A 72,089-nucleotide genomic window follows, 5' to 3' on the forward strand; every position below is an offset into this window, starting at 1 on the left:
GTCCAAAAACACGTCACAGGTGACATTGACTTGATGAGGTGGATATGTGGAGTCCAGATGGCAAAGGAAATGAACAATTTATACTGTGTTAGGCAATAAGAGAAGATCAAAAGCACATTTCTCCTACACAAACACATCAGAGAGAAGAAACGTGAAGCGACTGCAAAGGCGATTTCGAAGGAAGGTGGTGATTGCGATTGTAGGGACGACTAAAGACCAAGTTACGATTCCAGGTAAGTAAAACCTACATGTTTTCGGAACTGGATTATGGATTTTATGCGGATTGTTGGTAGATTTAAGGCTTTCTGCAGATTTAGGGTTTTGATAGATTTAGGGCTTTGAATGCTTGTTCTGGTCTTGTGTTAAGTGACGATTACTACTTGAATAGTGGTAACAGACGAATTTCTGAAGCTTTTAATTCACCACAGTGGTGCATCAATTGATCCCGAACTCAGTGTGTATAAATGAGGTTTGGTAGCTCAATTGACTGTAAAAGTTGATAAGTGGTCTTATTTTGAGTTAGTTGGTTCTTTGAGAGAGTTAGGTTATATGGACAATGCTGAGAAAATGTATTACAGCGACCCACGATTTGGGACGAATGCCCTAGTTGATGACAAATGAGCTCTAGAAGTTGCAGACCTCTACAGGGTTCACCAAATGGTTGATATCTATATTAAACACAGTTTGTCTCAACCTAATTATTTTGATGGTCTGTGGATAGGGTTGATGAGGCGCCTGACAACATTGTAAATGAGGCGGAAAAGTTGTTAAACAAGTTGCATGATGATATTGTGGAGAAGTTGGATAGTGTTATTGTTGGGGATGGAGGTTCCAATGCTGCAGTGAATGATGGGAATGTTACTCTAGAAGAAGGTGGTGTTGGATTGAATGATGGTATTGTTGGGGTGGAAGAAGTTGACAATGTTGGATTGGATGATGATATTGTTGGGGATGGAGGTGACAATGTTGGTGAGGAAATAAACAATGTTGAAGTGGAAGCAAACAATGTTTAAGTGGAATCAACCAATGTTGGAGTGGAATCAACAAATGTTAGAGTAGAAGCAGACAATATTGGCGAGGTGCATGATGAATACAGTTATGATGATAATGAGGATGAGAGCTACCAGTATGATAGTGCTCTTGAAGTAACCTTTGAAGATGAATCTAATGGATATGATGAGATGGATGAAAATGAGCTAGTTGATATCCTTCTATGTGAAAGTGATGGAAAGATTAAGGGGAAAGGAAAGTGTGGAGAAGATACATAAGAGTACAAGAGGAGTGATAATGACAGTGATGATCTTCAAAGTGGCTGTGACAGTGATGACAGTAGTGCAGTTGAAAGGAAGAAGTATCCAGTTCAAAGCAACCAAAGATATGACCAACTACAATTTGAAGGTAGGCATGTACTTTACCTAAAAGAATGATATTAAGGATGCAATAGCCACATATGTTATTCATAATGGTAGAGACCTAAAGTTCAGAAAAAAATGACAAGAAAAGGGTGAGGGTGAGATGTAAGGATGGTAGTGAGTGAGAGGTGTATTTTGGCAAGTTAAAAATGAAGAATCTTAGAAAGTGTGGAAGGTAATTGACAAACATAACTGTAGTAGGGAGTATAATATTAAGATGCTAAGTACATGGTGGTTGAGCAAGAGAATTCAGACTACATTGAAAAACAATCCTAGGATGAAGGTCAAAGATATAAAAGAAAAGGCATTGGGGAAGTGGAATATGGGAGTGAACAAGACTAAAGCAATCCGAGCAAGAGTTGCTGCCAGGGATAGGGTTGATGGTTATTTCTTAGAGGATTACACTAGTAATAATGCTTGGGGTGATCATAACTTACATCATGGAGAGATGGGAAAAAATAGAATGAGGTTCTAAGATGTATCTAGAAATGATATTTTGCCCAACATCAGGAACAAGCTTGATGTAACAAGCTTTTTTACAAACTTATGGCTTGTCAGGTATGGAACACATTTTATCGTAGATATTTTATTTGTTATTGTTACTTATACTTATACCATTGGTTGTTGTTGTGGAATGTCATATGAGCATATTTTTTTAAGTAATGCATGTGGAAAACCCATATGAAACATTCACTGTGAACTTGAAGGATTACTTTTGTTATTGTAGAAGATGGGATCTCACAGAACTTCCATGTGTGTGCAATCTCAGCTATGAAGAGCAGGAATTTCAAAGTTGATGACTCTATTCTAGAATATTATAGGATATTTATGTACAAGGCAGTCTACAAGCATGTGTTTTACCCTATTAATGGATCCAATTTGTGGGAAAAGACTCCATAACCAGATGTTCAGCCACCTAAGTATAGGAAGATGCCTGGTAGACGAAAGAAAAGGAGAAACCTTAAGCGTGGTGAGATTAACAGGACTATCAAAAAATTGAGAAGAACAGGTTTTATAGTCAAGTGCTCTACATGCCAAAAAACAGGACATGCCAAGAAGACTTGCAAGGTCACACCAACAGCTGAAGCAACTCAAACCACTGCTACGTAGGCTGCTACATCTCAGGTCAATGTAACACAAGCTTCAAATACACAGGCTGATGCATCTCAGGCTAATGCAACACATACTTTAGCAACTTATGCCAAAGCTACACATGCTGCTGCAAGTCAGGCTTTAACAACACAGGGATACATGAATGCAACTCAGTCTTCTCAAGGAAAGGCAACATTAGGGAAAGGCAAAACTGAAAAGGAAAAATGAACTAGTAAGCAGCAGAAACTTGGTGTAAAAAGTCCCTTTGTTTCACTAGGACCAACAACAAGAACCTCTGCATCTAAGAATATGGTTGGTCCTACCACCAGAAGGTCTACTCCAACCAAGAGAAGTCTAACACCCTTCTAAACCCCCCGCGGCAATTAAAATAAAAATCAGAGTAAACATAAAACAAGGGTGCAACAATTAAGAAAATAATGAAAACCATAAGTCGCTCGTCATGCTTTATTAGGAACGATTCACAAAATTATCAAAACACATCATCGACACAGCGGAATGTCATTCAACGGTATCGTAAGACATCACCAAAACATAAACCAAACGATACATAATCCAAAACAATAAAATAGAGTATCATAAGTAACTCTTAAGTCTATCGTTCCCCAGTGTTACAAATCAGAGCATGACTCAACACGGACTACGGACTAGCCTATGAGCTATCCTCACCAAATCAAGATTCTGCTACTCCTTAATTTGAAAATATCAACATGTAAGGGTGAGTCTCATTCGAAATTAATAAGTATTATACAGTCATAAGTAATAAAACATCATAGCATTATCATTCACCCAACCACAACATGTATTCAGATTTTATAACAAATGATCACACACCAAAATCAAACACATCACCAAGTATAATGTACAACCATTTGATCATACTATATTATCATGCACATGAATGACTGACACTATGCATGTGGTACCATACATGGGCTAAACCCATCCAACTGATCTTTCATCATCAAGATACAGTCCAACCGGCACAAATTCCGCACAATAGGAATTACGCCCACCATTTGATCCACAACATCACCGGGATCCATCACTAAAATGCATATGAACGAATGTACACATATGACATACTTAAAACATCCAATGCTTCGCATCGTCTCATTACAACTCACCATTTCATCACCAATAAGCATGCACATGTATTAATCATCATTCAGTCATATCACATATAATCATGTCAAAACACTACCCAATCAAAATGAAATTCAAAGTGGCTACACCACCACAACAACACATTGTTACATTCACACATATGTGTACACAATGATATAGTCCATTAATTAAATTAAATCAAAATTTAAAATCAAATAGGACCACTGCCCATTTCATCAACTTATCATCTAAAGCTTGGAATTAGCTTCGCATCGCTCGAAACGGCGCTCAAAACGGATGTACGGTCTGAAAGTTATGACCTTCGGAAAATTTGTCAAAAATTGGATGTTATGCGTCGACGCAAAACCCCCTTCAGGTCGACGCATTAGATTTCCTGTCCCCCTCGGGTATGCGCATGCTGACACTATAGGTCAACGCATCTGACACTTAGGTCGACGCATACTTCGCAGATGCAGATTTTTTTTGCGATTTTAACATATTTCTTCTCCCAATCTCATCCAAATCGCACCAAAACAGTCCCATACCAAAACCTCGTCAATTAACATAACATAATACAAATATAACACGTTTTAGAAGTCATCTAACACCAAACCATTCATCAAATTTATCAATTGCATCAAATCAACATAAACAACCTAAATTCCCCAAAACCCCAAAACCCAAACATGCAATCGAACTCATAACAATCCTAATCAGTTCACTACCCCTGATTATATAATAATCACTAACCCGAAGAGTCCCCCCTTACCTTTTAGTCGAATCTTCGAATGTCCTCTTCTTCCTCTTCTTCTCCTTTTCACGTATCTTCTCCTTTTCTCAGACTTTTGCTCTTTTTCTTCTAACTTCCTTCTTTTTCCAATTTCCCTTATTTTATGAAAAATAGAAAATATCTCAATAAGGCTTACATAGTTAACACCTCCCCTTTGCTAACCACTACACTAAGCCCAATTGTTTATTTCTACAATATTCCTCAATAATTTACCAAAAATGCCAATTAATCCACTTAAATAATTTAAAATCTAATTAAATTAAATAATGGAAAATATGGGATGTTACAAGAAGCACATAAAAAAGAACCATCTAGTAGTATTTAGGTCTTATCTAGTTTATGGACTTAGGATGTCCATGTAACATTTTGATATTATGTACTGTATTTTGAACATGTCTATGTAACATGTCAATACACTTTATAACCTTTATGGAAATATGCTTTGTCTTGCAACAATATCAATTAATATCATTTTGTCTTGCAACAATATCTACTTATGTGTTAATGTCATTTTGTGATAAGCCAACCATTTTCTGTCAACGTTTAGGTAATTTGATATGTGTTTAGATAATTTCAACATCTTGTGTCATTATAGATGTGAAAATTGCTATCTCATATGCCAAAACATTAGGAATAACAATCAACTAATAAATTGTGTCAAACAAAATTAATAACATTCAACTGATAATTGTGACCAAATACACATGACATTACACATTTTTTTTCTAATAGAGTGTGTTACAAAAACACATAGACATTACACATAATAGCTTATACATACTCCTAAAAAAGCTTAAAAAGACGTACACCTAACATTACACATCAAGTTGAAGGATTTTTTCCACTTCAACATCGTGTTCAGTTGAATTTGTATTTCCATCACCGAATTTCTTAGTTCTTCATTTATAATCCGCAATTTTTCATACAGATTTTTAGTTTCATTAAAATCTCTTGATATGTATTCTAACATATTCATCAAGACTTGAGTTTTGTCTTCTTCCATTTCCTCATGAAATCAACAGAAAAAACCACATCCTCTTTGCAAGGATCCCTGCAAATTTCAAACTTAAATTAAAACGTGTTTACCATATGTTAACATATCCAAACAGAAATTAGGACTTACCTTGTAATTGTGACAACCCCAAAATTTCTTTCCAAAATTATTCTCAGTAGTTGTCCTACGAAGCACAACTTTATCTCCACAGAGGCAATTTGGTATCAATGGGGAGCTAGTGTATACACATGACTCATAACTTTCAAAAAAAAATTGTTTCATATGCGAAGAACAATGGCTGGGCTTCATCAATCATTGGCTAAGACAAGATGAACAACACGAGAACGATGATGGTAAATATGTTGAACAAACAAAGAGAAAGAGGATGAAGAACTTGCCCTAATTTGACCTCAGCTGGAAATGATGATGAAGATGAAGAATAACACAGAGGAACACATGAAATATAAGGAACATGAAAAAACCTTTCCAGCTCACCTGCCACGTAAATAAAATAGACAGGCGTTTGAGGCCAACTGACAGAAGCGACGTGTTTGTCACGTAAGTTAAGAGACCAAAGTGAACCAGAAGGTATAGTTAAGGGACCAAAATGAGTATTTTGCCTAAATTTTAGTATAGCATAAGAGGTTATACTGTTTCTTTTTTTGTATAATCAAAGGAGAAAACTTAGATACAATTTCTTGTGGTTGATATTTTTTTTACAATTAAATTATAACAAGTGTATAATTTCCTCCTACACATATATAATTTTCTTCTATTTTTACTCCTCAAACGATATTTAAGTGCACTTGTCATATTTTCGTTGGAAAAAAATCACAACTAAAGAATTTCAAAATAAACTATACGATGATTGAGGTAAAATCAAACATTTATTTTTTTAAGTCAAATTATATATATATATATATATATATATATATATATATATATATATATATATATATATATATATATATGCTAACGTAGACTCACATAATTAAATTAAATGCACCTTAAGGTGCATGTTGCTAAAATATACCGTCATAAAAATAAGTGGGTGTATTATAGCAAATCCATGTGGAGTTTGCTACAATAGACACGATTATCTTTATGAAGTTGTGTTTTATAAAGTTTTAACTAAAAATTAGTTAAATGCACCATAAGGCGTATGTTACTAAAATAGACCTTCATAAAAATAAATATGTCTATTGTAACAAACCCTATATATATATTTAAAGAGATACAAAAGTTTAAGACCAACCAGTATAGAAGGATATGATAGTCATAAGGTGTACCTGTAAACTCGGTTTTTTGAGGCGAACTGACTCCTTGCTCTTTTTATTATTTTTTTTATTTTTTTTTCTATATTTTATATTTTTGCAAGAGTCGCCACCGACTTTTATTTTATCCAACATTTAGGAAAGGCATAAAAGAACAGGAAAGACCTTTTGACAGATTTTGGGTTCGGGGGGTTGGTTATACAAAGGGAAGGTTTTAAGCACCCTTTGTATCCATGGTTATCCATGGGCTCTTAGTTTTGCTTAGATCACTTTTGCTCTTGTTTGATTTTTAAAATAAGCTCGGCAAGACATTAAGCCTTGTGCCTACATACCTCCTCGGTGCAATGGAGAAGTCAGAGCTAATGTAGTTCCGCTTAAAAGGGAAAACGGTTTTAAAAAAACGAATAAACACTTTATCATCGTCGGAGAGAAATACTCGGCCATTGATCTTGAGCATGAGAACAAATGAGTTCTTTGCATCGCTAATGAAAGAAGGGCTCCAACTCGGATAAAATCAACGAGTATGCCACTAGCTCTCTCACGCAGAAAAGATCTCATTATATCAATCAATTTCAAAATCGTGGGGTATCGCAACTCACTACAACAATTAATCGTGTCTAAACTTTTGCAGAAAAGCCACTAAGGGCAAAAGACATTTTTAAGAAAGGTTTTAAAAAAAGGTTTTATAAACATAAGAAGATTTTGGAAAAAAAGGAAGAAGATTTTGAAAATATAAGAAGTGGAGGAGATGAAGAGGCTAACCTAGTGCATAAAATAAAAGTTTAAGGAGAGAATGATCTGACCAAAATAAGAAACCAACAGTTGACCGACGCATTACCACTTGGGGATCCAGATGCACTTATTATCTTTAGCACCACTTTGCATTAAGCACATTAAAATTTTGATGAAAATCAGGCAGAGTAACGGCTGTTTTCGGGTAAAATCCTTATCTCAATGCCTTGGAATTAACCATCAAGGACTTCCAAGGAAATACCTGCATACGCAAACAGACAACAATCCAATGCCAGACAGAACAACCACAGAGTAATAACAGAATAAGGGTCCAGAGGCACTAAGTCCATAAGTCCGAATCTCCAAAATGCTAGGGATAGTAACCAGTAGTCCAAGAGAGAACCTTAAGCGTTTTTTTTAGTTTTTTGTTGTTTATTAGTGTTTTAGCATAAAAGTAAAGTATGGTCCAAGTGGACAAAAAGAAAATAGCGGAAACATAAATAATATGTCCAAATGGACAAAGAAAAAATAGCGGAAACATAAATAATATGTCCAAATGGACAAAGTAAAAATAGCAGAAATATAAATAATATGTCCAAATGGACAAAGAAAAAATAGCAGAAATATAAATAATATGTCCAAATGGACAAAGGAAAAATAGCAGAAATATAAATAATACGTCCAAATGGACAAAGGAAAAATAACAGAAATATAAATAATATGCCCAAGTGGACCAAAGAAAAAATAACAGAAACATAAATAATATGTCCAAATGGACAAAGAAAAAATAACAGAAATATAAATAATATGTCCAAATGGACAAAGAAAAAATAACAGAAATATAAATAATATGTCCAAGTGGACAAAGAAAAAATAACAGAAACATAAATAATATGTCCAAATGGACAAAGAAAAAATAACAGAAATATAAATAATATGTCCAAGTGGACAAAGAAAAATTAACAGAAACATAAATAATATGTCCAAATGGACAAAGAAAAAATAACAGAAATATAAATAATATGTCCAAATGGACAAAGAAAAAATAACAGAAATATAAATAATAAATAATAAAATAAAGCATAAAGCAAGAAATATAAAGAACAATATAATAAAATGCGGAAATTAAAGTTAATTGTTAGTATGTTAGCACGCGAATCATCTTGAAGCCAGTCAAGTATATTCACGATGTTAGTGAAGGTCAATGGTGAGTGAATGATGATCTCGGATTTAAAGTTAATGAAAATTTATCAGAAGCTTGATAGAATCATAGCGACTACACGATAAATTTCCAAAAGTCTTAAATCAACTGCATACAATCTCTGCCATATTTGATCTTTTTTTATCCAAATTCAAGACAAAGAAAAAGATAAGAAATAATATCAAATAATAAATAAAAATAAATACAAAACAAATTAAGCTTAATATTTTTTTGTGATTTTCTTGGAATTGATTTTTAGTTAATTAACAAACTAATTAAACAAATAATTATACAAATAATTAAACTTAACAAAAAATATTCTTTTTTATGTCAAAAATTAGATTATAAAAATATAAACCTAAATCTAAAAGGAAAATATTTTTGGAGTTTTTTTGATTGGTTAAAAATAATTAAAAAGCAATATTTACATAATTACTAATTAATTAAGCAATATAAATTAATTATGAAAAGAAATAAAATATTTTTATGTTAAAAATTAAATAAACATTTTATCAACTTAAAACTAAAATTAAAACATTTTTTTTTGAGAAATTGAAAATATGCATAAATATGGAGTTTTTAATTCATGAACTCCTAACACTACTACATATTAAAAATTACATTGTACTTACTCTATGATGTTCCAAGAGTGGAAAAGAGTGATTGAAATTGATTGAAAGTGGCTATTTGAATGAGCCTTGATTTTTACAAGTTCATTGAAACTTTTGGAAAATATAAAACTTATGCTATGGCTTTGGTGTTTGTTGTTGTGCTCTCCTCTTGTTTTTCTCCTTTTTTCCCCTCCCTTTGAATGAAGAAAATGAAGTTCTATTTATAGGCAAAGAGTTTGATCTTGGAAGCCTTGCAAGTGGAAATTGTCATGATTGATTTTGTGGAAAAAATATGATAATGGAATATTTTCAATGAGTGTATTTCTTAATCATGGTTAAAACACTCAAGTATTATTCTCTTCAACCTTGCAATAATTTATTTAAGCATCTTGAATTGGTCTTGATTGGCAACCATAAGCATCTTTGATAATATCTTTGAATTATCTCACTTTAATTAAACTTTAAATGAATAAAATTTAATTAAAATGAAATAAAAATGTCATGAATCATAGATGGGTCGTGGATGCCCTTTAAACATATGAGAATCAAGATTGAATCACAAAAGAATTGGCCTTTTTGAAAAAAAATCAAATTTTGGTCATTACTTGTTTCATGCATTTTTCCAAAAAAGGTCAACTTCATCAAGGCATATCTCCCTCAATTTTGATCCTATGAAAGTGTTCTTTAACTTTTTGGAAAGCCCAAGATGTCCTCTACAAGCCACTTTGGAAGCGTTTTTGCATTTGGAGAAGTTATTTTGATGATATGGGCTTTGACAAAAAACTGCTTTTTGTTGACTTTCAAAATGACCCGTAATATTTTGGCTTATATCTCTTAGGCGGAAGCATTTCTTGACCTTGGTCCCAACATCAAAGTTGTAGAGAATTGAATTTCCTTGAGAATGAGCTTTGGTTGGAATTTTTCTGATAAATTATGAGAGAGTTATGGTCGGTCAAAGTTCAGTTGACTTTTAGGTAAAAAACTCTAATTTTGCAATTTTGAGTTTTGTCGATTTCTGAACTTTTCTTGATGAATTATGATCAACCATTGATCACATGATGAATCTTTTGACAAAATATGGATGTTGACAAAAAATTGCATTTTTGACTGTCTGTTGACTTTTTGGTCAAACTGGTCGTCTGTTGACTGTTTGAGCTGTTGACTGTGCGTCCGAGCGAATTGAAGTTTGAAAATTTGTCTGGTGGTACTTTGAGACATATGAAGATCCATGAAATCCATTTGAGGTCTCAAAAACTCGTTCTCCTGGAAAAAAAACAAAAACCCTAATTTGGCGCTTCTGGCGATCTTGAGAGTTGTCTGCCTTAAACTGGGCCATCCTTGGACTTGAATATTGATTGAAGGAACCTTTGAATCTTGAGAGAATGTTGAACCTCTTGTGGGCCTCAAAACCCTGAATTCTTTAGCTTTCTCTTGATCATTCTCCTGTCTTTTTAACACACAAGCAACAAACTTTTTTTCTTTTTATTTTTTGTTAGTAAATAAAAATATGCATGATGATAAATGATAATGATAATGATCATGATACTTAGAAAAATGATGGGATCTCAGAGGTCAAAAATTGGGGTGCAACAGATGCCCCTATTTAAGTTTCTTCTATCCGGAGACACGATGATTGTAAATCTTCGTTTTAACGTGATGGAAGAGACTTAAATATAAAAAAAACACAATTTTTGAACCTGAGATGCAATGTAATGCTTATGATTATGAATTCACATGATTTCCATGAGAGGGGAACAGGACACCAATGGGGAGAAGTAAACAGACTCCGCTAGGGAAAAGGTATACGTTATCCAGGAATAGAATTAGACTTCACATAAGAAAGAAACAGTTGACAAAAGCTTTCAAGATAAAACATGATTGAACTTTGAGAAGAGAATATCTGAGGCATACATGAATGTGGCTACATAAAATGAATATCAAGGTAAAACATGATTGGACAACATCAAATGACAATCAAGGTAAAACATGATTGGGCAACATCGAATGACAATCAAGGTAAAACATGATTGGGTAATCATCAACGGACAATCAAGGTAAAACATGATCACAGGTCCATCAAGGTAAAACATGATTGGATGTCATTAAGGATAATCAAGGTAAAACATGATTGGATAATCATCAACGGACAATCAAGGTAAAACATGATTAGATAATCGTCACAGATCCATCAAGGTAAAACATGATTGGATGTCATTAAGGGATAATCAAGGTAAAACATGATTGGATAACATCAAATGACAATCAAGGTAAAACATGATTGAAAAATACCAAATGACAATCAAGGTAAAACATGATTAGAGAATACCAAGTGACAATCAAGGTAAAACATGATTAGAGAACACCAAGGTCAATCATGGTAAAACATGATTTGAACTTTAAGAAGAAAATATCAAAAGCGTTTTAAGATAAACCATGAATGCAGCAGCATCAAACGACAATCAAGATAAAACATGATTGAACTCAGAGACATTCAAGAGTGACATTGAATGAGGTAATAACACTTTATTGGGAATTGGGACATCCATAGAAGCTTTGAATAAAAGGTGACAAAGTTCTGAAAAATTGTCAGAACAAACAAGACATATCATGAAGAATATCAGATAGATACAGACAAAACGAATCAAAAGGATAAATTTGTTTGGGTAGGTGCCAAGTAAGTTGGACTTTGATCTCAAGGTAAGATGTTGACAACAACAGGACCTTAGAAGAATGTAAATGAGCATGATTTTGTTTTTATGCATGATGTTAAAGTTTTCTATGCATGATGAATGCTCAATGCAATGTAGTTATTCATGACGACTGGGATTGACTCTTTTGTGAGGCAAGATTGGAGCTTTGATTCCTCAACACAGGAACTCTGAAAACTCTGCTTGGAAAGAAGATGCTTGAACAAACTTCTTGCAACACTGATAACTGTATCAAGCAAATGATCCTTTGAGAATAACTGATAAACTAGGCTTGAGTATTGCTGAAGAAGATTGCCCCTGATTGAATAATTGTTGCAAGTTAACTGATCATGGCTTCAATTGAACTATGTTGGGTGTAAACTGATCACGGATTCAACTCTTGAAATGAATGATGGGAAGACTTGCCATAGTATACATCTTGAAGAGGATATTCTGATCAACAAATCTTGATTAAACATCTGAACAACAGGATCTTGAAGGAACGTGCCCCTGATAGGATCACTGATCAAGTTTCTCGACTGTTTGAACTTCCTAGAAGATGAGTGCTTACTTTCAAATAAAGTGTTCATTCAAGAATGGTAATTTTAATGCAATGCTCAAAACATATTTTTGAAATCAAAATCACTTTATAAAGAAAATGGAATCACTGGTTAAAACATAAAGGTTAAGACAATCAACGTGAAAGATAAAGCAAAGATATGGTATCAACATAAATGATTGGTAAATCTCTTGGGAGTCAGCTTACGCAACCTTGTTGTAGTATGCTTTCAAAATAAACCTTGCTTCAATTAGGGCTTTTGAAGGTTGTAACGTGGTCAGGTTCACGGTTAAAAAAAATAAAAGGTATAAGGCTCAAAATTTTTGTAACCCACCCCATCTCCGTGATGATCTTCATTCCTAAACCCAGTTAATTCAAAATATGCATTCAGGTACCAAGAGACTTTTGGAATTTTACCTGTTGTAATGATGATAGTTCACAAGCCAAGAAAACTTGGAGATGGCAGTCACTTCTTCCTTTTGATAGTCACAACATTTTGTGGTTCAAGAATTTATTGACTTATCTCTTTTTTTTTATATCCCTAACTTTTGCCTGAACTGCTTATTTTGACCTTACAGTCAGCGGGATGCCTTAGTTTTTGCCTAAGTCATTTTTTGATTTTGACTTAGCAGGCTTTTCGTCGATTTTATTTTTCGATACTTTTTCCTGAAAGATAGTGACTACTTTGCTTAATGATTATAATGAACCATTATCAGCTTTTGATTGGCATCTCCAGTACTTCTTTGATGTAAGCGGGGGAAAGCTTGTGATTAAAACACTTGTTAAAAGGTGCATTGAATGATTCTCTTAAAATAGAATGCACAACCAAATTAACTGGGAACTACCCTGCCCCGGGTTAAAATATGGGTTATTTCGTATAGAAAGAAACACCAACTTCTAGGCTCAAAGGGGTTGACGAGGGATTAACTTCCTTATTTCTCCAGTGTTTGGGAATTGAAACAATGCCTGTACATCGTCAGCAAAGTTTTATTTGAAAGCATACAGTTCAACAACTTGGGTATTTCGTTGTCATCATCCTCCCTCCAATCTTTGCATAAAACACAAGTTTGATAGAGAAAGCAAAAAAATTTTTTTTTTTTTTGTAAAAGAAGCATAAACATAGACATAGTAGATGAAAATGAATTCAAACATACGATGCTCATTTCATTAAAATCACCATTCATAAACCAACAAAGTCTAAAAGTAAACAGCACAATTAAGGAAATGCAAACAGTAAAGAAACAAGGCCTAGTGACTAATCAGCAATAGGGATGAGCTATCCCGTCTGAAACACTTGTCCATACATGACTATACCCTCCACCTAATTCTTATGTGTACTTAATCTGGGTTAGGATTTGTCCATAATGTATCACTTGTAACAGAACCACACATATATCAAGAATAGCATGAAATAACAAGTATGTACAAAATAACCAAGTATAAGAAGATATTAAAGTGATCAAAAACTCTAAGGTAACCCCTCTAAAAAAAATTTTCAAGTCCCCAGCAGAGTCGCCAGTTCTGTAAACTCGGTTTTTTGAGGCGAACTGACTCCTTGCTCTTTTTATTATTTTTTTTATTTTTTTTTCTATATTTTATATTTTTGCAAGAGTCGCCACCGACTTTTATTTTATCCAACATTTAGGAAAGGCATAAAAGAACAGGAAAGACCTTTTGACAGATTTTGGGTTCGGGGGGTTGGTTATACAAAGGGAAGGTTTTAAGCACCCTTTGTATCCATGGTTATCCATGGGCTCTTAGTTTTGCTTAGATCACTTTTGCTCTTGTTTGATTTTTAAAATAAGCTCGCCAAGACATTAAGCCTTGTGCCTACATACCTCCTCGGTGCAATGGAGAAGTCAGAGCTAATGTAGTTCCGCTTAAAAGGGAAAACGGTTTTAAAAAAACGAATAAACACTTTATCATCGTCGGAGAGAAATACTCGGCCATTGATCTTGAGCATGAGAACAAATGAGTTCTTTGCATCGCTAATGAAAGAAGGGCTCCAACTCGGATAAAATCAACGAGTATGCCACTAGCTCTCTCACGCAGAAAAGATCTCATTATATCAATCAATTTCAAAATCGTGGGGTATCGCAACTCACTACAACAATTAATCGTGTCTAAACTTTTGCAGAAAAGCCACTAAGGGCAAAAGACATTTTTAAGAAAGGTTTTAAAAAAAGGTTTTACAAACATAAGAAGATTTTGGAAAAAAAGGAAGAAGATTTTGAAAATATAAGAAGTGGAGGAGATGAAGAGGCTAACCTAGTGCATAAAATAAAAGTTTAAGGAGAGAATGATCTGACCAAAATAAGAAACCAACAGTTGACCGACGCATTACCACTTGGGGATCCAGATGCACTTATTATCTTTAGCACCACTTTGCATTAAGCACATTAAAATTTTGATGAAAATCAGGCAGAGTAACGGCTGTTTTCGGGTAAAATCCTTATCTCAATGCCTTGGAATTAACCATCAAGGACTTCCAAGGAAATACCTGCATACGCAAACAGACAACAATCCAATGCCAGACAGAACAACCACAGAGTAATAACAGAATAAGGGTCCAGAGGCACTAAGTCCATAAGTCCGAATCTCCAAAATGCTAGGGATAGTAACCAGTAGTCCAAGAGAGAACCTTAAGCGTTTTTTTTAGTTTTTTGTTGTTTATTAGTGTTTTAGCATAAAAGTAAAGTATGGTCCAAGTGGACAAAAAGAAAATAGCGGAAACATAAATAATATGTCCAAATGGACAAAGAAAAAATAGCGGAAACATAAATAATATGTCCAAATGGACAAAGTAAAAATAGCAGAAATATAAATAATATGTCCAAATGGACAAAGAAAAAATAGCAGAAATATAAATAATATGTCCAAATGGACAAAGGAAAAATAGCAGAAATATAAATAATACGTCCAAATGGACAAAGGAAAAATAACAGAAATATAAATAATATGTCCAAGTGGACCAAAGAAAAAATAACAGAAACATAAATAATATGTCCAAATGGACAAAGAAAAAATAACAGAAATATAAATAATATGTCCAAATGGACAAAGAAAAAATAACAGAAATATAAATAATATGTCCAAGTGGACAAAGAAAAAATAACAGAAACATAAATAATATGTCCAAATGGACAAAGAAAAAATAACAGAAATATAAATAATATGTCCAAGTGGACAAAGAAAAATTAACAGAAACATAAATAATATGTCCAAATGGACAAAGAAAAAATAACAGAAATATAAATAATATGTCCAAATGGACAAAGAAAAAATAACAGAAATATAAATAATAAATAATAAAATAAAGCATAAAGCAAGAAATATAAAGAACAATATAATAAAATGCGGAAATTAAAGTTAATTGTTAGTATGTTAGCACGCGAATCATCTTGAAGCTAGTCAAGTATATTCACGATGTTAGTGAAGGTCAATGGTGAGTGAATGATGATCTCGGATTTAAAGTTAATGAAAATTTATCAGAAGCTTGATAGAATCATAGCGACTACACGATAAATTTCCAAAAGTCTTAAATCAACTGCATACAATCTCTGCCATATTTGATCTTTTTTTATCCCAATTCAAGACAAAGAAAAAGATAAGAAATAATATCAAATAATAAATAAAAATAAATACAAAACAAATTAAGCTTAATATTTTTTTGTGATTTTCTTGGAATTGATTTTTAGTTAATTAACAAACTAATTAAACAAATAATTATACAAATAATTAAACTTAACAAAAAATATTCTTTTTTATGTCAAAAATTAGATTATAAAAATATAAACCTAAATCTAAAAGGAAAATATTTTTGGAGTTTTTTTGATTGGTTAAAAATAATTAAAAAGCAATATTTACATAATTACTAATTAATTAAGCAATATAAATTAATTATGATAGAAATAAAATATTTTTATGTTAAAAATTAAATAAACATTTTATCAACTTAAAACTAAAATTAAAACATTTTTTTTTGAGAAATTGAAAATATGCATAAATATGGAGTTTTTAATTCATGAACTCCTAACACTACTACATATTAAAAATTACATTGTACTTACTCTATGATGTTCCAAGAGTGGAAAAGAGTGATTGAAATTGATTGAAAGTGGCTATTTGAATGAGCCTTGATTTTTACAAGTTCATTGAAACTTTTGGAAAATATAAAACTTATGCTATGGCTTTGGTGTTTGTTGTTGTGCTCTCCTCTTGTTTTTCTCCTTTTTTCCCCTCCCTTTGAATGAAGAAAATGAAGTTCTATTTATAGGCAAAGAGTTTGATCTTGGAAGCCTTGCAAGTGGAAATTGTCATGATTGATTTTGTGGAAAAAATATGATAATGGAATATTTTCAATGAGTGTATTTCTTAACCATGGTTAAAACACTCAAGTATTATTCTCTTCAACCTTGCAATAATTTATTTAAGCATCTTGAATTGGTCTTGATTGGCAACCATAAGCATCTTTGATAATATCTTTGAATTATCTCACTTTAATTAAACTTTAAATGAATAAAATTTAATTAAAATGAAATAAAAATGTCATGAATCATGGATGGGTCGTGGATGCCCTTTAAACATATGAGAATCAAGATTGAATCACAAAAGAATTGGCCTTTTTGAAAAAAAATCAAATTTTGGTCATTACTTGTTTCATGCATTTTTCCAAAAAAGGTCAACTTCATCAAGGCATATCTCCCTCAATTTTGATCCTATGAAAGTGTTCTTTAACTTTTTGGAAAGCCCAAGATGTCCTCTACAAGCCACTTTGGAAGCGTTTTTGCATTTGGAGAAGTTATTTTGATGATATGGGCTTTGACAAAAAACTGCTTTTTGTTGACTTTCAAAATGACCCGTAATATTTTGGCTTATATCTCTTAGGCGGAAGCATTTCTTGACCTTGGTCCCAACATCAAAGTTGTAGAGAATTGAATTTCCTTGAGAATGAGCTTTGGTTGGAATTTTTCTGATAAATTATGAGAGAGTTATGGTCGGTCAAAGTTCAGTTGACTTTTAGGTAAAAAACTCTAATTTTGCAATTTTGAGTTTTGTCGATTTCTGAACTTTTCTTGATGAATTATGATCAACCATTGATCACATGATGAATCTTTTGACAAAATATGGATGTTGACAAAAAATTGCATTTTTGACTGTCTGTTGACTTTTTGGTCAAACTGGTCGTCTGTTGACTGTTTGAGCTGTTGACTGTGCGTCCGAGCGAATTGAAGTTTGAAAATTTGTCTGGTGGTACTTTGAGACATATGAAGATCCATGAAATCCATTTGAGGTCTCAAAAACTCGTTCTCCTGGAAAAAAAACAAAAACCCTAATTTGGCGCTTCTGGCGATCTTGAGAGTTATCTGCCTTAAACTGGGCCATCCTTGGAATTGAATATTGATTGAAGGAACCTTTGAATCTTGAGAGAATGTTGAACCTCTTGTGGGCCTCAAAACCCTGAATTCTTTAGCTTTCTCTTGATCATTCTCCTGTCTTTTTAACACACAAGCAACAAACTTTTTTTCTTTTTATTTTTTGTTAGTAAATAAAAATATGCATGATGATAAATGATAATGATAATGATCATGATACTTAGAAAAATGATGGGATCTCAGAGGTCAAAAATTGGGGTGCAACAGTACCTAGTTAAACAGAAGATGAAAAAAAATGAGAAGTAAAATTTATGTTTATTTAAACCCTAAAAACAAGAATACCAAAGGCAATATGAAAGGTGAAATATGGAATACTAAAGGTAATATGAAAGGTGAAATATGGAATATAAAGCGGCGTACGGTGAAGATGAAAAAAAACAGAGAAGATGAAAAAAAACAAGAATACCAAAGATAATATGAAAGGTGAAATATGGAATATCGTGTTGTTTATATAGTGGGGAAGTGGAATATGAAAGGTAAAAAAAAGTTTTTTTAATTATGAGAATTTGAGTTGCGTCGTCTCTGGTATTTGAATTAATGTGTCATATTTATGTCTGTTATGTTTCAATTTTTTCCATTTGACACTTTAAAAACGTGTCTAAAACGGTTCGTACGCGTGCTGTAGAAGTATTCGTGTTGGATACGTTTCTGGTGCCTGATGTACTCATCACATATGGACTTGTGTAGCTATGTAGGCGTAAATCACTTGGTATCGGATTACTAGATAAGCTTGTGAACATTGAGAATTGGACGGGATATTGTGATCATTGGAAATACTATAGGCAAGTAAAAGATATTGCTTGACGTAGTCTTATTGTGACTATGTATTACGTACTCGTGAACGTGTATGGCATTTGGTTGGTATTTGCAGGTTAACCGTTAGAGCTCGCTCTTCATTAACAAGACTTTGTGTGAAGTTGTTAATTACCAAGACTATGGTTGTGGAAATTGTACACTCTTGTGGTTTTGACGTCAGTTGTCTTGACCAAGACTGAAGGAAGGATCAAAGTGGGAAAGCTGTTGTTGGGCAGTGAAGGTAAACTTTGAACCAATCATCCTAAGCATTTGAAAATTGGCAAATGAGACCAACGTGCTTAGCAAGCACCTGTATGAGTCGATACGGATTAGTGGAAAATGAATCTGAAGCATCGTTATTAGAGAGGGAAGTCACAACTGGAATTATTTGGTTTTATGGTAATTTAAGGCACCAAGGGATAAGAAGTGGAAACCAGTGGCATATGTTTGGGCAAGCTTGAAGACCGTGGATTACCAACCATAGTAGATTGTAGTAACTTCTAAAGCTGGGAAGACTCAATACGGAGATGTAAGGTTGCAGACCTTGGAAGGACCCATTCCCGAGTATAGCAAAGTGGCGTATCAAAAGGGGTGTTTGTGTGTAAGGTTTTTAGTGAATAAAGCTGGGACGCAAGTGTATCAAAGGGTAATTTTTTTTTGATGGAATCACATTCTGGTATAGTCACATTGTTATTCAAAGGAGGAATGTAAGAAGCATTCCTCTCCTGTTTGAAGGGAGTATGAAGGAACTTTTCATCCTATTGATTAGAAGGAATTCGAGGGAAAAGAGGGGGGATGTAATACCCCAAATTCTCTAAGTATGTGTATGAAAGACTATGAAAGAGTCTCTAATATTTAAACCTAATGGCAATTGAGAAAAAGATTAGAGATCTTAAGGAATTGGTTAGGATGGAACTAAATGGCAAATTGGTAAATATTGCATAGTTAGAGAGCAAAATGGACATCTCCATGCAATATCTACTTAAGTGTAACTCTCCTCTTACTCGTTCATTTTTTCAAATCAGAATTGAGAAAGGGCGTTGAAGGATAGAAAGAGGAGAACACGTGAAATTTGGAGAGAAGGAGAGAAGTTCATCATCTTCATCAAACTCTTGCATGTGTGAGAAGCTTTAATAACTTTGGATGAAGCACCATGATCAAGAATGAAGAACAAGATTTTAATCATCTATACTCTCATCATCAAGTCAAAATCTTCACCATTATCAAGGTGAGTTTCATAGATTGATATAATTATGTTGCATGCTTGATTAGATGCTGAAAATGTGTTCTTATGATGATCTTATATTCCTTGGATTGTTTATATATGTTGGGGTTTGTATTGGGATGAATTGGGATGAAAAAAAGGACCGTAGAACCATAATTTCGTGTTCCGCTACTGTCAAACTTTGCTTAGCAAGCTCTGGTCTGCTTAGCAAAAGTCAGCAGATTGAAGTAAATCGTGTTTCCACTAAAATGGTCATATCTTGAGTTTTACAACTCAAAACAACGCACATCCAGAAGCGTTAGAAAGGTATTTTAATGCTCCTTATGAATATGCTTAGATATCATGCCTTTAGTTCAGTTATGAAATATGGAAAATGAGTGTTTTATTGCATGATGTTGAATAAGCTTAAATGGCCTTGAGAATATGTCTATAGGATGTTACCCCTTGCGACGATTGCATACCATTAGGTCAAGCCTAGGGTTTATATATAACTAATTCTATCTTGATCTGAGTAATGGATGCATGTTTGGAATCTATAGGTTCTGGTGTATTTGGAAAGTTTTGGTTTAACTATTTTTCAGGACTTTCTCTTAGCAAACTTATTTCGCTTAGCGAACTACCCAATTCCCAAAAATGGATTTGCCTCTGTTTGAGTTTGCTGGGACTCGTTAAAATTCACTTAGCAAAGTCAGCTTCGCTAGGACTTTGCTGGAACTCTCTAAGCAAACCTCCCTAAGCAGATTTTTATAATTTTATTCCCTTGAGTGCAGTTTCGTTGCATGATACGAACCTGACGCCTCCTTTGTCTAATACGACTAATGTAATGTATTGTGAGTTGATAAATGCTACGCTGTGATCACTTGTTATGCCTATCTTATATATGTGCTTAGTGTGATGAACTATGTTGATGCATGTTGTGATGCGATCACTTGATTTGCTTGTTTCCCGTTCGTTCCGGTTGAACGTTCGAGTATGGCTTTGTGATGTATGCTTGAATTAAAGTAGGCATAAGCTACTAGGTAGTAAGGCACCAATATTGATGGACTTAGTTGCCGATGGAGTACCGTTGTGATGTGCTTGTGAGGGTTTTAAATGGCGTTTCCCATTTAACGTTAACACATCAACATTGTCGGTATGTTGTACACACCTGAGCTACCATTGCGATGTGCTTGTGAGGGTCTTCATGGACGTTTCCCACTTGAAGTTAACACATCAGCGTGCTTGGTATGGTGTGGTTGTGATGCCAAGTAGGCAATATCACTTTGGACTCGCCTTTAATGATGCCATGTAGGCAATATCACTAGTACTTTCGCCCGGTGGGTTTGTGCAGTCATGTAGGCATTTTGCACTTGGCTTTAACACACCAGCGTATTGATGATTGATGGGCTTGTGTCGCCACTTAGGAAATGACACTTGGTACCGGGTTTGAGCCTAATGTACTCGTTTTAGATAGGATTGTGTAGCCATGTAGGCGTAAATCACTTGGTACCAGATTAAGTTATGATTTACTCATCATTCATCGTGTAATGTGCTTGTGCAAGTCTCTTGACGCTATGCACTTGGGACTCGCCAAGGGTGTGTTGTGCGACCTTGGTATACATGCATATGCTACTTCTAGATTCCTCGTACATGGGTACAGGTCCGCATACTTGTTGGGATTAACCTTGTGTGAATTAGGGGTAGTTTCCGTTAGCAAATAAACAGGTAAACCCGGAAGACCTGACCTTGAGGGTAGCTCTTGACAAAAGGCAGACAGGTAAATCCGGAAGACCTATTATGAAGGCAACATGTACCAATAATCTGTTTGGATGTTGTGTGATATGAAAATCCCAATTGGGGCGGTCAAGGGACTCCTAAACCGTGGTGTTATGTGCTGCTTGTGTTTCTAGTACCTAATAGTGAGGAAACCTCGGATCAATGAAGAGTCTGTTTTGATGCATGTATCAAGTAGAGTCAAGAGGACCCTTAGGATATGTGGGACTCACTGAGCTTTAGTAATCTCACCCCATTCCAATTATATTTTTTCAGACATAGGTTAGAAGTAGAAGAATTGCTAGAAGGCCTAGATAAAAGACTGTTTATGGGCAAATGGCAAGAAAACCTTACCAGAAAGCAACACTTCATAAGGTTGTTGCTCTATCAACCACTGAAGCGGAGTATATTGCCCTAACTGAAGTTGTGAAAGAAGCATTATGGCTTGAAGGTTTTGCTAAGGAGCTGAAACTTCAAGGTAAATGTATCACTGTTAATGTGATAGTCAAAGTGCAATACATCTGTCGAATAACTCATCATATCATGAGCGAACTAAGCACATTGATGTGAGGCTGCATTTCGTCAGAGGAGTAATCGAGCGTGGAGAAGTCCAAGTGCTGAAGGTTTCGACTGAGGACAATGCTGCTGATATGATCACCAAGACATTGTCGAGTTGCAAGTTTTTCCACTTTATGCAGTTGGTAATGCTGCATGAAGAAAGCTAGTTTGTTCCCTTGATGTTGTAGAGGTAGGTCCAAGGTGGAGATTTGTGAGATATTAGATCGAACTCTAGTATGGTCGAAGGGTAGCTTCTTGGTTCGACAGGATTAAGCATGAAGTCGAAGGTTGTTCACATGCTTGTGTCGAAGATGCTAGGGTTGTTAGCATGTTAAATTAGGTTTAATGTTTAAACCCTAATTTGTTAAGTTAGCTTGTTTATTAAGTTGACTTGTGTAATGGACCTTGTGGAAAAAGCCCATTAGTTAGTATGTTAGATTTTATTATAAATAGCATACTAGTCTCTCATCATTGCAACAACAACAAATCCTAATTTAGGGTGAGAGAGGTTATTTGTTATTCTTGTAATCTTGTTTTCTAAGAGGAAGTAAAAGAATAACAGTTATAACCAATTATTGTGTTCTTCTTCCTTGTTCTCTATTCTTCCTTTGTATTATATTTTGTTCTTGGTATTGAATTCACAACATATACGATTTTATTTATGTCAATTTCCGCTTTTGTATGTTTTCACTTTCCATATTATAACTTCATTGCACATTTTTTTAGACGTATATGTACGGAATGTTACAATCGGTACATATCAATTAAATTAAATTTATTATATATTTAAAGAGAAAGTAAATATACCAATTCATAAAGAATTTTTCCATTCTTTGTATTATTTTTATTAAAAAGGAAAATATCTGTATAAAGTAAAATTTCTGTATAAAGAAATTAAATAAAAAAATTGAATATGTATAGTGACGCTTTTTAATAAGAGATTCATTATTCATTATTTGATGAGAAAAAAATAGTTTTTAAAAGTAAATATAAATAGTTTCATTGATTACCACTTATAATAAACTTATTGTTCAATTAGATGAACGAGTAAATGTTAATTAGTTTAGTAGATTATAGATTACTCATTTAAATAAATTTAATTTAAATTTTTTTGAAGTAATTTAAACAAAATTCAGATTCATGCATTAAACACTATTTTATTACTAACATAATAAATAAATAACAGGTTTTAAACAGTACTATTTTTATAAAATGAGTTTATTTAAAATTTGTAAAAATAATTTAAACAAAATTCATATTCAGCATTAAACATGTGACTGACACTATTTTATCATTAAAATATTAAAATAAATAATAAAATAATAAAATAAATGGTGTAAAATAGGAAAATAATTTTTAATTAAATATAAATATGAAATTAACTGATATCAACATTCCATTCATTAAAAATTTAATAGACAATCAACTTAAATAAATTTTACACCATCTGGTCAAATATTATAGTGATTTGACGTCACAAGATAGACGTCATTCATTTGATGACTCACGTAATATACGCCTTTTATTGGATGACTTACATCGTATAGGTATTTCCTCTTTTTTCTTTATTATCGATAAAGTTTTGACTATTAGACTATTAAGATTTTTTTTAATTAATATAGAAAAATTAATAAATAAAAGGATTATTATTTATATTTTTTTTCATTTTTCTTTTCTTTTTCATTAAAAAAAAGAATAATTTAATTTTTTTCTTACATTTTTCAGATCTCTCTCTTCAAAACCCTAATTCTATCGAATTCAGTTTGAGCCTCGAAAAACCTATCTCACCCTCTCTCTCTTCATTCTCTCTCTAACGATTTTCCCGTTGAACAACGATCCATCAAGCAGCACCCTCCTTCAACACCGCTACTTTGTCTGAAACCTCAGGTCGGTACTTCTTCTTCCTCCTCTTCTCAATTTTCTCATTTTTTCTTCGTATTTTTCGTCTCAGAACCGTAGCTATGATCTTCTGTCGGCAAGTTGTGGATTGTATCGAGGAGTGTGAAAATTGCATGTTTGTTTTGTTTCTCGTTTAGTGATTCGAAATCCGCATTTTAGTTTTTCATGCGGTTGCGGAATTGGAGAAGTTTGAGTGTTTTGGGATTTGTGAAGTGTGGAATTTGCAGCGAATCATGTGTTGATTGTGGTGGTTTTGGTTCGTTTTTGCTTTGATTGTGGCTTTTCAATATTGGAACTCGTTTTGGATTTGTTAGGTTTTTTTTGTGTTGGCAGTGTTTTTTTTGCGAGATGATGGAAAATGTTTTGTAGTTTGGGTGTAGATATGATAGTATTTTGGTGATTTGTGGTGAAATGGTTAGTTCCGGAATTTTGAAAATGTTCATTAAGAATGATCACTGATATACTTGTGAAAAATCGGGAGCTACTCATTGTAACTCTGGAGGAATATTATTTTGGTTTGATTTGGTTTGAGGAGAAGATTTTCCTTTTTATTTGTTGTTTTCACTGTTGAGGAGCTACTCATGACCGTTGTTCTTGGCGTCTGAACATGAAAATATGGCTTTGTTATCTTCTTCTTATGGTTGTTCGTTGTTTTTCGTCGTTTAGTTTGTATCAGTATTGCTGTGTTTGATCAAAATGCTATACTCGTGTGAGAAGTTGTACTGGATTATCTGTACCTGTTCCGTCAATTTTATCTTCTCAGTAATCGTTTGGAAAATTATGAACTTGTGCTGTGTATCGTTGTAGCCAAATTCAAGTGAAATTTTCTCAATTTTGATGCTTTCCTGTGCGATTGATTCTGTTGCCAGATAAAAATTAAGTTAAAATGTCTGAAGATTTATGTACTGCTTGTATGAATAAATGAAGAGACATGATCTTTCAAGGACCTACTTTTTATTGTCAGATGGGTTATGCATAGTTGTTTTAAGTCCTATTTCTCATTAGAATGATTAGATACCTTCACGATATTCCTTCCCCCTTTTTATGTTTCTTCAATGTTTCCTCTTAACATATACTACTTTTTTAATGAAAAATATATTTATTTGGCATAACTATTTTGGCATGGTTTGTTTGTAGTTCGTATTTGGGCTAGTTAGTGGGGATCGAATCATGTAGTTAGTATTTGGGCTTATTCACTTCTTTCCTTGGTTTTTTCTTTTCTTTTTCAGAGTGTGTTTGTTTCAAGGCATATAATAAGTTATAATTCATCTTGGGGAAGCGACAATTGAAAATAGTACATTTGTTTAGATGACTTATCTTAATATTCTTAGCATTATGATTATGATGGGAGTGGGGATTGAACCATTGGCTTCCTTTTCACTTTCACTCCATTTTTTAACTCTCTCACCCCAACCACCCAACAAGCATAATATCCCCTGTAAATATTTCACTCTTATGCTTGCTACCAGTTGTAATATATTACTGTATTAAACTTGGTATTATAGATTCCCAAGAGTCTTGTTTATCCACATGTTTCCCACGCTCTGTTCACTTGTTAAATGGCAGAGATCTTACATTTCCATGGGAATTGTAGTTATTTTTAACACTTCAAACAATAATTTCCCACTTTCACCTGATAACTCACCACATTTTTTTCTATATTTTTAATTCTTTTTTATCATGTACTAATTGTTTTATATAATTCCTAGGAATGATATTTACCAACCATAGTAAGTTATACCTGGGAATAATATTCCCTGAAGCATCAATACCGTTACTATGATTTATGCTGAAATAATTGTCTCCTTTGTTGATTGTTATACTTCAAATTAGAGAATGGGAATTAGTTTTCATTTCATTAGCTTTAGTATTCGATAATTTCCTCTAAATTGTAAGTTATTGTTTCTTGTTCTTTTGCCAATAGAGATCCATACATATGTTTTACAATACTGATGTCAACATTTTTATTTAATTTTGTGGATTACATCATTACATGTGAATAGTGTAATGGAGAGTTCCATTGGGAGAGAGATAGACACAAAGACGGTTTAAAAAATTAATGATGGCTGGGACCCGCTTGATGATAAGGTCCGCTATCTACTTTTTTTTGTCTACCTCTCTCCAAATGGAGAGGATCTCAACATTCAATCAAAAAGTTTTGTCTCGGTCTGAGTTGATTCCTGTAATAATCTTCTGATTCAGTAGTTTAATATAAAAAAATGTACTAAAATTTATTTTCTTCAAATGTGACAGGATTAAAGAGATGTCTCCTGCGTCGCGATCCAAGTCTAAAGACAAAAAAGCTAGCAAGGAAGCTCAGAAAGTTTCTGTGAAGTCCATAGGATCTGGTAGTGCAGCAGCTGGTATTCCAGCGAGTGGATACAATCCATTATTAGGAACATTCCATACTCTGGACATTTCAGCGGCTCCCTCCACCTCACCAATACATTCTAATGGTCGTTTTCGGAACATAGATGAGACAGATGAACATCCTGGCAGCTCGGTGGTAGCCGGTGTTGAATATGATTCTGTTTCTAACAATGGTAGTTGGTCTGGTGAGTCTGAAGACCATAAAGAGAAAACTTCTAATCCCCCTGTTCGTTTGGAGGCAGTTCCTGGAGCAGATAATGATAAGCGAGAGAAAATCCGCCAAAAGAATGAGAGAAAACATCAAAGGCAGAAGGAAAGACGGGCACAGGAGCTGCGTGAGCGATGCAGAGGATACCTTATGTCAAGGAAACTTGAGACACTTGCTCAACAGTTCGTGGCTATGGGATTTTCTCAGGAACGGGCAACAATGGCACTGGTATTGAATGAAGGTAGGGTGGAGGAATCAGTGGCATGGCTATTTGAAAGTGGTGAAGAAGATGGTCAAAATGATAAAACCACGGGTAGGGGGGGCAATTTGAAAATTGACATATCAGAAGAACTTGCTAGGATCGCAGACATGGAAATTAGGTATGGTTGCTCAAAACAAGAGGTTGAAAGAGTCATTGTTGCCTGTGAGGGTGATCTTGAAAAGGCTGCAGAGACCTTGAGGGAAACAAAACATGATCCGCCATCTGCTCCTCCAAAGCCAGAGGAAACTGGTGATCCTTCTATCATCAACAATGGTAAGCAGTCAGGAGTTTCTAGTCAGAACCCAAGGTCCCAAACCAAATCTGTTCCTTCTCCGAACCAATACAAAACAGATGACAGAGATTTTAACTATACAAAAGCAACAATAACAAATGGAGTATCCTCAGATTCCAGTATTAAAAATATGCAATCTCTAAAGAGAATGCCACCCAAGTCTGAATGGGTAAAGCCACAGCAGGCAACTATACCAACTGACAAAAGATGGTCTGGTGCAGGATCTAATCCTTCTGTTTCTTATACATTGACATCACCGTTGCAAGTGTCACCCCCACCTGCTAAGACTGATGCTCGCTTTGTGTCTGTTGGAGGTGATTATAAGAACATTCAACCTGGAGTTGGCAAAGAACCTATAGTTGTAATGCAGCGGCCCCAAACTGTAAATGCAAAGCAGATACCAGCTGCAAGCATAAGTTCATCACCTCCTGGAATATCTGCGAGTTGGTATCCATCTAGTAGTGTAGAAGCTATGAGGTCTAATATGTTTTTACCCCAAGCTCCTAGTACTAGAAGCCCTAGTCCAAACTATCCAGGTTCTAATCAAATGTACCACCAACTTCAATATCAACCTCAACAACTCTTTGCTGCTGGCAGCAGCAACTCAGTAGATAATCAAGCAGCCAACCGAGGCAATAGCAATTGGAATAGAGCAGGTCCGTCTCAAACAATTGCTGCTGCTTCTTCACTAGGTCTCTTTTCAGGGAAAGGTTCAGCAGCCACATCAGGGGCATCTTCTCCTGTAGACTGGAGCACTGGTGGGTCGATGCAGTTTGATTATACAAGCATAGATTGGTCTTTGGATAGAGGTTTATCTTCACCAAAGTCAAATACTTTAATGTTGGGGCTTTCACCTTTTACAAAGACAAGGGCTCAAATGCATGATTCTAATGCTTCTGGAGTAGTTACTCTACAACAGACGATGAGACCATTGACCTCAAACGGGAGCAATGTCCCTGCGCCTGGATTACAAGATGGTGGAGCAGCAGCTGGTGAAAGTTCTACTGCAGGTTCCCGGGAGTGGAGTTCTCCCTTTGAAGGGAAAGATCTTTTTAGTTTACCGAGACAGTTTGTTTCTTCTCCATCTCGGTAAAGTGATAGGAGATATAATGAATGATGAATAAAATGAAAGAAAAACCAAAAAATGTGTGTGGGATTTGTTGTTGTTCTTTTGATTCTATAGTTTATGTTTGTTGGTGGTAAAGCTTCAGTAGAAGGGGCAAGCATCCAAGAAAATTATATATGCTCACATGCACACTAACATTCACTCTGCCATTCACCCATCTAACGATGCTTGAAATTTTAGAGTAAAAATTAATAATCCTGCAGCCACAGTAAGAGCTACACCGACTTATTTTGTGGCTGTAGCACCACACCTACTTCAATCTCGTAAAAAGTGAACTCAGTAAGGATCAAAAGCTTTTTTTTTTATTGAAAGGATTAAGAGCTTCTTTCTTTAACGTTATAGAACCAAAATGAATGGATGACAATTTTTTAGATTAACTATACCAAAGTATCGCTTATACAACGGTAAACAATTGCAATGTTAAGGTCTAAAGAGCACCCATACTGGGACAATTTACACAAATATCGTACGCTTAGTTTAATCACTCTGATTAGTGTAAAAGCATTACTTACACAATCAACTCTCAGAGTACTCAACCGTTTACAAAAAATTGTAGGGGTACGTAAATATTTTTGTGACGAGATTATATATAATTAATCACACTGATGTATATACAAATTAAATATTCATTCTTATTTGTTGATTCTTCTGTTATATATATGTCGGTGTTATTAAGTTTATTGCATGTAATTGTATTTAATCAGATCACCTCGGCCATAGTTTTTGTTAAATTAAATTATAACTAATAACACTAAGATATTTTAATTCTTTATACCAAAGGAAATATTACTGTTTCAGAAATAGTTGGGTCAAAATACCCAGTGAAGAAAATTCTCTTGATCAAATTGTAGAAATTGTCACCCATAATATGTCGGTACTCCTTGAAAAAAATGCACTGAAACTCGAAATAACTTTTTGTTAACGTTAAATGGAAGTTCCTCAAAAGTTGTTTGTTGGATTTTGAATTTCCTAACTCACTATGCAATGCATCATCATGTCTTCATTTTTATCCATTTTGTAGAATAGAAATAATATTTCAGCCTTCTCATGGTACTCATCAAGGGGATTTGCTATCGTCCCGCCTTCATCATTTGCATGGAAAAATTTTCTATTGCGGTCATAGATACGGTTTGTAGTGGTTTTTGGAATCATACTTCCATCTCTATCAATGGTCCTCATCTGTCACACTTTTTCTTTGTTGACATTTTCATGTTCGCAAAGGCTAAGAAATCTCAAATTAGAGTTATTTTCGCCTGACAAATTTAGTCGCTCTTCATGTCAAAAGATCAACCTTTTTAAATCTCATACCTATTACTCTTTTGACATTTATTAGACTAAAATCATACAACTTATTACAATCTCAGGCATTCAAAGTATTACTTCATTGGACAAATACATTGGATTCTCTATTCTCATAGGTAGAGCTATAAGATGTGATTTTAACTTCATCATAGAAAAAAAATAAAAGCACACATGGCTTCTTGAAAAAACAAGCTTCTCAGCAAGCCGAGTAGATTAACTCTTGCAACATTGGTTCTCACCTCCATCCCCTCTTACTGTATGCCAACTACATGGACACCTCAAAACATTTAGATTTATTGTATGCATAAAAACTTCATTTAGAAGGGTACTCCACTACAAATATTCACTTGGTTGACTAGAAAAAATTACTCGCCCAAGAAAGATGGGTGGCTTAGGGGCTCGATCTACTAGATATGCCTTCAAAATAATGATAATACACATCCTCTCTCCCCTAAGTATTTATCTGATGTCCATTTAGTCCCACTTCCTATCACTATAGGTTCCTCCACCAAGAATTCTTTTGTCAAAGCAAATAACATCCTTAAATATGGATTTAATTGGAGGCTTGGGTTAGGATGCCATTCCTTCACGTATAATCACTGAACTTTTCTGGATCCCCTGCCTACTCTTGTTGACTATGTATATATTAATTAACTTAACTTATCAGTTGAAAATTTTTACTCCACAACACCATCACACATCATCCACTTGTACACTAAGCTCCCTCACAAAATCATCACTAAACTAACCAGTACAAATCTCAATTTCAACCCTAATCTATGCAATATCTTCATTTGTCTAATAGCATAAGTGATACTTACACTTCTAAGAATGTCTACTCTTGGATTCTTCATAATAAAGAAGATTTACTTGATCCAAACATAAATCTCATTTATGGAACTGAGAAATTTTTCTACCATAAAAGATCAAAATTCTATTTTGGCTTGGTTGTCTAAACTATGTTCCTAGTCTTTCCGCTTCACTAGCGCAACATGGCCGCTTCAGCTATGTGCAACATATGTTTCCTAGAAGAAGACTTTGTAGTAGGGCGAGAGGCACACAATTAGCCCTTCATCCTTATCAAGTGGCCATTTTATTGGTTCGAGCGTCTCCCTTCGTATATGGCGCCCCTTCTTCATATACGTCGCCCAAACCTTTAATGGCTCCGTCCATGACGCATGATTGCGTGTAAAATGTGTATTCGGTTAATAAACGTTGTATTGGAAGTCACATGATCGAACTATATTTTCTAGATTTCGGGGAACCAGCCACCTATTCCTGGAGTGGTTACTACATTTTAAGAAGACTCGAAGGACAACTTATAACACGTATAAAATACAGAGATACAATAACTTTTCACCTCAAGTGAGCTAGCTATCAATATCATAAAAATCCTAAAGCCTTTGAACCCTTATCCACTAGAGGTTGTAACCCATTTCTACTTTAGCGAGTATAATTGGCGCTCACCGTGGAGTATGGAAAAAATGACATAGACCACACATATCATTTACTCACAGTTGCTCTCACAATATTCTCACAGGGATGTTCTAGAAAAGTTCCAAGAAGACCACCAAAACTATTGCTGGAAGTTTCTCTAAGGAGGGAAGGGGAACCTAGCTACTTCTAGAGAAGGTACGCCCAACATGTGTTGACATCATACATTATGCCCTAAAAGCTCAGTGCCTCTGGTAGGGACTGAGAGCTTAAAATCGCCTTTTTGAGAGAGGACATGATCAATGTACTACCTCACAATAATGATTCCATAATCATTACAATTCAGTATGCCAATTGGGATGTGAAACGAGTATTGATAGACCTTGGTAGCTCAACATACATCTTTTTCTAGAGCCCATTCCAAAGGCTCTAATTGGATCCTAATAGCATTGGATATTTTCATGGGTCTCTAGTCGACCCATTCAAGTGAACATATGAAGGTCAAGGGCCACATCACCCTGGAAACAACATACGACGCATGGGCGAGGGCCATAGCCATCTAGGTGAAGTACCTAGTAGTAGACACATCCCCTTATAACGTCGAAGGACCACTCTTAATTTGTTGGGGAAGGACTTGTCCACCATCCACCTAAGATAAAAATATCCCCTACATAACAGGCATGTGGGTACGGTCAAATGGGATCTGGAGATCGCTCAAGAATGTTACCAAAGTAGTCTGGAAGTAGCAAGGGAACCCCTCACCCTGGGTTCCATCCCTTGTCATGAAATGGATGATGCCGATACAGAAATTTGAGGCCCAAGGTTGGCCTCCAAAAGTGAAAGGCTTACCCCAACTGAAGATTTGAAAGAGGTCTAGATTGGACAATATAGATCAAGATGTTGTAAACACTCTATTTCATCTAGATCTATTTCAACCTCCTTAGATTGTAGGATATTCTTTGTAGCTATGAAGGTGAGCCTTTGTTCAGGCCTCTAGTACTACTACCAACCTCTAGGCTGGAAACATTGTCTGGATTACAACTATTGTAGGCTAACGTTAAAATACAAGTTCTAATTAGTTACTAAAGAGTATATATAACATATTTTGGCAACAAAATTCATAAGAGATAAAGGAAAGTTTGCTTATTCTGGAAGAAAGCTTACACAACGGGTCTCGAAAGGGGAAAAACATGCAGTAAGCCATTTCCAAGAGAAGTTGAATGTTAGGAGTGAATTAATGGTATTTTCATGTGTTACATTAACTACCTTTTGAGCTAAAAGTGAATAGATCTTATGATTTTTAAGGTTTTTTAGTTAGAATTGAACTTTCGAGGTTCGATGCTAATCTTAGAACAACTTGCATCACTTTGGGTGTTATTTGTGCAGATATTGAAGCTAAGAGGGAAAAACGAAGAAACACGCAGGCGTGGAGCTCTAGAGAGGAAGAGTCACAAAGAAGAAAGAAGAGTTAAAGGGCGAGCCGCGCCAATAATGGGCGAGACGCGCCAAACTCTCTGCCTTGGGTTTGCGCCGCGCCATTGCGTGCCGAGGCGCGGTGGCTGCGTTACAAAGTTAAATTATTATAAATAGAAGCCCTAGGCCTCATAAGAAGAAATCCTGGGTGAACTAAATTAAGAGAGCAATCCTAATCCAGAACAGCAAACAACATCCGACGGAGAATTCAACATCAATTGAAGACATTCCCTTGATGAAGATGAATCTATCCATGAAAACTTGTTTGTTCTTCATGTCTATGGAGAGCTAAACCATTCTTATTGAGTTTAAGGTAGTAGTTAACTTATGAATATACAATACCGTTGATTGATTCTTATGAGCAATTGTTTGAATTTATTATCAATAAGAAACCTTGTTTTTATCTTAAATCATTGTGGAGTCTTTGATCGAAAGAAAGGATTCTAACTTTTGCCCTAGGTTACTATATTGATTCAATCCCAATTTGCAGAGATGGAATCGTGATTGGGTTTTCATAATTATCGTTCTTAATTACTATTATCGATATTGATATTTGGAGAGATCGAATCTCATACCGGTAAAAGTTTATCTAATTTGATTTGCAGACATGGAATCATATTTGAGGATAAGTGAAGATAAAGGTTCAAATAATTGTTCGAATAAGGATTAATTAATAAGTTGTATAGGAATAGGTTGATGAACCCTAGAACTCAACATATTCATTCACCATTGTTAATCATCTTTAAGCTTTTTACCAGTCAATTATTATTCTGTTAAATGCAATTTGAGAACAAACAAATAAACCCAACTATTTTTCTAACTCAAAATAAACAACTATAGAACGGCAGTAATATTAAACCAATCTCTGTGGATACGATATATACCGAAAATATTTACCCACAAATACTTTCAACAAATTGGCGCCGTTGCCGGGGATTGGTGTCAATATTGCACGCATTGCAATAGTTTTTTATTTTGAGTTTTTGTTACTATTTTATTGATTTGGTTGTTTCACTCGTTTGTTAGTTTGTGCAGAAATTCGTGTATGCGCAGTAAAGTCACCAGTGATCAACTTCTTTTTGATCCCGAGATCGAAAGGACCGCTAGGAGGTTAAACAACAAAACACGAAGAAGAGCAAACATAGCAAGAGCAAGAGACAACGCAACCGCGACATCGTCACAACAACTTGAAACCATTGACGAGTCGCAAGAAGGACTCTTCTTTCACGAACTATTCACGGAAGAAGAACCAGAAGTTATTATACAACCTACTGTTGTCAACATGGCTGCTACTGGTCCATGTGCTAATAGCCCAAGACTCAACCCACAGTTCGTTAGAACTGCCGCCAACGGGCGGACTTCAGAATTGAAGACCGGTATCATACAGTTGGTTTGTGCAAGCCCTTTCGCCGGATTGGATCACGAAGATCCGTATACGCATCTTACTAGATTCTATGAGTTAGCAGGTACAACTGGTGTAGCTCAAGCTGATGAAGAAGCACTGTTCAAGAGGTTGTTCCCACACTCTTTGTTATCTAAGGCAAAAGATTGGTATCTGGATCAACCCGAAACAGTGATGACTGATTGGAATACCTTAGAAGAAAAATTTCTGGAAAGGTTTTACTCTCAAAACCGATTCTTTGAAGCAAAAACAGCGATAGCAGTATTCTCTCAAGGCAGTAATGAATCATTGAATGAAGCATCGGAAAGGTATAAAGCTATGTTGAGAAAGTGCAAAGGACACGGTTTTGCGGAAGTTGATCAAATCCACATGTTCCGTAACGGTCTCACAGCTACAAACAAGACACTCTTGGATGCCACAGCTGGTGGTTCACTTATGTCCAAGACACCTGCTGAAGCTACTCAGATAATAGAGCGAATGGCTCTGAATGATCGTCAGGGGAATCATGATCGCACTGTCAGAGAGAAGAAAGCCAGAATTCTGGAATTGAATAACAGTGATGCTCTGCTGGCCCAAAATAAGTTACTAACATCACAAGTGGAACTTTTGACACAACAAATGTCTAAATTACCACAACAACTCAAGGAGCTGAATGGAGTATCTAATTCTTATCAAGTAGCAAAGTGTGAATTATGCAAAGGAGAGCATCAGACAGGATTTTGCCCGCCAGTGTTGGAAGAAGTAAATTACATGAACAACAATCAAGGACAAAGGCAGAATCAATATCAGAATCCTCATTATCAACAAGGATATCCGCCAAGGAATAACAATCAAGGGTATCAACAAAGGCCACAGAATCAAGGATATCAACAACAAGCCTTTCAACCTTACACTCAACCGTCGCCACAACAACAAGGAGGACAATCTAAGTTGGAAGAGACCATGAATCAGTTCATACAAATGTCAATGACAAATAACAAGAATCAAGAGGCAGCTATAAAAAGTTTAGAAACTCAAGTGGGCCAACTGGCTAAACAACTTGCAGCTACTCAATCAAATGAAACATTCTCAGCCAGCACGCAAGATAATCCAAAAGAGCATTGCAAAGCGGTGGTGACAAGGACTGGGCAAAAAGGAAGCAATAATGAAGTTGAAAGGAATGTGGTTGAATATAATACGGAAGAGGAAGCTGAAAAACATGATGGAGAAGATGAAGAATATGAAATTATTAATAATAATGCTGAAGAAGAGAATGTGAATAAAGAAGTTAAAAAGAAAGAAAAGCTGAAAAGAAAAAGCAGTAGAGAGAAGATGGCAAGCAACGTGATACCAAGTCAACATTTGCCATATCCTCATGCTCCATCAAAGAAGGACCACGCCAGGCAATATGCAAGGTTTATGGAGATTTTTAAACAACTACAAATTAACATTCCATTCTCCGAAGCAATTGCTCAAATGCCAAAATATGCGAAATTCATGAAAGATATTTTGACAAAGAAGAAAAGACCGGAAGAAGAAGAAGTTGTCATACTTGATGCACAATGTAGTGCTATAATATCACGCCTTCCTCAAAAGGCAAGAGATCCTGGAAGAGTCACACTGCCGGTTACAATTGGCAATCAAAACATTGGGAATGGATTGATCGATTTAGGATCAAGCATCAATTTAATTCCTCTATCAATAGTGAAGCGGTTGGGAAATATTGAGATGAAGTCAACAAGAATGACTTTACAATTAGCAGATAAGTCAACCACTCTTCCGTATGGAGTTGCACAAGACATGTTAGTAAAAGTAGACAAAATTTTGGTTCCGATAGATTTCGTGGTGATTGACATGGAAGAAGATAGGGAGTCACCTATCATCCTTGGAAGATCATTCATGAAAACAGCCCGAATGATGATTGATATTGATGATGGTATAATGAAGTTAAGAGTTCAAGATGAAGAGGTATGCTTTAATCTCTTCGATGCCATGAAGCAACCAAAAGACAAGAATGACTGTTTTCGCATGGATGTTATTGAAGAGAGTGAAGTGGAAGTGGCAAACCAAATTCATCTATCTAACACTTTAGAGAGATCTCTTGTTGAATCTTTCAATGTACTTACTCAAGAAGAAGAAAAAGAAATTGAGTTATTTTTAAAGGAATTAGAGAAAGGTGGCGACACGGTCACAAAGGAGGAAAAGATAGAAGATTTGGAGTTAAAAAAGGGAGTTAAAGAGTCAAAGATAGAATTAAAGCTACTCCCATCTCATTTGAAGTATGCCTTTCTAGATGAAGAGGGAAATAAACCTGTCGTTATCAGTTCTAAGTTGACTCCAAACGAAGAGGCACGACTCATTCAAATTCTCCAAAAGAACAAAGCTGCAATTGGATGGGTATTGGCGGATCTGAAAGGAATAAGTCCTGCCTATTGCATGCACAAGATTATGTTAGAAGAAGAATTTAAACCGGTAGCTCAACCGCAAAGAAGACTAAATCCAACAATGAAAGAGGTAGTAAGGAAAGAGGTAATCAAACTTCTAGAAGCAGGTATGATTTACCCAATTTCTGATAGTGCATGGGTGAGTCCAGTACATGTTGTACCAAAGAAGGGAGGCATGACGGTAATCCGTAATGACAAGAATGAGCTCATACCAACAAGAACAGTAACCGGGTGGAGAATGTGCATCGATTATCGTAGACTCAACAAAGCTACGAGGAAAGATCATTTTCCCCTACCGTTCATGGATCAAATGCTTGAGAGGTTATCGGGGCAGAATTACTATTGCTTTTTAGATGGATATTCCGGGTACAATCAGATTGTGGTGAACCCAGAAGATCATGAGAAGATAGCTTTTACATGTCCATTTGGAATTTTCGCGTATAGAAGGATGCCATCTGGATTATGTAATGCTCCAGCTACTTTCCAACGGTGTATGCAAGCCATATTCTCAGACCTCATTGAAAAAAGTATTGAAGTATTCATGGATGATTTCTCCGTATTTGGAAAAACTTTTGATATGTGCTTAAATAATTTGGATGTGGCACTTGGAAGATGTATTGAAACCAATTTGATATTAAATTGGGAGAAATGCCATTTCATGGTGACTGAAGGAATTGTACTCGGACACAAAGTATCTTCCAGAGGACTTGAAGTGGACCTGGCCAAGGTGGAGGTAATCTCAAAACTCCCACCTCCAATAAATGTCAAAGGAGTAAGAAGTTTTTTAGGTCACGCTGGATTCTATAGAAGATTTGTGAAAGATTTTTCAAAGATTGCCAAGCCGTTGAGTAATTTACTCAACCAAGGTACCTGTTTTAATTTTGATGAATCTTGTGTTCAAGCTTTCAATGACCTAAAAGACCGGCTGGCCACGACACCTGTGATCGTAGCGCCCGATTGGACAAACCCCTTTGAACTAATGTGTGATGCTAGCGATTATGCCATCGGTGCAGTATTAGGCCAACGAAAAGGAAAGATATTTCATGTTATACACTATGCAAGTAAGGTGCTAAATGATGCTCAAGTCAACTATGCTACCACAGAAAAAGAATTGTTAGCCATAGTGTATGCCCTTGAAAAGTTTAGATCCTATCTCATTGGGTCAAAAGTGGTAATCCACACAGACCATGCAGCCATTAAATATCTGCTTACTAAACCTGATTCGAAGCAAAGGCTCATTCGTTTGGTTCTTCTTTTGCAAGAATTCGACATAGAAATCCGGGATAAAAAAGGTACAGAAAATGTGGTAGCAGATCATTTATCCCGTTTGGTCAACGTAAACGTCACCAACCAAGAAGCTGAAATAAATGATGAGTTCCCGGATGAGCAACTTTTTCAACTCCAAATAAGACCTTGGCTCGCCGATCTTGCTAATTATAAAGCAATCGGTATCATACCAGAAAACTTTGATTGGAACAAGAAAAAAAAGTTAGTAGCCGATGCAAAATACTATGTATGGGATGACCCATATTTGTTCAAGATAGGTAAGGATGGCATTTTAAGAAGACGTGTTACTGAAGAAGAAGCACAACAAATTTTGTGGCACTGTCATAATGCACCTAGTGGTGGGCATTTCAACGGATGGCGGACGGCAACAAAAGTTCTCCAATCCGGATTTTTCTTGCCTACTATTTTCAAAGACGCCCACCATCATGCAAAGAATTGTGACAAATGTCAAAGAGTTGGAGGGATAAGTAAACGTGATGAGATGCCGCTTCAAACCATTATTGAAGTAGAAGTTTTTGATTGTTGGGGCATAGATTTCATGGGGCCTTTTCTTCCATCTTTTGCTAATGAATATATTCTAGTTGCAGTGGATTATGTTTCCAAGTGGGTAGAAGCCATCGCTACACCAAAAGCGAATGCCAAAACGGTGCTAAAATTTTTAAATCGAAACATATTCACACGTTTTGGGATGCCTAGAGTGATTATAAGCGATGGTGGATCTCACTTTGTTAATGAGCAGGTAGCTAAAGTGCTGGACAAGTATCATATCAACCATAAGATAGCATCACCATATCACCCCCAAACCAACGGGCAAGCAGAGATCTCCAACAGAGCAATCAAGAATATTTTAGAGAAGACTGTATCAGAATCCCGTAAAGACTGGTCGGTGAGAATTGATGATGCCTTGTGGGCCTATAGGACAGCATACAAAGCACCGACTGGTGCATCTCCATTTCAAATGGTTTATGGTAAAGCCTGCCACCTTCCGGTTGAAGTGGAACACAAAGCATTATGGGCCTTACGATTCTTCAATAGAGATGATAGCTTGGCTTATAAGAAAAGGAAGAATCAAATCCATGAGCTTGAGGAATTCAAGTACCTAGCATATGAATCTAATAAGATGTACAAAGAAAATATGAAAAGGTATCACGACAAGAGAATCAAGAAGAAAGAGTTTAAAGTGGGAGACCTTGTTCTACTATTCAACTCGAGACTCAAGCTTTTCCCAGGGAAACTAAAGTCTAAATGGTCAGGACCGTTCTTAATCAAGGAAGTCAAATCATATGGTGCTATTACTATTGAGGACAGTAAGACTAAAGAAAGCTGGACCGTTAATGGAGAACGGTTAAAGAACTACCTTGGGGGAGAATTTGATAGAGAAGTGTGCACAATCTCACTTTTGAGCACATAAGAGAAAGATCTCAACCGTCGAGCCATGCGACGTTAAACGAAGTGCTTGTTGGGAGGCAACCCAACCGAGTAAGTTCTTTTGTTTTTCCTCTATTATTTTGATGTATCATCCTATCTTCGCAAATAAGTTTTGATTCGCAAAACCGCTCTATGAGTACAATAGGCGCGCTGCGAGGCCAAACAGACAGTTTGGCGCGCCGCGTGGGCAAAGATGCGCGCCGCGAAGCCAAACAGAGAGTTTGGCGCGCCTCGGGTGTAACTAGGCGAGGCGCGGGCGTTTGAATTCAGCTGAAAGAATCTGCTGCACCTAAGGGGAGAAGTCCCTCGTCCCGGGAAAGCTAAGGCACATGTTATGGTTGGCTGGAATCCAACCCTTGTCCAGTAAGGGGGGGTGCAGGTGTTGAAACCAATAACCCAGCACAAGAGAAAGCGGAAGGGATTGATTCTATGTTTGCTAACGGATATGATGATATTGTTTGCTTATTGTTGATCTTGTTTTTGCAAATTATTTTATTTTATTTATGTTGTTCCCAATTTAGAGTGAGTATTCCTGACAACACAAAGAAAATCTCGAGCAAAGTACCAACAATGGAGCAACATGTATGAAAGTGGTAGTGAGTGAATGTTCAAAAATTTCAGTTTTCACTTTCTTTTTCAATAAGTAACAAGTCAGGTATGAATTTTCAAACTCAAACTTCTACTATGTGCATGAAACGTAGGTTGTTAGAAATACTTGGCAAAAGTTCTTTATGGTACACTATTTTGTTGAATCGGCTTAGCCTTAACCATTGTGAGGAAAGCTTTCCATTGTTTACTATATGCAGGAGACCATCAATTATTTCAACTTGTTTGTATCATGCTAAACCATCTGTCACATCGTTTGTGGAAATCTGTGGAAGTGATTTAGGCATTTGTTTGAATCTGAGAGTTTCTTTGAGCCGACTCCATCTTAAAACTTATTTCCTTCTGTGAGAGTGTGATCCTTTGCTAACCATTCTTTGAGCCTGAGGTCAAGGTAAATTTCATCATATACACCAAGGAAAAACCTGGTGAGTTTTGATCTCAATAAATTTTTTTGTTGTGGACCATCAACCACAAAATTTGGTGATGTGTTTTCTCTTTGACCTTCATAGAAAGTAGGGGAGCATTCATATAGTCCAAATACAGGTTGATCTCTAAGTTGGGGAGAATCATAATCAAAAGAAGAGTAAGTATGTAAGTGGTGATTTACAAAGAACGAAATAAATTCGTAGCTTGAAAAAAAAAGAAACAAAAGAAAAACAATGTTTGAAAGAAAACAATTGTTGAAAAAAAAAGAGAAACATCGAGCTACGAATGAAAAAGAAGAAGTGGTGAAAAAGTTAAAGGTATAAAGGAAAAGGAAATGAGTTATGATTCGGATGCTTCCCTAGAATAGGAACAACCCTCGTTTGTCTTCTTTTCTTTGAATCTTAAACCACACTACAACCCTGGAATGACCTTCTGATTCTCAGATTCCACATGACTTGATGCTAACAATATGGTGAACGTATGATATGAATTTTTGTTGAGTTACTTGTTTGGATGAGTGTTTAACCCCTCTATTATTCATCATACTTTTTGATGAGAGTGATTAGTGCTGATTCAATTGCAATAGTGTAGTGTTTTGAACCTCTGGAGGTAATCTTCTTTCAAAATCTGTTTCATGTATATGTTCTAAGTTTGCAAGAAGACGAGGAGTATCCGATTTGGTTGCTGAATTGAGCCACTTGAAAAACCTTTTTGAAAAACTTGTGCATGATTGTTGGTATGTTTGGTTGAGGTAAGTAATTTTGTTTAGGGACAAACAAAACTCTAAGTTGGGGAGAGTTTGTTAGGAGTGAATTAATGGTATTTTCATGTGTTACATTAACTACCTTTTGAGCTAAAAGTGAATAGATCTTATGATTTTTAAGGTTTTTTTAGTTAGAATTGAACTTTCGAGGTTCGATGCTAATCTTAGAACAACTTGCATCACTTTGGGTATTATTTATGCAGATATTGAAGCTAAGAGGCAAAGACGAAGAAACACGCAGGCGTGGAGCTCTAGAGAGGAAGAGTCACAAAGAAGAAAGAAGAGTTAAAGGGCGAGCCGCGCCAATAATGGGCGAGACGCGCCAAAATCTCTGCCTTGGGTTCGCGCCGCGCCATTGCGTGCCGAGGCGCGGTGGCTGCGTTACAAAGTTAAATTATTATAAATAGAAGCCCTAGGCCTCATAAGAAGAAATCCTGGGTGAACGAAATTAAGAGAGCAATCCTAATCCAGAACATCAAACAACATCCAACGGAGAATTCAACATCAAGTGAAGACATTCCCTTGATGAAGATGAATCTATCCATGAAAACTTGTTTGTTCTTCATGTCTATGGAGAGCTAAACCATTCTTATTGAGTTTAAGGTAGTAGTTAACTTATGAATATACAATACCGTTGATTGATTCTTATGAACAATTGTTTGAATTTATTATCAATAAGAAACCTTGTTTTTATCTTAAATCATTGTGGAGTCTTTGATCGAAAGAAAGGATTCTAACTTTTGCCCTAGGTTACTATATTGATTCAATCCCAATTTGCAGAGATGGAATCGTGATTGGGTTTTCATAATTATCGTTCTTAATTACTATTATCGATATTGATATTTGGAGAGATCGAATCTCATACCGGTAAAAGTTTATCTAATTTGATTTGCAGACATGGAATCATATTTGAGGATAAGTGAAGATAAAGGTTCAAATAATTGTTCGAATAAGGATTAATTAATAAGTTGTATAGGAATAGGTTGATGAACCCTAGCACTCAACATATTCATTCACCATTGTTAATCATCTTTAAGCTTTTTACCAGTCAATTATTATTCTGTTAAATGCAATTTGAGAACAAACAAATAAACCCAACTATTTTTCTAACTCAAAATAAACAACTATAGAACGGCAGTAATATTAAACCAATCTCTGTGGATACGATATATACCGAAAATATTTACCCACAAATACTTTCAACATTGAACTATTGCTATCGAGCTGGCTGTCACGAAGAAAGAAAGATCTAAAATCTTCAGATCACCAAAAAATAAAGAGGCGTCCAACTCCTCCTCAAAGCCCAGGGGAGACTGAGGTAGATAGGTTTCTCTTTAGGAGCGGGTATAAAAACCACAAGTGAATAATTCGCTAAAGCATCCTCATTGCACGCGCATCCTAGACAATCAAATACCAAAAAAACTAGAGAATCCTCCTCTGCCAAAGGAGTATGACGTAAAAAGAGATCCCAACGAGTACGTACAACTCACAGATGACCATTTGAACCATTTCCACGGTGATGACGCTGCCATGTGCAAACTAATTGCACTAACTCTGATGGGATCTGCCCGACTTAAGTTCAAATCTATGCCAAATGGGAGCATTGAGTCGTGGAACGACCTGTGTAAGAGCTTTATCGCTCATTTCATAGCCCAAAAAAGGTAGCAAATGACAATTGCGGCCATAAGCATAATAACATAGGGGAAAAAAGAGTTTAAGGGCGATGGACGACTAGGACACTAGTTCGTATTAAATTATAATTTTAAGAAAAAATTGCTAGTTTAATTTCTTATTTTATCACATTGGTTTTTAACTGACTAGACTTATTTGCTGACTTTCTAGCATTCTTCGTTGACTCTCAGACACTCTTTGTTGACTTTCTCCAGCTTGAATTTCTAGGCTAACAGTGCGACGATTTGCAACAGATTGTAAGGTTTGCATTTGATTTGGATGAAAAATGAGAATCTTGATATTTGGAGTTTTTTGTATTTTTTTGAAATGGAATATGAGAATGGAGGATGGGAATTCTGAGTTTTGGCATATCAACATACACTTTGATAGAAAGCTTTTTGACACGATGCATTCGAAAAGATCTTTTTAAATAGGGTTTAAGAGAGATTTTTATGAGATCGGTAAGAAATATATGAAATTGATGAACAATTTTCATTAAAAAAATTAACAACAACAAAGATATAAATTATGTTTCGTTTAATTGGTTCTTATAATATTAAATGGTAGAAGAATACTATATAATTGTATTCAGGATATTTATAATAAATGGAAACAAGAAAATTAGGATTTTTTGGCGAACAAAATCAACATACTTTGTGCCACCGATTCCCAAGAGATATACCAATTTTAACCTTAAAATCTTATATATAAATCCAAGGTTGTCATGATGGCAACCCTAGCCACATGTCACCTCGGTAGTATCTCTAAAAGAAAATTAGCCACATGTCACCTCATAGTAAATCTAAACAAAAATCTTAATTTTAACTTTTATTAATTTAACCTTATATTAAAAATAAATAAATATAATTATCATAATAATAATATAATATAATATTCAGCCACAAATATTAATCATAATTTTATAAATATGTAATATATAATATTTATGAGTTTATATTTTATTAATTTGTTAAAAAAAATCAAACTATTGTTATAAATGATTAATAATATTTTATTTAATTTGTTAAAAAAAATTAAACTATTGTTATAAATGATTAATAATATTTTATTTAAATTCAAAAATAAAATGTAAGTAATTTGTAACAAAAAATTAAAATTCCTTATTTTTTAGTTTATTTTAGATTTAAAAATAAAAATAAATTTAACATACGTCTATATTTTATTAATTTTTAAAAAAATCAAACTATTGTTGTAAATGATTAATAATATTTTATTTAAATTAAAAAATAAAATGTAAGTATTTGTAACAAAAAATTAAAAGTCCTTATTATTTAATTTATTTTATATTTAAAAACAAAAATAAATTTAACATAAGTTTATATTTTATTAAATTTTAAAAAAATTAAACTATTGTTATAAATGATTAATAATATTTTATTTAAATTAAATTTTTTTTATGAGTATTAAAAACCAATTTTTTATATCTAAACCTTACTTATTTCATTCATTTTTTCAATTGTTAATTATAAATTCAAGGTTGTCACGATGGCAACCCTAGCCACATGTCACCTTGGTAGTATCTCTAAAAGAAAATTGGCCACATGTCACCTCATAATAAATCTAAACAAAAATCTTAATTTTAACTTTTATTAATTTAACCTTATATTAAAAATAAATAAATATAATTATCATAATAATAATATAATATAATATTCAGCCACAAATATTAATAATACTTTTATAAATATGTAATATATAATATTTATGAGTTTATATTTTATTAATTTGTTAAAAAAAAATCAAACTATTGTTATAAATGATTAATTATATTTTATTTAAATTCAAAATAAAATGTAAGTAATTTGTAAAAAAAAAAAAAAATTCCTTATTATTTAGTTTATTTTAGATTTAAAAATAAAAATAAATTTAACATACATTTATATTTTATTAATTTTAAAAAAAATCAAACTATTGTTGTAAATGATTAATAATATTTTATTTAAATTAAAAAATAAAATGTAAGTAATTTGTAACAAAAAATTAAAAGTCCTTATTATTTAATTTATTTTATATTTAAAAACAAAAATAAATTTAACATAAGTTTATATTTTATTAAATTTTAAAAAAATTAAACTATTGTTATAAATGATTAATAATATTTTATTTAAATTAAAAAAAAATTATGAGTATTAAAAACCAATTTTTTATATCTAAACCTTACTTATTTCATTCGTTTTTTCAATTGTTAATTAATTAATTTTATAAAAAGATCTAATTCTATTATTAGTAAATTTTTAATATTGTAACCAAAAATTAAAAATCGTACTTATTTAATTCATTATTAAATAATATTATAATTTTTGAACTAATTATAATAAATGTAATTACAACCAATCACTATATTATTAAAAGAAAAAAAAAATCAAATTATTGTTATTAATTTTAGGCATAATAGTTGAGCATATATTTTTTTAAAACGGTGGACTTAATACCATAAATTTTGAATTAACCATAATAAATGCAATGACAACCAATCATTACATATTGTTCCAATAAAAAAATCAAATAATTGTCATTAATTTTATGTATAATATCGAGCATATATTTTTTTTAAACTGTGGAATATAAACTAAATAAAACAAAAACGGTGGATTATAATAAATGCTACAATTATGAATTTCATTAAAACAAAATTTAATCATTAATATTCGATTCTCTCATATTAGAAATCAAACGTGTGATCTGTTTTATAGTTACCCTTTTTTCAATTTTTCCTCACTAACTCCAAATTAATTGTTTTTATTACTAAATAAATTTTGTTAAAACGGTGAGTATTATTTCAACAAAAAAAATTTAATTAATAAATTGATGATTCACTCATTTATTACATTAATATAAAATTTTAATTAATAAATTGATTAATTACTATTTTTATTAATTGGTGAAAATTCTTCGCATTCCTCCACACTTTTATAAACAACCTTAATCCCACATTCGTTATTTATTCACTTCTATACCCATTTCACTTGTTTACTATTTTTTAGAATTTTTCACTATGTCTATTATCGATAACAACTTCAATCCGAAGTTCTTCTTTCATTGCTATGTTTTATAGATTTGTGTATTTTAATGAGTTGTGCAAATTATTTCAAAAATAATTTGTAGATTAGTTTATCTTATTATTAAATCTCATACTAAATTATTTTATTTTCATGTTAAATATTGTATGTTTTTGCAGGTTTAAGGTAGATAGGATAGGGTATAACAAGAAGAAACAATGAAAATTATATTTTCTTTGAAATAAGTAAATGCAAGAGATCGGAGGTAAATCTGGGTAGAGTGTAATTATTTTCGTCGGAAATATTTGGCTAAACTCCGTAAGTATCTCAAAAACAAATAATTAAATTGTAACTTAAATATAATTTCTCACATACATGGAGAGAATGAAAACCATAGACATTACTCCATGACCTCTAAGATTTTTTATTCTCCTAATTTCCTTTCATTTCTAACACTTGATTTCCTACCTGCGATGATGTAGAGTATGTCCAAACATTCTCTATCATTTATTTGTAGTTCATTATTATTTTTTTGTAAGAGCTTTGTTCTATCCATAAAACTTTAGATACAAGCTGTCTATTTCTCCATTTTATCAATTTAATATTTATTTATTATTATTAGTATTAGATTAGTAGTTTTATGACTATTGTGTTTGGTAATATTTTTATTTAATAATTTCAACTTCACATTATGTAAGGATTTTCTCCTTAATATTGACACTTAAATTAAATGAGTTGATAATCTCCACCTCCTCAATGTTAAAAAACTGAACACAAGAAAACTTTATCGTGTATATAATATGCTTATTTTTAACACTTTGAAAACTCTATTGTAACTAATTAATGTGCAAGAGATCGTATGTACGAACTTCACAATCTTTCATATCTATAAGGATATAAAACTGATTAAGATATTAAGATATTGAAGTTACTTTCTTCATATTTGTCCTATTTATTTTATTTGACTATTTACTTAGTCTATTATAAATTTTAGTTTTTTAAATTTGATTGTAGTAGTCATTTTATTGCAATTATATATGTCACTGCTTTTTACCAAAAATAAATAAAATATATCATTATAGTTTCTTTAAATTTGAAGTATAATGTATTGAATATGACCTAAATTCTTTTGTCCAATGAATTATATCATATTAACAACTTTAATAATATATTATAACGTTGCTCTAAAATTAGACCTACAAAAATATCCATCTCAGTTCACTAATAACTCAAATTTGTTTTCTCGGTATCTTATACAATATATTATAGGTAAAATCAAATCAATAAAAAATTTAATTAATATGTATTATATCCAACCTTTTTAATCAACAATTAAAAATATTTATTTCCATTAAAGAGGAAATTAGGTATCCATATTGGTGACAACATCTTTAATTTAAATTGTATAATTTTGAACTCGAAGAAATTCTAAATATTATATGCAAAAGATAAAATAAATAAAAAAAATATAGAAGAGCATGCTTTAAGATTCTTAAAATTATAAACATGGTAGTAATAATAAATTATAATTTCAAAAAGTTTAAGATAAAAAAACATTTTAAAGTCTTTCCGCGCAACGCGCGGGTCAACATCTAGTTTATCATAGAACTCGATATATGTTAATGTGTATAAATAAATTGATGTTGGGAATATTCCAAAGGGAATATATTCAGGTTTAATAATATTTTCGGCAATGTATTGATATTAATGTGGTTTAATTTTTGAACAGTTACAGATATTATATATTAAACGTCAATACATAAGCATGATTCCGTAGTAGCACAACTTATTAAATTCGAGCTTAGAATTTCCGGGTTCGACTCCCGGCTATAGAGTATATATTTTTTGACAAATTCCCATGGAAGTCATTCCTTTATTTATTTTAATGAAATATTATATATTTTTTGACAAATTTCCACGGAATTTTTTTCTCAATTTAACAATAACTGGTTTGAATCTCCAATGTAGTTTTTTAATATTACTTTATCATAGTTTTTCATTTTAAAGAAATATTAAAGTAATCTAAATGAATAACTTAAAAAATTGTAGTATACTTTTTCAATAGAAAAAGTTACCGAATAAATATACGACTTGGTTCTCTAGAAGATATAGGACACTAGCTCTTATTAGATTATAATAATTTTAAGAAAAAATTGCTAATTTAATTTCTTATTTTATCACATTGGTTTTTAACTGACTAGACTTATTTGCGGACTTTCTTGCATTTTTCGTTGACTCTTAGACAATCTGTGTTGATTTTCTTCAGCTAGAATTTCAAGGCTAGCAGTGCGACGATTTGTAACAGATTGTATGTTTTTGCATTTGATTAGGATGAAAAATGAGAATTTTGAGATTTGGAATTTTTTTTGTATTTTTTGAAATGGAATATGAGAATAGAGAATGGTAATTCTGAGTCTTGGCATATCAAAATACACTTTGATAGTAATCTTTTTGACACGATGCATTCGAAAAGATCTTTTTGAATAGGGTTTAAGTGAGATTTTTATGAGATCGGTAAGAAATATGTGAAATTGATGAACAATTTTCATTAAAAAAATTAACAACAACAAAGTAATAGATTTTGTTACGTTTAGTTGGTCCTTATAATATTAAATGGTAGAAAAATACTATATGATTGTATTCATGATATTTATAATAAATGGCAACAAGACAATTATGATTTTTTTCTGACGAACATAATCAACATACTTTGTGCCACTGATTCCTAAGAGATCTCAAAATTTAACCTTAAAATTTATCTTAGAACTCGATACATGTTAACGTGTATAAATAAATTGATGTAAGGAATATTACAAAGGGAATATATTCAGGTTTAATAATATTTTCCGCAATGTATTGATATTAATGTGGTTTTATTTTTGAACAGTTACATACATTATATATTAAACGTCAATACATAAGCATGATTCCTTAGTAGCACAACTGGTTAAATTCGAGCTTAAAATTTTCGGGTTCGATTCCCAGCTACGGAATATAGTTTTTATGACAAAGTCCCATGAAATCATTCCTTTATTTATTTTAAAGAAATATTATATATTTTTTGACAAATTTCCACGGAATTTTTTCCTTTATTTATTTTAATAAAATATTAAGGTACCGACTTGGATTAACAATAACTGGTTTGAATCTCCAATTTGGTTTTTTATATTACTTTATCATAGTTTTTCATTTTAAAGAAATATTAAAGTAATCTAAATGAATAACTTAAAAAATTGTAGTATACTTTTTCATTAGAAAAAGTTACCGAATAAATATACGAATTGGTTCTCTAGAAGATATAGGACACTAGCTCTTATTATATTATAATAATTTTAAGAGAAAATTGCTAATTTAATTTCTTATTTTATCACATTGGTTTTTAACTAACTAGACTTATTTGCGGACTTTTTTGCATTCTTCGTTGACTCTTAGACAATCTGTGTTTATTTTCTCCAGCTAGAATTTCAAGGCTAGCAGTGCGACGATTTGCCATAGATTGTATGTTTTTGCATTTGATTAGGATGAAAAATGAGAATTTTGAGATTTGGAGTTTTTTTTGTATTTTTTGAAATGGAATATGAGAATAGAAAATGGTAATTCTGAGTCTTGGCATATCAAAATACACTTTGATAGTAATCTTTTTGACAGGATGCATTCGAAAAGATCTTTTTGAATAATGTTTAAGTGAGATTTTTATGAGATCGGTAAGAAATATGTGAAATTGATGAACAATTTTCATTAAAAAAATTAACAACAACAAAGTAATAGATTTTGTTACGTTTAGTTGGTTCTTATAATATTAAATGGTAGAAAAATACTATATGATTGTATTCATGATATTTATAATAAATTGCAACAAGAAAATTATGAATTATTTTGACGAACATAATCAACATACTTTGTGCCACCAATTCTTAAGAGATATCAAAATTTAACCTTAAAATTTATCTTAGAACTCGATACATGTTAATGTGTATAAATAAATTGATGTAAGGAATATTACAAAGGAAATATATTCAGGTTTAATAATATTTTTCGCAATGTTTTGATATTAACGTGGTTTTATTTTTGAACAGTTACAGATATTATATATTAAACCTCAATACATAAACATGATTCCGTAGTAGCACAACTGGTTAAATTCAAGCTTAGAATTTTCGGGTTTGATTCCCAGCTACGGAGTATTTTTTTTGACAAATTCCCATGGAAGCCATTCCTTTATTTATTTTATAGAAATATTATATATTTTTTGACAAATTTCCACGGAATTTTTTCCTTAATTTAATGAAATATTAAGGTATAGATTTGGATTAACAATAACTGGTTTGAATCTCCAATGTGATTTTTTTATATTACTTTATCATAGTTTTTCATTTTAAAGAAAAATTAAATTAATATAAATTAATAACTTAAATAATTGTAGTTTACTTTTTCATTAGAAAAAGTTACCGAATATGCGAATTGGTTCTCATATCTAGGTCACTAGCTCGTATTAAATTATAATTTTAAGAAAAAATTGCTAATTTAATTTTTTATTTTATCACATTGGTTTTTAACTGACTAGACTTATTTGCTGACTTTCTAGCATTCTTCGTTGACTCTCAGACACTCTTTGTTGACTTTCTCCAGCTAGAATTTCAAGGCTAGCAGTGCGACGATTTGTAACAGATTGTATGTTTTTGCATTTGATTAGGATGAAAAATGAGAATTTTGAGATTTGGAGTTTTTTGTATTTTTTTGAAATGGAATATAAGAATGGAGGATGGGAATTCAGATTTTTGACATATCAACATACACTTTAATAGAAAGCTTTTTGACACGATGCATTCGAAAAGTTCTTTTTAAATAGGGTTTAAGTGAGATTTTTAGGAGATCGGTAAGAAATATATAAAATTGATGAACAATTTTCATTAAAAAAATTAACTACAACAAAGTTATAGATTTTGTTACGTTTAATTGGTTCTTATAATATTAAAAGGTAGAAGAATACTATATGATTGTATTCATGATATTTATAATAAATGGCAACAAGAAAATTAGGATTTTTTTGACGAACAGAATCAACATACCTTGTGCCACCGATTCCTAAGAGATATCAAAATTTAACCTTAAAATTTATCTTAGAACACGATACATGATGCAAGGAATATTCCAAAGGGAATATATTTAGGTTTAATAATATTTTCGACAATGTATTGATATTAACGTGGTTTTATTTTTGAACAGTTACACATAGTATATATTAAACGTCAATACATAAGCATGATTCCGTAGTAGCACAACTTGTTAAATTCGAGCTTAGAATTTCCGGGTTCGATTCCCGGCTACGGAATATATTTTTTGTGTCAAAGTCCCATGAAATCATTCCTTTATTTATTTTAAAGAAATATTATATATTTTTTGACAAATTTCCCCGGTATTTTTTCCTTTATTTATTTTAATAAAATATTAAGGTATCGACTTGGATTAACAATAACTAGTTTGAATCTCAAATGTGTTTTTTTTATATTACTTTATCATAGTTTTTCATTTTAAAGAAAAATTAAAGTAATCTAAATGAATAACTTAAATAATTGTAGTATACTTTTTCCTTAGAAAAAGTTACCGAATATGCGAATTGGTTCTCATATCTAGGTCACTAGCTCGTATTAAATTATAATTTTAAGAAAAATTGCTAATTTAATTTCTTATTTTATCATATTGGTTTTTAACTCACTAGACTTATTTGCTGACTTTCTAGCATTCTTCGTTGACTCTCAAACACTCTTTGTTGACTTTCTCCAACTATAATTTCTAGGCTAACAATGCGATGATTTGCAACAGAATGTAAGTTTTGCATTTGATTTGGATGAAAAATGAGAATTTTGAGATTTGGAGTTTTTTGTATTTTTTTGAAATGGAATATAAGAATGGAGGATGGGAATTCAGATTTTTGGCACATCAACATAAACTTTGATAGAAAGCCTTTTGACACGATGCATTCGAAAAGTTCTTTTTAAATAGGGTTTAAGTGAGATTTTTAGGAGATCGGTAAGAAATATATGAAATTGATGAACAATTTTCATTAAAAAAATTAACTACAACAAAGTTATAGATTTTGTTACGTTTAATTGGTTCTTATAATATTAAAAGATAGAAGAATACTATATGATTGTATTCATGATATTTATAATAAATGGCAACAAGAAAATTAGGATTTTTTTGACGAACATAATCAACATACTTTGTGCCACCGATTCCTAAGAGATATCAAAATTTAACCTTAAAATTTATCTTAGAACACAATATATGTTAATGTGTATAAATAAATTGATGTAAGGAATATTCCCAAGGGAATATATTCAGGTTTTATAATATTTTCGACAATGTATTGATATTAACGTGATTTTATTTTTGAACAGTTACAAATATTATATATTAAACGTCAATACATAAGCATGATTCCGTAGTAGCACAACTGGTTAAATTCAAGCTTAGAATTTCCGGGTTTGATTCCCGGCTACGGAATATATTTTTTGTGACAAAGTCCCATGAAATCATTCCTTTATTTATTTTAAAGAAATATTATATATTTTTTGACAAATTTCCACGGAATTTTTTCCTTTATTTATATTAATAAAATATAAAGGTATCGACTTGGATTAGCAATAACTGGTTTGAATCCCCAATGTGGTTTTTTATATTACTTTATCATAGTTTTTTTATCTTAAAGAAATATTAAATTAATCTAAATGAATAACTTAAAAAAATTGTAGTATACTTTTTCATTAAAAAAGTTACCGAATAAATATGCGAATTGGTTCTCAAGCACATATAGGACACTAGCTAGTATTAAAATTTTAATTTTAAGAAAAAATTGTAAATTTAATTTCTAATTTTATCACATTGGTTTCTTACTGACTAGACTTATTTGCGGACTTTCTAGCATTCTTCGTTGACTCTCAGACACTCTTTGTTGACTTTCTCCAGCTAGAAATTCTAGTCTAACATTGTGACGATTTGCAACAGATTGTAAGTTTTGCATTTGATATGGATGAAAAATGTGAATTTTGATATTTGGAGTTTTTTGTATTTTTTTGAAATCAAATATGAGAGTGGAGGATGGGAATTCTGAGTTTTGGCACATCAACATACACTTTGATAGAAAGCTTTTTGACACAATGCATTCAAAAAGATCTTTTTAAATAGGGTTTAAGTGAGATTTTTAGGAGATCGGTAAGAAATATATGAAATTGATGAACAATTTTCATTAAAAAAATTAAAAACAACAAAGTTATAGATTTTATTACGTTTAATTGGTTCTTATAATATTAAAAGGTAGAAGAATACTATATGATTGTATTCATGATATTTATAATAAATGGCAACAAGAAAATTAGGATTTTTTTGACGAACAGAATCAACATACTTTGTGCCACCGATTGCTAAGAGATATCATAATTTAACCTTAAAATTTATCTTAGAACTCGATACATGTTAATGTGTAAAAATAAATTGATTGATGTAAGGAATATTCCAAAGGGAATATATTCAGGTTTTATAATATTTTCGACAATGTATTGATATTAACGTGGTTTTATTTTTGAACAGTTACAAATATTATATATTAAACGTCAATACATAAGCATGATTTTGTAGTAGCACAACTCCTTAAATTCAAACTTAGATTTTTCGGGTTCGATTCCCGGCTATAGAGTATATTTTTTGGGACAAAGTCCCATGGAAATCATTCCTTTATTTATTTTAAAGAAATATTATATATTTTTTGACAAATTTCCAGTGAATTTTTTCCGGAATTTTTTTAAATAAAATATTAAGGTATCGACTTGGATTAACAATAATTGGTTTGAATCTCCAATGTGGTTTTTTATATTACTTTATCATAGTTTTTCATTTTAAAGAAATATTAAAGTAATCTAAATGAATAACTTAAAAAATTGTAGTATACTTTTTCATTAAAAAAGTTACCAATAAATATGCGAATTGGTTATTAAGAAGATATAGGGCACTAGCTCGTATTAAATTATAATTTTAAGGAAAAATTGCTTATTTAATTTTTTATTATATCACATTGGTTTTTAACTGATTAGACTTATTTGCTGGCTTTCTAGCATTCTTCGTTGCCTCTCAGACACTCTTTGTTGACTTTCCCCAGCTAGAATTTCTAGGCTAACAATGCGACGATTTGCAACATATTGAAAGTTTTGCATTTGATTTGGATGAAAAATGAGAATTTTGAGATTTGGAGTTTTTTGTATATTTTTGAAATGGAATATGAGAATGGAGGATGGGAATTCAGAGTTTTGGCATATCAACATACACTTTGATAGAAAGCTTTTGGACACGATGCATTCGAAAAGATCTTTTTAAATAGGGTTAAAGTGAGATTTTTAGGAGATTGGTAAGAAATATATGAAATTGATGAACAATTTTCATTAAACAAATTAACAACATCAAAGTTATAGATTTTGTTACTTTTAATTGGTTCTTATAATATTAAAAGGTAGAAGAATACTATATGATTGTATTTATGATAGTTATAATAAATGGCAACAAGAAAATTAAGAATTTTTTTGACGAACAAAACCAACATACTTTGTGCCACCGATTCCTAAGAGATATCAAAATTTAACCTTAAAATTTATCTTAGAACTCAATACATGTTAATGTGTATAAATAAATTGATGCAATGAATATTCCAAAGGGAATATATTCAGATTTTATAATTTTTTCGACAATGTATTGATATTAACGTGGTTTTATTTTTGAACACTTACAATTATTATATATTAAACGTCAATATATAAGCATGATTTCGTAGTAGCACAATTGGTTAAATTCGAGCTTAGAATTTCCGGGTTCGTTTCCCGGCTACGGAGTATATTTTTTTTGACAAAGTCCCATGGAAGTCATTCCTTTATTTATTTTAAAGAAATATTATATATTTTTTGACAAATTTCCACGGAATTGTTTCCTTTATTTATTTTAATAAAATATTAACATATCGACTTGGATTAACAATAACTGGTTTGAATCCCCAATGTGGTTTTTTATATTACTTTATCATAGTTTTTAATTTTAAATAAATATTAAAGTAATCTAAATGAATAACTTAAAAAATTGTAGTATACTTTTTCATTAGAAAAAGTTACCGAATAAATACGCGAATTGATTCTCAAGCATATTAAATTATAATTTTAAGAAAAAAAATACTAATTTAATTTCTTATTTTATCATATTGGTTTTTAACTGACAAGACTTATTTGCTGACTTTCAAGCATTCTTCGTTGACTACAGACACTCTTTGTTGACTTTCTCCAGCTAGAATTTCTAGGCTAACAATGCGACGATTTGCAACAGATTGTAAGTTTTGAATTTGATTTGGATGAAAAATGAGAATTTTGATATTTGGAGTTTTTTGTATTTTTTTTTTTTTGGAATGGAACATGAGAATGGATGATGGGAATATGAGTTTTGGCACATTAACATACACTTTGATAAAAGCTTATTGACACGATGCCTTCGAAAAGATCTTTTTAAATAGGGTTTAAGTGAGATTTTTAGGAGATCGGTAAGAAATATATGAAATTGATGAACAATTTTCATTAAAAAAATTAACAACAACAAAGTTATAGATTGTATTAAAAGGTAGAAGAATACTATATGATTGTATTCATGATATTTATAATAAATGGCAACAAGAAAATTAGGATTTTTTTACGAACATAATCAACATACTTTGTGCCACCGATTCCTAAGAGATATCAAAATTTAACCTTAAAATTTATCTTAGAACACGATACATGTTAATGTGTATAAATGAATTGATGTAAGGAATATTCCAAAGGGAATATATTCAGGTTTTATAATATTTTTGACAATGTATTGATATTAACGTGGTTTTATTTTTGAACAGTTACAAATATTATATATTAAACGTCAATACATAAGCATGATTCTGTAGTAGCACAACTGGTTAAATTCATGCTTTGAATTTCCGAATTCGATTCCTGGCTACGGAGTATACTATTTTTTTGACAAATTCCCATGGAAGTCATTCCTTTATTTATTTTAATGAAATATTAAGGTATAGACTTGGATTGACAATAACTGGTTTGAATCCCTAATATGGTTTTTTATATTACTTTATCATAGTTTTTCATTTTAAAGAAATATTAGAGTAATCTAAATGAATAACTTAAAAAATTTTACTATACTTTTTCATTAGAAAAGTTACCGAATAAATATGCAAATTGGTTCTCAAGCAGATCTAGGACACTAGATCTTATTAAATTATAATTTTAAGAAAAAATTGATAATTTAATTTCTTATTTTATCACATTGTTTTTAACTGACTAGACTTATTTACTAACTTTCTAGCATTCTTCGTTGACTCTCAGACACTCTTTGTTGACTTTCTCCAGCTAGAAATTCTAGTCTAACAATGCGACGATTTGCAACATTGTAAGTTTTGCATTTGATTTGGATGAAAAATGAGAATTTTGAGATTTGGAGTTTTTTGTATTTTTTTGAAATGGAATATGAGAATGGAGGATGGGAATTCAGAGTTTTGGCATATCAACATACACTTTTGATAGAAAGCTTTTTTACACGATGATGAATATGTAACTTGACTTTTTGAGGATAAGATGGTATATACACGAAATTAAAGAACATTATAAGATTAAACAACTAACAAGAAAGGACTACTATCAAACATAAAACGAGCACATGGAGCCATTATCATGTTAAACAACTAACAAGAAGAGACCACTATCAGACATAAAATGAGCATTTAAAGAATACTATCATATTAAACAACTAACAAGAAGGGACCACTATCAAACATAAAATGAGCATATATCATGTTAAACAACTTGTAAAGCGGGACCACAACGGAAATCTTACAACACTCTTGGACCATAAAAGGGAACACAAAAGGGAACACATACAAAATTTCATGAAAACCCTAAACGTCTAAAGTTGAAATAGAACTAACCTCATGCAAAATTTCACATCTTCCTTTACTTTCGATGACAACGGTATATCCATCTTGCAACGATTCACTTGATTTCTTCGTTCATCAGATTTTCGCTTCCTACCAAGTTCGCAATGAGAAGACGAAGCCTGAATGTGAAAGAAAAGGGATGGATGATTTTCAATTTTATATTTGGATTAAAAAAATTTATGTCTTAAAATAAATAGAAACTAAAATTATGAAATTAAAATAAAACATTTTTAAAATCATAAAAATAAAAATGTTTTAAATGACGTGGCACAAGACTTTCTGAGCCAACTCAGCATTAACATGTGCCACATCCCCAAAAGTGGAGGGGGTTCCAAAAAATCTCAAAAATTGTTTAAATAAGAGATCAAAAGGCTGAGTTTTTTTAAAGGGAGACTAAAACGTTAAAAATATTGAAATAAAGGGATTAAAACTGCATTTAAGTATTTTTCTTTTTTATAATGTCAAAAATGGGAGAAGGTATGATTTTGTTTTTTGTTTTTTTTAAGATACCAAAGACAAAACGTGAATTACAAAATAAAGGGAGAAATGTCCAAGATAAGGGGAGTATCAAGTTTCAAGAAAAAATTTTCCATCCATATATTTTATCATCATCAAAAAAGGGTGAGATTGTGAAGAAGATGTACATCATCCATTTGGCCAAACGTATTTCATATGAAAGAAGAACAAGCTTATGACAAGAGTATAAAACTTGTGCTAGTTGAATATAATCCAATAAGATCATTATTCAAAAAGAAGATCATTATTAGTAGAGTAGTAATGGTGGGTGAGAAGAGCGTCATAGAAGAATGATGAATTAAGAAATATGGAGTAAGTATAAAATTGTGACACAAAGACTCAATTAAGGCTCAAAAGAAGAAGGCGATAATCAACAAGTAAGAAAGTATCATAGGAACATATTTCTATATGTATAATTCTCATATTATGATCAAATCGGTGACAAAGCAGTTAATGATGATGGAGAACTTGTTCCCTTTTATTTTACAATAGATGCATAACCAATGGAGTCGGATCACAAAATTTAATAAGAAAAATCTAAGGAGAGGAAACAATGTGTGAAATGGATCTATGACGTCATTCTATTTAATTCTATTTATATAAATATTTTAAAACGTAAACACTAACAACAATTCCGTAGTAGCACACATGGTAAAATTCTGAAGTTGAATTTCCGGGTTTGATCCCCGGCTACGGATCATAAACTTTTACAATTTTTTTTTATTTAAATTAATTTTGTATTTATACAAAATAATAACAGAAAGTAGCAACTATTTATTCAAATTTGTCACAAACCAAACATCACTTTCAATATTCCAACTTATTTCATCAAACAAAAGAATCATAATTTGTTTTAAAAAAAAAATCATAAGTTGCAAGCCCAACATGTCTCCTGGTCTAAAACAAAATTTCAAATATATATATTTTTAATGTAATAAAATATCTTTTTAAATTAGTAAATTTTAATTTTTAAAATGGAAAATTATTAAATTATTATAATCAATTTCATTTAATATTTTGTTTTTAATTGAGAATAAAGTTAACTATCTAAACACTGTTGTTATTATTTTTTTTTTTAAAAAAATTAAATAAAAAATTATATTAAATAATTATTTTTAAAATATTTATGCTTTTGTTATAATTTTTTTCAATATCAAATTTTTAAAAAATAACTTAAATTTGAAGTTATTTTAAACAATTTCTTATAAAATTATTTTTAAGATAGATCTTTAAAAAAAATTATGTTTATCATTGTGTGATCTTAATATATAACATGATCTTATGCTGTGTGTCAAGCAATTTGGATCAGATTTGTGCTGGAAGAGATGGAGGTTGAAGTGAAGAAACCTCTAGTGTTGTAGATCGACAACAAGTCAGTCATAAATCTTGCAAAGAATCCAGTTCTACATTGAATGAGTAAGCACATCGAAGCTAGATTTAACTTCTTAAGAGAGAAGGTAAATCGAGGTGAACTTGAAGTAAAGCGTCACCAAATAATTAAAAATTGACAGATTCCTAACTTTGAGAAAGAAATTAGAAATAATTCATATCGATTATGTTTAGCATGTGCTTAGTAGATTGGATTATAAGGGAGTATGTTCAGAGTATAATTCAAATTAAGTAACTCAAGTCCAAGCTCAAGTTAGTTAGGGTTTGTTATGCTAGTTACTTAGTATACAAACCACATACTTCTATGTGTATATACTATATATGTAGGGTTTATATATATATATATATATATATATATATATATATATATATATATATATATATATATATATATATATATATATATATATATATATATATATACACTGAGAGAGACATTTGTAGTGTGTGTATGTATATATGTAGGGTTTGTATATATATATACATATATATATATATACATATATATATATATATATATACATATATATATATATACATATATATATATATATATATATATATATATATATATATATATATATATATATATATATATATATATATATATATATATATATATATATATATACTCACACAGAGACAATTGTAATTCAGTTTTTACATCTACAACAATAACAATTATATCACTTGCTTTTCATTCTCTCTCTCAAAACTGGATTGTGTAGGTTTGGAGTGGGGTCAGGTTGATGTTCATAAGGTACATCCTTATGTACGATGCATAAGTCTCGTACGAGTAATATTTAAATTGTTCAAAGTAACATTTTAGTTAGAAACGAGTAATAATATCATAATCCATGAATAATATATGCATTATTTGTACACATCTATTAATTATGAGTAATTATTAATTGTGAGTAATGAGTACACTATTATGAGTAATATTTACACCATTCTGAGTAATATGGAATTTTAACTATTTTGAGTAATATATTCATTGTTCTGAGTAATATTTATACTATTTTGAGTAATCTGTATATTATTTTGAGTAATAAATATAATACTTTGAGTAATATAAACAATATTTGAGTATTTATGCACCGTGCATAAGGATATACCTTATGCACATCAACACATTCCTTTGGAGTGGATGTGGGCTAACGGAAGTTTGGATTGTAACATAATAGTATTCAGTTTAATTCAATTTGGTTTAAAAAATACAAATCGCAAATCAAATTGAACCGCACTATTTTGTTAAACACAACAGAACTTAACGTGGATTTTTGTAATATTCAATTTAGTTTGATCGGTTAGCTGTTTTTCTTGAGTTAGTTCAGTTTTGAACACCCCGCTTAATTGTAACTTATGCAGCTAATTGTTAGTGTTATATTGCATATGTTCTGGATGTATGTATGCAAATGATGCAATTGTTTTTTTTTTTTTGCATGAATGCATGGTTTATGCATCAATCACAATCATGATCACACATGGTCACACAAAATCACACGATCAAGGTTCGACGTCACGAGCATGGAGTCATGGGTCTACCCAACCACAAGGTGTGTACTAAGGCGTTTTTGTACCTGTAGAACGGGTTCTAAAAGTTCACGAGGTCTGCATTCCATCTCGAGAATATTATCGGTTAAGTAATTTACTCACCAATCAATAATATTTTGAAGAGAAACTCGCCCGAGTGTAGTATCGCGTGACAACCAATTAGGTCTACACCCAACTAGTCCAGTGAAGCTGAATGAATTTAGATTTATATCGCTTATCGGGTGCATGAACAAAGTGCTAGCTAAAATCCTTGCAAATTGGTTAAATAAAGTGGTTAATAAAGTTATCTCGGAATCTAAATTTGCTTTCTTGTAGGGGTGGCAAAACGGGCCGCCCGCCCCGCCCCGTGCCCGCCTAAAGCCCGTCAAAAAGCGAACGGGACGGGCAAGCCCACCAACTAAAATGGGCATGAAAATCATGTCCGCCCCGCCAAGGTGGCGGGTTGGCGGGCTTGCCCGCCTATTTTATTTATTTATTTTTCTTTTATTTTTTTAATAGATTAATAGACTTTTTTTTACCTTTCAATTAAATTTTTCACTTATTTTTTAGAACAATTTTTTATAAAGCATCTTTTAAATAAATTTTACCTAAAAATATATTGCATATATTTACAAATAAATGTATAAAATAAAACCATTAAAAATTTGAATGACTATAATTAACTAAATAAGGGCGAGCTTAAGGTGAAACGAACTTAACAAATAGGTGAGGCGGGCTTTAGCGGGCGGCGGAGTTTGGCGGGGCGAGCTTAGGTGGGCGGCGGGTTTTGGCGGGGCGGGCTTTGGGGGGCGGCGGACCCAAAATCTCAACCCAACCCTCCATTTATAGGCGGGTGCGCGGGCCGGCTCGGCGGGCCACCGCCCGTTTTGCCACCCCTACTTTTTTGGAGGGGAGACAAATTCTTGACATTGTTCTTATTACAAACAAGTTAGTGGATGATGCTAAGAGGAGAGGGAAAGAAGTCATATTCTATAAAGCTCACTTTGAAAAGGCATATGATTCGGTGGACTGGAATTTATTTTATTCTATAAAGCTAACTTATTTAATTTTTCAATCATTTATTTTATTTATATAATGCAATAAAAAAAACTAAGTATTAAAACTAAATTTAAAGAATCAATAGACTATGGCCCACACTATCTCCAAAAAAACTGGAGGTAGATAATAGCCTTTCATTACTTCCAAGTAACACTTAAATTTTATGTATGTATTCCATTCTTTACTCAAATTTGTCACACACCAAAACAAAACACAATGTCAAATTGAGCTACAAAAACATATATAAAATGGTGTATTGTTCTTCTCTCTCACCATTCTTCCATATTCCAACTTTTTTGATCCAACAAAGGAAACAACAATTATTATTTAAGCCTCCTCCATTTCTTCATCAAACTAACCTTCCTTCTTCTTTAACTTTGAGTAGAAAAAATCATCTCAAATGCTTCTCAAAACAAAAAGAAACTCAATCTATACAAGAAGAAAAAGAAAAAGAAGAAGAAGAAGAAGCAGCAGCATTTCAATTTGAGCGTTTGTTCTCAAACATTAACCAAGCCACTTTAAAGAGAGAGCCTGGTTGGTTGCATTGCTATTTGCACACCTCTTTTCTCTTCTGTTTTATTTTTCTTTAGTATGTGAATTTAACTTATTCATGTTTTTTTTTTCTGTGTTTTGACATTAACAGGAAGCTTATCTAGTGCAATTTTCCTGGTTGCAGGAACTACAGTAAGAAACTCTTGCTCTTCCTTTTTCTTTACTTCCAAGTTTTGTATTACTATAGTAAGCCTCTGGTGAAAAACAAAAGCAGTTCAATTTTGTAACATGCTAGCACAGACACCGGACACGACACCAACAAAGACACAACACGCCTTTTTACAGAGGCGTTGGTGCTACAGAGGTGATATGTGCTTATGTATTGTGCAATTTCACTATGCTTCTATAGGTATATTCATGGACACCAATTTTTCTTATTACATTCAAATGTATGAGCTTCATTTTATTGCTAGACTATGTAGCACAAACACTTTACATTAAGATGTGTTATGCGTTTGCCACTAACACATATATTAGTTATATTTGAATACTTTTCTTTTCTTAAACTATTGTCATTGTCTAAATATCAATGTTATGTCCGATATTAATATTGTGTCTGGTGTCTGTGTTTGTGTGTGAGTGTTGATAGCTCGCACATTAGTCAAGGTGAGAAAGCTCATGTTCAATTTCCATTGCTACAAAACTTGTGACAACTTTCGACTTTTTACTAATTAGGGTTTAATCGCATTTTATCATGCATATTTTATCGCCGTGAAATCTCTCAAATGCGAAGAAATGTTGCAGGTAGGTGCGGGGATACTTGCTATTCCTGCAGTGACACAAGAATCAGGCTTTTTAGCATCCACAGTTACTTGCATTCTTTGTTGGTTATTCATGGTAATTATTATCATTGCATATTATGTGTTTTTCTTCTGAAAAATTATCACTTATATAGAAGCACTTCTGATGAGAACTCTTGCAGGTTGTTACAGGTTTGCTCCTTGCTGAAGTAAATGTCAACACCATGTGTGATCTTGGTTCTGGCGGCGTATCATTGGTAACTCCCTAACCGAATCATATTAAACTCTAGAGAAAAAGTTACGTTTCACGTAACTATTTTTTTATTCGTGCATCCAATCAAGTTACACTCTGATGCCACTTTTTGAAGTTTTTGTTTTCGAGACAATTTTTAGTAACTCGATCTTGATTTAAGTTCAGGTATCTATGGCTAGAAGAACTTTAGGGACAGTAGGAGTTCAAATTTCATGGTAAGTTTATAAATCAATGATCTCGTGTTATTTCGTTTCATTTTATTAAGAAATAGTTAATAATCGTTGCGATTTTCTTGCAGTTGGTCATACATCTTCATCCATTATGCAGTTTTGGTTGCCTATATAGCTCGTTCTTCGGATATCTTGACAAATTTTCTTCACATTCCAATGTACAAGCCACTAACTAGGCCCTAAATTACGTCTGAACTTTTCATATATCTTTGGTATTCCAAGCATTCAAAGTTTGTTAGGGGCTAATACTAGCATATTCGTTACAGATGGGAAAGTGGAACTCTGATTTCATTGATTTTTGGAGGGATATGCTTCTTTGGAAGGTTTGTTTTTCTTTCTTCATGCTTTCAAGAACAAAAAGTTTCATCTGTATCAAGTTCTGAAACACTGACACAGACACCACACTAATACGTAGACATTGATAATAGTTAAAGAAAATGAAAGAAAGATTGGATGTAACCAATTGCGTTGATGTCATGTCAGACACTTGGCACGCCTTTAATCTGAAGTGTCAGTAATACATATTGTATCCTCTTGACTGACAATACTTAATTGTGATTTGTAGCCAGCGCTTTATTGGTGCAATTAACGGAGTTCTAGTAATTGGAATCATCGGTTTTTTTGTAGCTCTTGTGGTAAGATTTTTATGCCAAAACTTATGAAATTTTCTTGTATAATTTATCTTTTATCTATTACATGATTCATAGGACTAAAAAAAATGATTTATAAATCATATTTGTTCATGTTGAGATTAAGATTTGTTTTTCTATATTAGGCAGTTGCAAGTGGAAACCTTCATTTGGATGCTCTTTTAAAAGCAAACTTCCAAGCAGTTCCTATGAGTATACCAATTATTGCACTCTCATTTGTTTACCATGTAACATCCCTAATCTAAGTTGTTGATTATCAAACACAGACACGGACACCGAACACGGCACTGACATTGTCACGTCAACACGAGTAATAATTTAAAAGACGAATCAATTGAACATAATCACAAGAGTCATTGTCCGACACAGACGCCTATTTTGAGAGGTGTCGGTGCTTCAGATGAACAATGGACAAGGTTTTAACACTTTGATTGTATTCGTGTTCAGAATGTTGTACCTGTTCTTTGTACAAATCTTGAAGGAGACTTGATAAAAGTAAGGTGACAAATCTCATGTTTGCTCTTTTCTTAAACATCAACAAGTTATGCATATTTGAAATTTTCAACACTTCATTGTGTCACTTTTTGTTGCAGGAGTGCAATAGTACTAGGCACTGGTATACCTCTTGTTCTGTTTCTTATTTGGAATGGTGTTATCTTAGGAACTGTTGGTGACAATCCAATGGGATTAGATCCATTACAACAGTTGAGATCTTCAAATGGAACAATTGGAGTAAGTTTTTTTTATGACAGAATCAACTTTTTTTTGCCTACACTGCATTGAAATTTCATGAATAGTTATTAAAACTTATTTTCTTGCACCTAATCTGATTCTGCAGCCTATAGTTGAGGTCTTCTCATTTCTTGCAATTGCTACTTCTTACATTGGATTTGTTTTGGGTTTGACAGACTTTCTAACAGACTGTATGTATATTGTATTTCCAATTTCTCATATATTTTGATAAAAGCTAATACAGAAATTTCATCGAAGTTATTTTATGTACTATCACGTACTATGACGCATTGACACAAACCCTGACATGCTGACACTAGTGATAATTTGAAATTTTGATGTGATTTAGTGCAATCATGTGTATCGGTGTCAAACATTGACACATGTTAGACACCAGATAAATTTTTACTTTGAAGTGTCGTTGCTGCATAAATCACATATGATCCGATGATATCTGAATGATACCTTTATTGTTTTTCAGTGCTGAATCTCCCAACAGGCCAGAACAGACCTCTTCCATATATACTAACTTTAATTCCACCACTTATACTCTCATTATTGGACCCTGAAATATTTTTCAAAGCCTTGGACTTTGCAGGAACATATGGAGGTAAATGTTCATCATTTTCATTACCATGTTAATTTTAAGTACAATATATTTTAGCCATTACAAATCTTTTAGCTCACTTGCAAAAGGGGTTGTGGTAAGAGTTCAACCAGGATTCGAACTCGGACTCTTCCGAAAGACTCATTTTAATCCGACAAAACTTGATTTGACAGATTTTTTCATCGTTTCTTGTCGTTGACAGTGTTGCTGCTTTTCGGAGTTATTCCGGCCGCAATGTCATGGTCTGATAGGAACTCAAATTCATCTTCATCTGCGAAACTACCTGAACTAGTTCCAGGAGGGAGGATAACCCTACTAATGGTGCTTGGTTGTTCAAGCTATGTTATTCTTTCTGAATTATTTGAGAACTTCCAGCACCTTTGAGAAAGCATCATCATACGAATATATTTTCTTACACCTTTTTGTCTGATTCTGTTTGTAATTATTATTAAAGCATATTAAAAGTTTTATAGTGAAAAGTTATATACAAATACTATTCCAATTTGATAAAATTTGAGCTCAAATTCTTGTAACTTATTTTGATTTTTCTATTATTTTAAGTATATTTGAAGGGGTGTGTACATATTATGAACTGTCCATTTTGAATCCAATAAACTCCATAACCAAAAGTAGTGGTTCAATTGAGTTTCTCCAGCCTGGCAAAGATAGTGGATCAATTTGCATTTGATTGCAATGACCAATTATACTACAATGGGACAAAACATATATATAAATCTTGTCCTTGATGCTAGTTGGATTCAATTAGGTCGTCTAGCAGAAGATCTCAAATTTATCACAGTTAAATTATAGATAAATAGAACCTCGTAACAAGGTTATTCGTGTTAAATCATGATTAAATAGAAACCCTAGTTATTTTGTCACAGTTGAACCTTGAATAACCTCGAGAACCTCCAAAAATTTAAGATGGTCATGAATTAAATCTTCAGTGCTTAGCACCAAACAAAGTTAAGAGAATTAAAAGGAGAAAGTAACAATCAGATTATATAATGACAGGTGAAAGCTTCAAAGAGATTCAACTTACTGAATAATAATAACATGTACAAAGATTTTTAACATACTTCTATCTACTATCTCCATTACATGAGAAAAAGTTGAAATTACAATATTAATATATTCTTACCATCTGATTTCAAATTACAAGCATTATTCGAAGTGATACTTAATCCCCGGGAGAAAATGCGGCTTTTTTAGTTATCGTGCCATCCATGGTAACTAGTTCCATTATTCTGCTCAGCATTGGTTGAAGAAGTGCTTCCCTCAGAATATTGATTGTTGTTTGAACTAGAAGAAGAAGAACGGAATGGCCACAGAAACGAAAACGGATTTCGCCTTCCATTGCTCTGACGGTCACTCTCCCTGCTATTTGAGCTACCATTTCCACCACTGTTGCCACCATTCCTTCCTCCCCAACCTCGACTACTACCACCACCACGAGAACTAACTTGTCCTTGAGGTGGCAGCTCGACACGGCAAACAGGACACGAGTTATGTTGAACCAGCCAAGGAATAATACAGTCAGAATGGTAAATATGGTCGCATGGCATCTCTCTTGCTTCAGAACCAAGTTCGAATTTTTCTTTACAGACCGGACAATGTGAATCTGAGCGAAGATGCGCCTGTGTGATCCTAATCGTCGGCATTGCATCAATTGAAGATCGTGCAGCTGGGGGTGGACCACGACGATCATTCATGGTGAGTTGTTCAATAAGTTCTTCCAAACCAGAACCCATAAAGTAGTCGCCAAAATCACCACGCCTCGGACCTCCTCTCGAGCTTCCATTAGGCAAGTTTAATCCAGGAACTTGACCGTGAAATACTAAAAACGGACCAGAACTATAGACGCCCCAACTCTGTTCAGGAACCGGGACAGACGAACCAGACCTCCCTCTAACATCAAAGTTCGGGTGCATTCCAGCCATCCTATGCCTCATGAAATTATCAACAGCGTCCATAAGCCCAAACCTGTTTTCGGAACCTCTGTTCCCCATAAAAGCATGAATAGCATCGAATAAGTCAGGCATTTGTTGAAACTCGCCAGAGCGTGACGGAAGGGTATTTTGGGGTGTAACGCCTCGCATCTCGTCAAGTTCTTGTACAAATCCGTCATCACAGTAAGGGCAGACAATGTTTCTCCCTTCAAGCACAATTGGCCGACTACATTCATAACACCAATGTGTTGCTCCACTTGACATTCTTCAGCTGTATTCAGAAATAGTAAAATATGCATCAAATTTTAATTTTCTTTCTTAATCATATTGATATCTATCTATCTATGATCTATCTGTACAAAAATAAAAACAATTAATAAATGAAACAAACCCTTAAGATTCTACATCTCAATTTTCTATTCCACTGTTAGCATATGTCTGCAAATCATTCACCACAAAAATGAAACAAACCCTTAAGATTCAACCATGGTTTAAAATTGTAATCAGCAACCACCGCATTTGCCAGTCACAATATTGCTAATGAGGTAGACTCTGCAACCACATCAGACCGCAATTGCAGTGTGATATTAAAATCATGCGTCCGACCACATTAGGAACCCTGTCAGACAATTTCACCCGTGTTTCTTCAAGAATTTGTATCAAAACTCATACTTTCATAACTCAAAAATTCAATTTAAATATCAAGTAATGAAAATTTTAAGTGTTTTTCAAAGGTGTATTAATACACCTCCCAATCAAAATTCACTTGCGGCCGCAATGCTCATCGCATAAGCACAGGGACCGCAATCGCAACACCAGCAACCTCATCCGCAATTTAAAACCATGGATTCAACATCCCAAATTGGCAATAGTTATACATCACAAAATGCAAATCATTCAGAGAAACTGAATGAAAATTGTAACCAACAAGCCAGATTCTAGATATAGAGTGTAAAGTGTAAACAACAACTACAATGACAAATTTCATATTCTATCACACAAAACCTTTTTCTCCTTCAAACAACAAAGAACAGTTACAACAGTTACAGAATTAGGGGAAACAAACCTATGCACACATTCATCATAAATGAAAACAATTTACCCTAAATTAATGCAAAAAATTACCAAAGAAAAACAAATAGAGATCAAAATTCATAACCAACCAAACACAGTAATAAAAGCACAATTTTTTTCAAATGGGGTTTCAATTAATCAATACCCAGTTACTCATATAACAAGATTAGGCTAGAATTCATACAGAATCAATCAAAAACTGAAGAACAAGAAGAAAGATGAAAAGTTCAGGGTTCATGAGAGTGAACTCACCAAAGGAAATAGCAAGAACTCAAAGCTTAGTAACCTGAGATTCTGGAGAGAGAGAGAGAGAGAGACTTTTGTGCTATGTTCTAAGGAAAATGACATTTGGTTTTTCACCACTTGAGATTAGAATAATGACTCATTCTTCTTTTTTTTTTTTTAAATAAAATAATAATAAAAGGGAAGAAAATATTGTACCAAAAAAGAATATATTAGGTGTATGGGTAATTTCCATGTAATAAAAGTTGAATAATATAGAGTTTACTTTTGACCAAATCAAATATAGAAAGTTAGAAGGTAATTTTACCATATAGGCATTTGGATAAAATTATTCAAATATCTTTCTAATTTAACTAAAAAATTCAAAGTTTCATTTTATTAAAAAAATATTTTAAATATATATATATATATATATATATATATATATATATATATATATATATATATATATATATATATATATATATATATATATATACACACACACTCACTCAGATTAAATCACATCAAAAAGTCAAACTTAGTATTATGACACATCTAATAATTTTTCACGATATTTTCATATAACAAAACCAACGGATGAATGGAAAACTTCTATGATATAGATCATGTCTATAAAATTTAACATTATAAATCATTTGATATAAAATTTAACATTATGAATCATTTGATATAAAATTTAACATTATGAATCATTTATAAAAGATTATTAAAACCATTAATTTTGATTTATCTCATTAACAAGTCACATAATTTTTTATTAATATTAAATTTTATAGACATGATTCATATAATAGAAATTTCCAACCATACATTAGATTTTATTATACGAATATGCGGTAAAGAGTTATATATATATATATATATATATATATATATATATATATATATATATATATATATATATATATATATTTGCTTTCAACATAATATTTTTAACTAATTATAAATATAAAAAATATTTTCAAAGATAATTAGACTGAAATTTCTATGCTAAATAAAATCAACATCATAAAAGGCAGATATATATATATATATATATAGAAATTTTCTGGATCAATAATTGGACCATGCAAACTAGAAATGCTTTTTCTTGGATAAAGAAAGAGAGTACCCGATCCATTTCCGTATTGCTCATGATATATATCATAACTCGGGCACCCATTTCAAATGCATATCCCATTTTTGCCCAACAAGGTTATGAAAATCCTCGAGAAGCTACCGGCCGGATTGTATGTGCTAATTGCCATTTAGCTAATAAGCCCATAGATATTGAGGTTCCACAAGCGGTACTTCCCGATACTGTATTTGAAGCAGTTGTTCGAATTCCTTATGATATGCAAGTGAAACAAGTTCTTGCTAATGGTAAAAAGGGGGCTTTGAATCCTTAATTATGAATTTAGATTGACCATGAATCTCAATGACCAAGAATTGATATATATATATATATATATATATATATATATATATATATATATATATATATATATATATATATATATATATATATATATATATATATATATATATATATATATATATATATATATATATATATAAAGTGATTGAAGACTAAATACATATATAAAAAATAATAATTAGATAAAAATTAAATATATTAGTTGAAGATTATATACATACAAATTAATAATTAGACCAAAATTCTTATATCAAATTAAATCAACAAGATTATATATTTTGGTTGACGATTAAATTAAAAATAAAAATTTATCATAACTAATAAATTTTTTAGATTTTTAGAACAAAATTAAAAAAATTTAGTTTTTGAAACTAAAATAAAATAATTTCCTTCTTAATTTCATCTTCTAAAATTTTATTTTCAATTTTATAAAATTATTTCCAAAAAATAAAATAACATTTGAAAATAAAATATTAAAAATTCTCCCATAGACATCAATTTCTACAACAATTTTAATTTTAAAATTTTATTGAAAAATATTTAATATTTTGATCACGTAAGAGTTTTAAGATTTTTAGACACTATCTAAATAAAATAAAATGCATTAATCAGTATAAATCCTTGTTATTTTTATTTGCTATAAGAATTTTATTAAATAAACTAAGTTGACCAAAATTATATAGTCGTTGAAGATTATATATGTATGCATTACAATGTAATTTTAAAGTAAATTACATAAAGATAAATGACATAAAGCAATTATACTAATTTTCTTTATCAACTAAGAGTATATTTAGTCATTTAAAACCTTCAAGGATTTTTCACTATATTTAAATTTTTGTACAAGTTTCACACCAAGACTTTTTTACAACCTTCTAAAACATATACTAACACAAAATCTATAGTGGACATTGAATCACCCAAATTCAAAGAACTTTTTTCACAAACACTAAACATTGTGGATGACTTTTGAATCAACTCAATTCAAATGACCTTTTTACACACACTAAATAATATGGTGGACTTTAAATTAACCCAATTCAAAAGACCTTTTTTAAAACACGAAACACTACAAGGGACTTTGAATCTACCCAATTCAAAGGACCTTTTTAGAACACCAAACACTAAGGTGCACGATGAATCAACCTAATTAGGGATGGCAGGCATAACCAAATTCGCGGGGGCCATCCACACACGAACTCGAGTCAACGGGTGAAAATCCAAGTTGACTGGGTTCGAATTTGGGTTCGGGTGCGGGCTTGGGTAGTGTGAAACCCGCACCCGAAACCCGAAATCACGCCCGTTTATACCTGAAATTACATAAGTACCCCTATATATAAGTGTAACAAATTAGGGTTTTTACTAGATTGACTTTGCTTCACTCTTCTGCGTTGCCATCAACGACGGATTCAACATCATCATCAATGCTAACTTAGTCATTCATCAACATCTTCTGCAGTGGAGGTTTCATTTCGTTTCGGATTCAACATCATCATCAACGTCTTCTGCGTTAACATTGTATCACTCTTCTGCAGTGGGAGTTTCATTTCATTTCTCAATCAGGTTCTCCTTCTCACCACTTTTTAATTTGATCCTCACAATTTTTTCTTCAGCCTAGTAGAAAACATTACTCAATTATTCAGCATCTATGCTTTCATTTGACGAAAAAAATGGTAGTCAAACCAAAAGCTCTGTTATTGTTGACTTCATTATAGAGGATCTTTGGGATTTTCCTCTTCCTTGGATAGAATGGTTTCCTTCCATTATATCTTGGATTTTTACTGCTCCAACTAGCTCTGATAATAGAAGGGACATTTTCATTTGGATCCTCAATGATTATGGAGTGCTCTCTCTTAAGGACTCATACAACTTCAACGATAGGAAGCCGTCTTCCTTGGATTGGCTTGATATTATCTTATGGAGGGATGTTCTCCCTAGTAAGGTGCTTTTGGTGTGGAAAATCACGCATGATAAAATTCCCTCTGATGATATGCTTAAGAAAATAGGCATTGTAGTGGCCTCTAAATGTTATCTTTGTAACTCTGAATAAGAAACTACAAATCATATATTTTTTCATTGTAGCTTTTCTAATTTTATCTGGAACTGGTTCAAAAGAAAGGCAAATATCCAAACCAATCCAACTTCAATGCATTAATGGTTTAGCATTTGTAAGGGAGCCATGACCAATCAAGCTTCTCTTGTGGTCAAGGCTGCAATTATTTTTCATAACTCACTAGATTTGGTACTCAAGAAACAATTGGAAGCATAATATTCATCAGCCTAACTGCAACAAATCCATCAACAGGGTTCTGGCCCAAGTCAAGATGACTGACTGGTAACAACACTTCAAATACTACTGCCATCTCCATGATATATTTAATCACAATCAAAGTCTTTGATGTCACCATCTGACCTCCCTGTGCTCCAAACACACGTGAAGTCTTTGGAGTCCCCCTAATTCTGGTTGGCTGAAGTCCTTTGGTTATAGGGGTGGGAA

The 72,089-nt window shown here is 32.5% G+C and overlaps 4 protein-coding genes across 5 annotated transcripts; 3 read left to right on the plus strand and 1 right to left on the minus strand.

The window, feature by feature from the left end:
- Positions 1–23,974: 23,974 nt before the first annotated feature.
- On the plus strand, positions 23,975–28,483 carry LOC131615935 (uncharacterized). Its single transcript, XM_058887124.1, has 2 exons — positions 23,975–24,129; positions 26,395–28,483. The coding sequence occupies exon 2, from the start codon at positions 26,405–26,407 to the stop codon at positions 28,364–28,366; it is 1,962 nt and encodes a 653-aa protein (XP_058743107.1). The 5' UTR covers positions 23,975–24,129; positions 26,395–26,404; the 3' UTR covers positions 28,367–28,483.
- A 32,849-nt stretch (positions 28,484–61,332) lies between these two features.
- Positions 61,333–65,654, plus strand: LOC131615936 (uncharacterized). The gene is made up of 14 exons (XM_058887125.1): positions 61,333–61,676; positions 61,786–61,826; positions 62,439–62,531; positions 62,617–62,691; positions 62,853–62,902; positions 62,986–63,075; positions 63,184–63,240; positions 63,483–63,552; positions 63,693–63,794; positions 64,015–64,067; positions 64,161–64,299; positions 64,406–64,490; positions 64,781–64,909; positions 65,109–65,654. The coding sequence occupies exons 1-14, from the start codon at positions 61,391–61,393 to the stop codon at positions 65,288–65,290; spliced, it is 1,452 nt and encodes a 483-aa protein (XP_058743108.1). The 5' UTR covers positions 61,333–61,390; the 3' UTR covers positions 65,291–65,654.
- Positions 65,655–65,932: 278 nt separating this feature from the next.
- Positions 65,933–68,311, minus strand: LOC131615937 (probable E3 ubiquitin-protein ligase RHC1A). 2 transcript variants are annotated; one of them, XM_058887126.1, is made up of 2 exons: positions 68,182–68,311; positions 65,933–67,126 (listed from the first exon to the last, which is right to left on the minus strand). In XM_058887126.1, exon 2 carries the CDS (start codon positions 67,117–67,119, stop codon positions 66,115–66,117), a length of 1,005 nt encoding a protein of 334 aa, XP_058743109.1. In that variant the 5' UTR covers positions 67,120–67,126; positions 68,182–68,311; the 3' UTR covers positions 65,933–66,114. The 2 variants fall into 2 exon arrangements, with proteins under 2 accessions (XP_058743109.1, XP_058743110.1); XM_058887127.1 differs by lacking the exon at positions 68,182–68,311 and adding an exon at positions 68,114–68,152.
- Positions 68,312–69,242: 931 nt separating this feature from the next.
- LOC131619739 (cytochrome f) lies at positions 69,243–69,563 on the plus strand. Its single transcript, XM_058890806.1, has one exon. It carries the CDS (start codon positions 69,243–69,245, stop codon positions 69,561–69,563), a length of 321 nt encoding a protein of 106 aa, XP_058746789.1.
- Positions 69,564–72,089: the final 2,526 nt, after the last annotated feature.

The sequence above is a fragment of the Vicia villosa genome, linkage group LG7 (genome assembly GCF_029867415.1).
Source record: "Vicia villosa cultivar HV-30 ecotype Madison, WI linkage group LG7, Vvil1.0, whole genome shotgun sequence".
Classification (NCBI taxonomy): Eukaryota; Viridiplantae; Streptophyta; class Magnoliopsida; order Fabales; family Fabaceae; genus Vicia; species Vicia villosa.

What these genes read in the sequence shown, in the direction of transcription:
- LOC131615936 (XM_058887125.1), top strand. Translation starts at nt 61,391, where the DNA reads ATGGTGTATTGTTCTTCTCTCTCACCATTCTTCCATATTCCAACTTTT. An exon ending in TTCTTTGTTGGTTATTCATG is followed by an intron (nt 62,532 to 62,616) that starts GTAATTATTATC and finishes GAACTCTTGCAG; the next exon opens with GTTGTTACAGGTTTGCTCCT. An exon ending in CACTCTCATTTGTTTACCAT is followed by an intron (nt 63,795 to 64,014) that starts GTAACATCCCTA and finishes ATTCGTGTTCAG; the next exon opens with AATGTTGTACCTGTTCTTTG.
- LOC131619739 (XM_058890806.1), top strand. Translation starts at nt 69,243, where the DNA reads ATGCAAACTAGAAATGCTTTTTCTTGGATAAAGAAAGAGAGTACCCGA.
- LOC131615937 (XM_058887126.1), bottom strand. Translation starts at nt 67,119, where the DNA reads ATGTCAAGTGGAGCAACACATTGGTGTTATGAATGTAGTCGGCCAATT.
- LOC131615935 (XM_058887124.1), top strand. Translation starts at nt 26,405, where the DNA reads ATGTCTCCTGCGTCGCGATCCAAGTCTAAAGACAAAAAAGCTAGCAAG.